Raw genomic sequence first — 72,089 nt, 5'->3', positions numbered from 1 at the left:
TCTTTCCTGTGGATTTCTGAACATAACGCACCAAACAAACGGAGGTATTTTGGATATAAAAATAATCTTTATGGAACAAAAGGAACATTTATTGTGTAACTGAGAGTCTCGTGAGTGAAAACATCCAAAGATCAAAGGTAAACGATTCATTTGATTGCTTTTCTGATTTTTGTGACCAAGCTACTTGATGCTAAGTGTACATAATGTTTTGCCAAGCGATCAATAAACTTACACAAACGCTTGGATTGCTTTCGCTGTAAAGCATATTTTCAAAAACTGACACGACAGGTGGATTAACAAAAGGCTAAGCTGTGTTTTCCTATATTACACTTGTGATTGCATAAATATAAATATTTTTAGTAATATTGTTTCAATGTGGCGCTATGCAATTCAGCGGTTGTTGATGACAATTATCCCGTTAACGGGATTGCAGCCATAACAAGTTTTAAGTGTTCGTCGTTTTAATAAAAGAAGAATGTGGGGCCTCCCGGGTGGCGCAGTGGTTAAGGGCGCTGTACTGCAGCGCCAGCTGTGCCATCAGAGTCCTGGGTTCGCGCCCAGGCTCTGTTGTAACCGGCCGCGACCGGGAGGTCCGTGGGGCGACGCACAAGTGGCCTAGCGTCGCCCGGGTTAGGGAGGGCTTGGTCGGTAGGGGTGTCCTTGTCTCATCGCGCACCAGCGACTCCTGTGGCGGGCTGGGCGCAGTGTACGCTAGCCAAGGTGGCCAGGTGCACGGTGTTTCCTCCGGCGCATTGGTGCAGCTGGCTTCCTGGTTGGATGTGCGCTGTGTTAAAGAAGCAGCGGCTTGGTTGGTTGTGTATCGGAGGACGCATGACTTTCAACCTTCGTCTCTCCCGAGCCTGTACGGGAGTTGTAGCGATGAGACAAGATAGTAGCTACTACAACAATTGGATACTATGAAAAAAATTGGGGAGAAAAAGGGGTAAAATTCAAAAAAAATTAAATAAAAAAATAAAAATCTCACGCTGCGCCTTGGTCTCCTCGTTATGACGAACGTGACAATGTCACATGAAATGTAATATGTTCCAGAAGGCATTTCTGCCTAAAAATGCATTTTGATTAAAAAAAGTGAATGTTCAAATCGCTCTCAGTAGTGACTCACGACATATGCCTAGTTTCCTGAAATGAGTTTCATATCCTGAGGCCTCGTTTTTGTAGCTGGGGATTTTAACAAAGTACATTTGAGGAAAACGCTCCTGAAGTTACATCAAGACATTGCCTCTAGTACTCGCACATCAAAAACTCTCGACCATTGTTACTCCCCGTTCCGGGATGGCTACAGGGCCCTTCCTCGACTTCCCTTTGGCAAATCAGATCACGACTCCATCCTGCTCCATCCTTCCTACAAGCAGAAACTCAAACAGGAAGCACCCGTGCCAAGATCTATATGTCTATTCACTGCTGGTCTGACCAATCAGAATTCATGCTTCAAGATTGTTTTGATCACATGGACTGGGATATGTTCCGGGTTGCCTCAGAATAACATTGACGTTTACACTGACACGGTGACTGAGTTCATCAGGAAGTGTTTAGGGGGTGTTGTTCCCACTATGACTATTAAAACCTATCCAAACCAAAAACCGTGGATAGATGGCAGCATTTGAGCAAAACTGAACGCGCGAACCACCGCATTTAACCACAGCAAGGTGACTGGGAATATGTTAGAATACAGTGTAGTTATTCCCTCTGTAAGGCAATCAAACAGGCAAACAGTCAGTACAGAGACAAAGTTGAATCGCAGTTCAACGGCTCAGACACAAGAGGCAGTCTACAGACAATCACGGATTACAAAGGGAAAACAAGCCACGTCGCGGACAGCAACGTCTTGCTCCCAGACAAGTTAAACACCTTCACCTGCTTTGAGGATAACACAGTGCCACCAACTCGGCCTGCTCCCAAGGACTGTGGGCTTTCGTTCTCCATGGCAGAAGTGAGTAAGACATTTAACCCTCGCAAGGCTGTCAGCCCGGACGGCATCCCTAGCTGCGTCCTCAGAGCATCCACAGACCACCTGGTTGGAGTGTTTACGGACATATTCAATCTCTCCCTATCCCAGTGTGCTGTCCCCACTTGCATCAAGATGTCCACCATTGTTCCTGTACGCAAGAAAGCAAAGGTAACTGAACTAAATGACTATTGCCCTGTAGCACTCACTTCTGTCATCATGAAGTGCATTGAGAGGCTAGTTAAGGATCATATCACCTCCACCTTACCCGAAACCCTAAACCCACTTCAATTTGCATACCGCCCAATATATCTGTAGAGGATGCCATCGCACTGCACCACCCTGTGCAACTGGGTCCTGGACTTCCTGACAAGCTGCCCCCAGGTGGTGAACGTTGGAAACAAAACCTCCACTATGTTGATCCTCAACAAAGTGGCCCCACAAGGGTGCATGCTCAGCCTCCTCCTGTACTCCCTGTTCACCCATGACTGCATGGCCACTCACGCCTCCAACTCAATCATGAAATTTGCAGACGACAACGGTAGTAGGCCTGATTACCAACAATGACGGGCCTACAGGAAGGATGTGGGGGCCCTGGCAGAGTGGTGCCAGGAAAATAGACTCTCCCTCAACGTCAACAAAACCAAGGAGCTAATCATGGACTTCAGGAGACAGCAGAGGGAGTAAGTCCCTATCCACATCGATGGGACCACAGTGTAAAAGGTGAAAAGTTCCTCAAAGTACGCATCAATGACAATCTGAAATTGGCAACCCACACAGACAGTGTGGTGAAGAAGGCCTCATGTTTCGGCTTGTCACCTAAGACCCTCACCAACTTTTACAGTTGCACAATTGAAAGCATCCTGTTGGGCTGTGTCACTGCCTGGTACAGCAACTGCACTGCCCACAACCGCAGGGCTCTTCAGAGGGTGGTGTGTTCTGCCCAACGCATCACTGGGGGCACATTGCCTGCCCACCATGACACCTACATCACCCAATGTCACAAAAAGGCCAAAAAGATCCTCAGGACATCCTTGACACGGCCTGTTCACCCCGTTATCATCCAGAAGGTGAGGTCAGTACAGGTGCATCAAAGCTGGGAGCGGGAAACTGAAAAACCGCTTCTATCTCAAGGCCATCAGACTGTTAAACTTCCATCACCAGCCATCTACCACCCAGTTACTCAACTCTACACCTTAGAGGTTGCTTCCCTATGTACATAGACATGGAATTACTGGTCACTTTAATAAGCATTCTGATTTATTAATTTCATATGTATATACTGTATTCTATTGTATTTTCACTCCGACATTGCTCATCCATATATTTATATATTTCTTAATTGCATTTTTTTACTTTTACATTTGTGTGTATTGTTGTGAATTGGTAGTTACTACTGCACTGTTGGAGCTAGGAACACAAGCATGTTTCTACACCTGAAATAACATCCGCTAAATATGTGTATGTGACCAATTAACATTTTCTGATTTCTAAGCTTGAGCAAATACAATTCACACCAAGGGGCTTGGTTGACAAGATTCATACAAAGTGGCAACATTTTGTTTCTCGGGAGGGTCTAAATACATTGCAGAAGCAATTTGTTCTGGTTCCAGAGAAGGTCCATTTGTCATAAGCAAATAAATGTTCCTTTTTCCACTGAATCAGAAAGGTGTGTCAATGAACACTTTACATTGTCCATACGAGATAACAAACTATATAAAAGAGCCATGACGTCTGAGGTGCTGAGTACAGAGGAACGATTTCTCATTGCTGAATTACTGCATCTTATCGGGGTAAGAAAGCTCATATTCATAACGTTCTGTATTATTTGGCATGCAATAGATGGATTCCATGGCCTTTTCTCATTTGACTTTGCTGTTGAATATAATGTTTCACATTGTCAAACGGAACCTGCAAGTAAGCATGTCGTTGGACGTGTATACCATGCGTATCCCGTACATACGACTTTTAAACTTTAAACTTTATGTTGCAATAAGTGTTGACTCTAATTTCAAACATGTACCTAATATTTGTGGATCTTTGTATAAAGTATACTGTACTGATTGTCATCCATATGGCTTTAGAAAACCAAAAATACTAAGATTATTATTTTGGATAATTGTGTGGCCTTATTCTGACACAATAGCTAAACAAAATGATTGGTCATCAGTCTCTAAATTGAATATACGATTTATTTTATACAACGTGTGAGTTTAATCCTGGATGCTCATTTGTTAAAACTGCGTTCCAGCTGGTGTCTATTCCACAAGTCACCGGCTAAATCTGATGTTGAAATTTACTCTGGTCCATCTGACTGCGCAATCCACTGTCTCATCAGCTCAGCCAGGCAATGTATATACTAGATCTACACTGTAAAAAGCATCTAGACATTGTCCTATTTCTTTTAGACTAACATTTTGGTTTTCAACAGTGGAGATTTGTAGTAACCTTGCTGTCTGTCTCTCTGAATTTCACTGTTGCAAATATCGATCTCCAGCTGTCCTATGGTAATGAATGTCGGGACAAGACAGACAGGCGGGCAGCTTTTCTCAGCCAGTCAAAATCCTGAATCCGCATGATTTTTATGCATATATACAAAGAAATCAATAGAAAAACACAAAATGCAGCTAGTCTGCTGTCCTTCCAGCTTCAGTTTGAAGTGATTGTGTTAGCTGTGTAGTTAGCAACCTCTTAAGAACAGTGGCCAGGCGAAAGAGCAAATGTTCTATGCCATGCGAAATGGCACATCATTAGCTGATCGTTATGGATGTATAACAAATAAATCACTAGAAAACAGCTTGAACAAATGCATATGAAGCTACTTTGTTGTTATTCTGGCTGCACTGTTTGATGTGACTGTGTTAGCCAAAGTTGGCTAGCTAGCAAGCATTTAAGTTGGCTAGCTAGCAATTTACCTGTCTAACATCAGCGCTCAGATGGGAGGGGTGGAAATATTTGATGTGTGTCCTTAAATATGATTCAGTGCTAATTTCAGGCAGAGATTTATGTCTAGTTTTTAAATCATCTTTTGGTGTAGAACCACATGAATATGTCTTTTGAAGCATAAGGAATTCTTACATCAGCCATAGGTGCCATGCTTGATATGAGTCTTCTGCCCAGCTGTCCTCCTCCTCCTTTGGAACGACCTCAGCAGGTCATCAGACTGTATATCACGTTGAGAAAGACATGTGGACTGGAGTGGGGTTGTGGTGATTCTCTTAAACTCAGCATTGACCTGAAAATGGTAGTTTAACAAATTCGATTTTCTTTTAAAAGCAGAAAGGAAAATAGACTGGAGATGATCACACATGCAGCAAACGAGGTTTCTCTATAGGGAGAGAAATAACTAGGCAGTCGGCACAAATGGTGATAACTCTGATTAATGCTCTCTTATGTGGCACGCTGAAGGAAAATAATATTCTACCTTCACCAACAAATCCCAGATAACATAGCCATGCTTGTCTTACTGTTGGCTAACTTACCACAATGACTTTGAAGAGCACAGGCCATCTTGCCATGAAGTCCTCTGCCATGGGTGCATCACAGACAACTTCATGTCTCCGGTATGCAAATGTCTTCTCCATTTTTGAACTTCACTGTCTCTCTGTTTTTCCTTTTCTTCACATGGGACAGCAGAGCTTTCCACATGTCCTCGAGGCTCTCTTCTGTTTCTCTTGAGGGATATGTGGGGTTAAAGTTCACTTCTGCTCTCTTTGGCTTTTTAACAACATAGGCTGCACTTGACTTCCCTGCAGGTTTGTGCTTCAAGGAGTTTATCGTCACCCCTGGACATCCCAGTCTTCTCAGGCGAGCGCGGTAGTTTGCCAGTTTGTATTTCAAACTGGTTTTCCATCCTCCACATACAGTGAAGGAACACTTCTCAGTCAGATTTGTAGTAACCTCTGTTGAGTGGACATGACTTTGGTGCACAATTAAGGCATTCCAGGTCTTAAATGGACTGTCAATGTATGTACATAGGTAACGGACAGTACGGCCGTAATGTGGGTGCTTTAACTTGTAATGATGCAAAAGTTGGAACCTACTTGACACCAATTCTGAACACCCCTTACATTTCCACATTCACACAACAGTGGGAAAAAAAAAGAGAGCAGAAAAATCACAAGACCTAAAGACTGAAATTGGGAGCAACCGAACAAACAACCTGTAAGAGTACTCACAAACACTGTATAGCTTTTGAATGGGTAGACAAAGCAGCACAAATGTGGTTGGCAAACATCATGGACCTATAAATACACATTTTGTTCATGAAATGATATATGTTTTTTCATTATGAAATGTTTTATCTATTGATTTATGCATGCATCCACTCATATGCACATACGTTTAATGTATTGATAAATGGACACCCATAATATAAAGTAACACTGTTCAAGTGCTAAAAAGAACTCTACATCCATTTCAATAAGTATGTATGTCACCGGGAGGCAGTCATGGGAAAACTGTTAAACTGCATGAAAGCACCAATCTTCGTGTTGCGTTGATTGCAAGCAATGAAGTCACATTGAGAGGAGAAACAAAACATGTTTGAGTAAATCGCACGTTTTCATAAATCTGACAGCCCACCTTGTCCTGGTTTTTTTCAGTGTGGTGACTGGGTGTATTGACACAGTGTAATTAATAACATCACCATGCTCAAAGGGATATTCAATGTCAACTTTTTTTTACCCATCTACCAATAGGTGCACCTCTTTGCGAGGCATTGAAAACCTCCCTGGTCTTTGTGGTTATTCTGGGTTTGAAATTCACTGCTTGACTGAGTGACCTTAAAATGATCTGTATGTGTGGGGTACATAGATGAGGTCGTCACTCAAAAATCATGTTAAATACTATTATTACACACCCACAGTGAGTCCATGTCACTTATAATGTGACTTGTTAAGCACATGTGTACTCTTGAACTTGTTTAGGCTTGCCCTAAAAAAGGTGTTGAATATAAATTTGAGTCAAGACATTTCAGATTTTACATTTGAATTCATTTGTAATAATTTCTAAAACATAATGCCACTTTGACATTATGGGCCAGTGACACAATCGCAATTTAATCCCTTTTAAATTCAGGCTGTAACACAACAAAATGTGGAAAAAGTTGTATGGTACATCTTCATCTTGAGAAAGACTACGAATATTTACTGTGGCAAACATTTGGTTGCACTTGATCGTCTTATGTGGTTCCATTGAGGTGGTTCTAGTTAAGTTGTAATGCTGTATGTCTAATGCGTTGTCTCGCTGTATGTGTACGATTATTTGTCTTGTAGAATCATCATGGTGAAGTACACAGTGAAAGTGTTTACTGGAGAAATGCTGCTTGCCGGCACACTGAACAGTGTTTACGTCAAACTGGTCGGCACAAAGGGAGAAAGTGAACGCGTGTACATCCCTAACACCGCCAGCCAAGGATCGGTAAGTTCACAAAAAAGTTGTATTATACCACAATCCATCTGGGTGTTGCGAATGCCAAATACAATCTCCATTCTGGGATTCGAAAAATATCAAAACCAGCAGTCTCAACTTAGTCGACGTTTAGAGAACGTTGTTTGTTTGCTGGGATCATTTTAACACGTCATCTATCTCTCTGTAGATGATTGAGCACAATGTGTCCTGTCCCTCCTCCCTGGGCCCTCTGGAGTTTGTAGTGCTGGACACAGAGCCGTATGCCCTGCTCGCCTACATCAACGATGACTGGTTCTGCTCTAAAGTAGTGGTGACCACACCAGAGGGCAACACGGCCAGCTTCCCCTGTTACCGCTGGATCTCAGGCTATGAGCGTCTGGTGTTCAGAGAGGCCACTGGTCAGTATGTTGGTATACAGTATACATCATTGTGTAGGTTTAGTTTTGGATATAACTGCTGTGCCCAAGACACATAGCTACAGGTCAGCTAGCTGAATGTCATTTGTAGTTTAAATCTAATTTTATTTGTCACGTGCCGATTACAACAGGTTTAGACCTTACCGTGAAATGCTTACTTACAAGCCCTTAACCAACAAAGCAGAGTTTTAGAAAAAAGTTAATATTTGCTAAATAAACTATAACACAATATAATAACAAGGCTATATACAGTGCCTTGCAAAACTATTCATCCCCCTTGGCGTTTTTCCTATATTGTTGCATTACAACCTGTAATTTAAATAGATTTTTATTCGGATTTCATATAATGGACATACATAAATTAAATGAAAAAAATAACATGTTTCAAAGATTAAAAAAAAAAAAAAAATGGAAAAGTGGTGCGTGCATACATATTCACCCCCTTTGTGATGAAGCTCCTAAATAAGATCTGGTGCAACCAATTACCTTCAGAAGTCACATAATTAGTTAGATTGCACACAGGTGGACTTTATTTAAGTGTCACATGATCTGTCACATGATCTCAGTATATATACACCTGTTCTGAAAGGCCCCAGAGTCTGCAACACCACTAAGCAAGGGGCACCACCAAGCAAGCGGCACCATGAAGACCAAGGAGCTCTCCAAACAACAGGTCAGGGACAAAGTTGTGGAGAAGTATAAAAAAATATCAGAAACGTTGAACATCCCACGGGGCACCATTTAAATCCATTATTAAAAAATGGAAGGAATATGGCAAAACAACAAACCTGCCAAGAGAGGGCCGCCCACCAAAACTCACAGACCAAGCAAGGAGGGCATTAATCAAAGAGACCAAAGATAACCCTGAAGGAGCTGCAAAGCTCCACAGCAGAGATTGCAATATCTCTCCTGAGGACCACTTTAAGCCATACACTCCAAGGAGCTGGGCTTTACGGAAGAGTGGCCAGAAAAAAAGCCATTGCTTAAAGAAAAAAATAAGCAAACACGTTTGGTGTTCGCCAAAAGGCATGTGGGAGACTCTCCAAACATATGGAAAAATGTAATATGGTCAGATTAACCTCTCTGGGATATGTGGGACACTAGCGTCCCACCTGGCCAAAAGCCACAGAAAATGCAGAGCTCCAAATTCAAATAAATTACTATAAAAGTCTAACTTTCATGAAATCACACATGTAAGATACCAAATTAAAGCTACACTTGTTGTGAATCCAGCCAACATGTCAGATTTCAAAAAGGCTTTTCTGCGAAAGCAAACAATGCTATTATCTGAGGATAGCAAAGTGGAGCGCCTCTAACAAAGCGTACACTAGACTCGAGCCTCGTTCTGAACAGTGTTACTTCTTCATTTCTCAAAGGAAAAACCTCAACCAATTTCTAAAGACTGTTGATATCCAGTGGAAGCAATATGAACTGCAGGAAAGTCGATTAGAAATCTGGATTCCCAATGAAAACCCATTGAAAAGAGATTGACCTCAACAAAAAAAATATGAACCCTTTGTCCTCTGGGTTTTGCCTGCCAAATAAGTTCTGTTATACTTACAGACATGGTTCAAACAGTTTTAGAAACTTTAGAGTGTTTTCTATCCAAATCTACTAATGATATGCATATCTTAGCTTCTGGGTCTGAGTAGCAGGCCGTTTACTTTGGACACGCTTTTCATCCGGATGTGAAAATATTGCCCCCTATTCCAAAGAAGTTATTAAAATTGAGCTTTTTGGCCATCAAGGAAAACGCTATGTCTGGCGCAAACCCAACACCTCTCATCACACTGAGAACACCATCCTGAGAACACAGTGAAGCATGGTGGGGGCAGCATTATGCTGTGGGGATGTTTTTCATCGCCAGGGACTGGGAAACTGGTCAGAATTGAAGGAATGATGGATGGCACTAAATACAGGGAAATTCTTGAGGGAAACCGGTTTCAGTCTTCCAGAGATTTGAGACTGGGACGGGGTTTCACCTTCCAACAGGACAATGACTCTAAGCATACTGCTAAAGCAACACCCGAGTGGTATAAGAGGAAACATGTAAATGTCTTGGAATGGCCTAGTCAAATCCCAGATCTCAATCTAATTGAGAATCTGTGGTATGACTTAAAGATTGCTGTACACCAGCGGAACCCATCCAACTTGAAGGCACTGGAGCAGTTTTGCCTTGAAGAATGGGCAACAATCCCAGTGGCTAGATGTACCAAGCTTATGGAGACATACCCCAGGAGACTTGCAGCTGTAATTGCTGCAACATTTTGCATCTTCAAAGTGGTATGTATGTTGTGTAAATCGAATGATACAAACCCCCCAAAAATCTATTTAAATTCCAGGTTGTAAGGCAACAAAATAGGAAAAATGCCAAGGGGGTGAATACTTTCGCAAACCACTGAACAAGGGGTACCGGTAACCGAGTCAATGTGCAGGGGTACAGGTTGTCAAGGTCATTTAAGTACTATGTCCATGAAGGTTAGGTGTAAAGTGCATAGATAATGACCAGAGAATAGCAGCAGCGTATGTGAATGTATTAATAAGAATAAAGAGGGGTTCATTGCAAATAGTCTGGGTAGTCATAGTTAGTTATACATAGTTTATTTTGAAATGTGTGTGAAAGGGGCTATATTTATGGAATAATGGTTGATATACACTACCGTTCAAACGCTTGGGGTCACTTAGAAATATCCTTGTTTTTGAAAGAAAAGAAAAACAATTGTCCATTAAAATAATATCAAATTGATCAGAAATACAGTGTAGACATTGTTAATGTTGTAAATGACTATTGTAGCTGGAAATTGATGATTTTTAAGGGAATATCTAAAACTTTGAAAGCAAAGTTTGAAGGACAATTATTATTTCAATAAAAAAATCATTATTTATAGTCTTGTCAATGTCTTGACTATATTTCCTATTCATTTTGCAACTAATTTCATGTATATTTTCATGGAAAACAAGGACATTTCTAAGTGACCCCAAACTTTTGAACAGTAGTGTATATAGTGGATTTCTTAAGATGTTGACCAATCCATAAAAACATGAAAATGATCAACATTTCTGGTCTTTTGTACGTAAGGTAAGCTGATATTCAATGAGACCTGCCCAGAGGCCATAGAGGAGAGAAAGAAGGAGCTGCAGAGTCGCTGTGAGGTGTACCGGTGAGATTTGTGGAAACATTACTAATTTGTAAAGATACAATAACAACTTTAAACAAATCCAAATAAAAACAGAACTCTTACACACAGATAAATTGGTGTGCGATTGTAATATAAGCAGCCGGTGGCCAACATGTTAAGAGCGCTAAGCCAGTAACCAAAAGGTTGCTGGTTTGGATCCCTGAGCTGACTAGTTGAACAATCTGTTGATATGCCCTTGAGAAAGGCACTTAACCCTAATTGCTCTGGATAAGCGTGTCATTTTTATTTAAGCCCTCTCCTTTTTGCATGGTTTAGGCCTGGGTTCAAATACAATTGTAAATCTTTGAAATACTTTGAGCATTTAGTTTAGCCTGCCTGGAGTAGCAGGTGGGTGGGGTTTGCACTTAAAAAATAATCAACCCAGGTCTGGTATGATAGTGTGTTGTGTAATAGTGAATGACAGGCTGTGTATCCCGTCTTGATTTACCATGTCTGTTCCCTTCAGCTGGAGTATATATGCAGAGGGTCTACCCGAAATAATGAAAGTTGACAGGGCTTCTGATCTCCCTGCTGAGGTCCGCTTCTCTTTCACCAAGGACTTGGAGTTCAAGTTCACATTAGCCGAAGCGTAAGTTATATCACTGGTTCTCAACCTTCTTTTGCTTACTGTACTCCAATCACATATAGCTCTTTGTGGAGTACACCTGAAGTACCCCTTTTGTGTGAATTTCAGCTTTAGGCTGATTTTCTTATGAATCTTCCCAAGTACAGGCCAAGAACCCCCAGGGTTACATGGAACCTAGGTTGAGAACCATGAGGCAACACCAGGAAATGTATTCGATCTGTCAATATCTATGTTGGCATGTCCCCAACATACCTGTGAAAACATTTCCTTTTAAATGACATATGATTCTCCTAGACCTGTTTAGGTAATTGCAAGATCCTGAGAAGAGGGGAATTTGGCAGCCAGGAGTGTGAAGCATGGAATATGGCAACGATGCCAAGAATGACACCTCAGGCTAGGGTTGCCTAAATTATTTATATTTTTAGCTATGCAAATCAGATCTAAAATGGTATATCTAACAAGCCATTAAGACATTTAGCAGAAATGTTATATAGGTTATACACACTGAACAGAAATATAAACAACATGTAAAGTGTTGGTCCCATGTTTCATGAGCTGAAATAAAAGATTCCAGAAATGTTCCATATTCTCAAAAAAGCTTATTTCTCTCAGATTTTGTGGAGAAATTTCTTTACATCCTTGTTAGTGAGTATTTCTCTTTTGCCAAGATAATCCATCCACCTGATAGTTGTGGCATATCAAGTAGCTGATTAAACAGCATGATCATTACACAGGTGCACCTTGTGCTGAGGACAATAAAAGGCCACTCTAAAATGTGCAGTTTGTCACAAAACACAATGCCACAGATGACTGAAGTTTTGAGGAAGCATGCAATTGGCATGCTGGCTGCAAGAATGTCCACCAGAGCTGTTGCCAGAGAATTTAATGTTAATTTCTCTACCATAAACCGCCTCCAAAGTTGTTTTAGAGAATATGTCAGTATGTCCAACTGGCTTCACAACCACAGACCACGTGTAACCACACCAGCTGGGGAACTCCACATCCGGCTTCTTCACCTGCGGTATCATCAGAGAACAGCCACACGGACAAATTATGAAACTATGGGTTTGCACAACCGAAGAATTTCTGCACAAACTGTCAGAAACCATCTCAGGAAAGCTCATCTGTGTGCTCTACATCCTCACCAGGGTCTCAACCTGACAGCAGTTTGACGTCATAACCGTCTTCAGTGGGCAAATGCTCACCTTCGATGGCCTCTGGCACGCTTGAGAAGTGTGCTCTTTGCTTTGCAAATTAATCCCGGTTTCAACTGTACCGTGCAGATGGCAGACTGTGTGTATGGCATTGTGTGGGCGAGTGGTTGGCTGATGTCAGCGTTGTAAACAGTGTGCCCCATGGTGGCGGTGGGGTTATGGTATGAGCAGGCATAAGCTACGAACAACGAACACAATTGCATTTTATCGATGCCAATTTGAATGCAGTGACGAGAGCCTGAGGCCCATTGTCGTGCCATTTATCCACCACCATCACCTAACTTTTCAGCATGATAATGAATAGCCCCATTTCGCTAGGATTTGTACACAATTCCAGGAAGCTGAAAATGTCCCAGTTCTTCCATGGCCTGCATACTCACCAGACATGTCACATTGAACATATTTTGGATGCTTTGGATCGACATGTACGACAACGTGTTCCAGTTCCCATCAAATATCCAATAACTTTGCACAACCATTGAAGAGGAGTGGGACAACATTCCACAGGCAATGATCAATAGTGTGATCAACGATGGAGATGTGTCGTACTGCCTGAGGCAAATGGTGGTCACACCCGACACTGACTGGTTTTCTGATACATGCCCTTAACTTTTTTGTAAGGTATCTGTGACCACAGATGCATATCTGTATTCCCAGTCATGTAAAATCCATTTATTAGGGCCTAATTTATGCATTTCAATTGACTGATTTCCGTATGTGAACTGTAACTCAGTAAAATCTTTGAAATTGTTACATATTGCGTTTATATTTTTGTTCAGTATATGTTATTACAGATGCCCTGACCGAGTCTGTAATACCTACATGTTTCATGCAGACCACCATAGTCCCTGTGAGCAAGGAAGCAAAGGTAACCTGCCTAAATGATTACCGCCTCGTAGCACTCATGTCGGTAGCCATAAAGTGCTTTGAATGGCTGGTCATAGCTCACATCAACAGCATTCTCCCGGATACCCTAGACCCACTCCAATTCGCATACCGCCCCAACAGATCCACAGATGACGCAATCTCAATCCACACTGCCCTTTCCCACCTGGACAAAAGGAACACCTACGTGAGAATGCTGTTCATTGACTACAGCTCAGCGTTCAACACCATAGTGCCTACGAAGCTCATCACTAAGCTAAGGACTCTGGGACTAAACACCTCCCTCTGCAAAGGGATCCTGGACTTCCTGACGGGCCGCCCCCAGGTGGTAAGAGTAGGTAACAACACGTCTGCCACGCTGAAACTTGACACTAGGGCCTCTCAGGGGTGTGTACTTAGTCCCCTCCTGTACACCCTGTTCACCCACGACTGCGTGGCCAAACACGACTCCAACACCATCATTAAGATTGCAGACGACACAACAGCTGTAGTCCTGATCACCGACAATGATGAGACAGCCTATAGGGTGGAGGTCAGAGAACTGGCAGTGTGGTGCTAGGAGAACAACCTCTCCCTCAATGTGAGCAAGACAAAGGAGCTGATCGTGGACAACAGTAAAAGGCGAGCTGAACAGGCCCCCATTAACATCGACTGGGCTGTAGTGGGGGAGCGGGTCGAGTTTCAAGTTCCTTGGTGTCCACATCCCCAACAAACTATCATGGTCCAAACACACCAAGACAGTTGTGAAGATATCACGACAAAACCTTTTTCCCCTCAGGAGACTGTAAAGGTTTGGCATGGGTCCCCAGATCCTCAAAAGGTTCTACAGCTGCACAATCGAGAGCATCCTGACCATTTGAATCACCGCCTGGTATGTTAACTGTTCGGCATCTTGACCGTAAGGCGTACCAGAGGGTAGTGCGTACGGCCCAGTACATCACTGCGGCCAAGCTTCCTGTCATCCAGGACCTATATAATAGGCGATGTCAGAGGAAAGCCCATAAAGTTGGCAGAGACTCCAGTCACCCAAGTCATAGACTGCTTTCTCTGCTAACACACGGCAAGCGGTATCGGAGCGCCAAGTCTAGGACCAAAAGGCTCAATAATAGCTTCTACCCCTAACCCATAAGACTGCTGAACAATTAATCAAATGGCCACCGGACTATTTACATTGACCCCCCTCCACCAATTTGTTTTGTACACTGCTGCTACTCACTGTTTATTATCTATGCATAGTCACTTCACCCCTACCTACATGTACAAATTGCCTTAACTAACCTGTACCCCCGCACATTGACTCAGTACCGGTAACCCCTGTATATAGCCTCGTTATTGTGTTACTTATTTTTTACTTTAGTTTATTTAGTAAATATTTACTTAACTCTTCTTGAACTGACTTGTTGGTTAAGGGCTTGTAAGAATATCACAGTACGGTCTACACTTGTTGTATTCGGCGCATGTGACAAATCAAATTTTATTTGATATTTATGGTATGTTTATTTCTTATATAAATATAATACATTAATATATGCCATATAGCAGACACTTTTAGCCAAAGCAACTTAAAGTGGGTGCATATATTTTTCATATTGGTGGCCCCAGCAGGAATCAAACCCATTATCATTGTAGCCATAGTCTACCAACTGGCCACACAGGACTATAGGAACACATTTAACCCAAAGAGCAGACATTTATCAAATCGCGATCGACACATATTCAATATATGTGGCCTGTGCATGAATCAACCACCCAAGGGGGAGAATGAAGAGTAAGGGACCCAACACAGACACCTGGGGGACACTGGTAGTGTTAAAACCAATCTCTAACCAACTGCACCATCCAACTAAATCTTTTGCATGTTGAAGTTAATTTCCTTCTCTGTCCCGGCAGATTGGTGGAGTTGAATCTAGCAGGACTGTCCACCAACAAGGAACAATGGAAGAGCCTAGATGAACTCAGTCGTGTCTTCAATTGCCACAAGACTGATGTTTATGGTAAGGTCTGGTCAGTAGTGTCTGTCTTGAATAAGTCATGGATTCAAATGGTTTACTGGAACCATTAGCATCTCATTATTTGATACTTTTGTTATCTATTAGACTATGTCGAAAAGAACTGGAAGGAGGATGAGTTTTTCGGGTACCAGCTTCTGAACGGCCTCAACCCCATGATGATCCATCGCTGCTCCAAGCTTCCAAAGAACTTCCCCGTCACAGAAGACATGGTGAAGGCTTCCCTTTTTGGAAAAAGCCTTGCAGCGGAAATTCAGGTCTGTCAAAATAGTCTGTCTGTTGTCACTCATCGTTCTGTTATAGCTCTATTGGTTTCCTCCTGAGTAAGTTGCATGTATTCTTTGGTATGGTGTTGACGTCTTCCTTACTCATTAATGTCCTAACCTAAACAGAAAGGCAACATCTTTCTGGTTGACTACAAGCGCCTCCATGGAGTGACTGCAAACGTGATCAACGGGAAACAGCACTTCTTGGCTGCTCCTCTCTGCTTGCTCTACATGACAGACAATAAGCTCATGCCCATCGCAATCCAGGTACATCTCACATGAAGCAAAATGTAGAGTTCCGAACTATACATTGAAGAAGCTTAACAGAACATTTGCCACTGGGGATGCTCTTGAACCAAAAGGGATCCCCTAAATGGAGAGAAATATTGCCCAGAAATTACGTAACAGCATATACTGTTAGCCTAAAACTAAAGAGTTAAGAATTTGATTCATGTTATACAGACAACACTCAAAACAAAGTTTTCTTTAAACAATTAAACTTATGTCCAGTACCTGTCAAAAGTTTGGACACCTACTCATTCAAGGGTATTTTCTATATTTGTACTATTTTCTACATTGTAGAATGATAGAGAAGACATCAAAACTATGAAATTACACATATGGAATCATGTAGTAACCAAAAAGTGTTCAACAAATCAAAATTCTATATATTTTAGATTCTTCAAAGTAGTCACCCTTTGCCTTGATGACAGCTTTGCACACTCTTGGCATCCTCTCAACCAGCTTCATGAGGAATGCTTTTCCAACCGTCTTGAAGGAGTTCCCACATATGCTGAGCACTTGTTTGCTGCTTTTCCTTCACTCTGAGGTCCAACTCATCCCAAACCATCTCAATTGGTTGAGGTCGGGTGATTGTGGAGGCCAGATCATCTGATGCAGCACTTCATCACTCGCCGTCTTGGTCATATAGCCCTTACACAGCCTGGAGGTGTGTTTTGGGCCATGTTTTGGGTCATAGTCCCAATAAGAGCAAACCAGATGGGATGGCGTATCACTGCAGAATGTTGTGGCAGCCATGCTGGTTAAGTGTGCCTTGAATTCTAAATAAATTACTGACAGTGTCACCAGCAAAGCACCCCCACACAATTACACCTCCTCCATGCTTCACGGTGGGAACCACACATGCACAGAACATTCGTTCACCTACTCTGCGTCTCACAAAGACACGGAGGTTGGAAACAAAAATCTAATATTTACTCTTCAGACAAAGGACAGATTTCTTTTGTCTGAAGAGACAATGGCTACTTTGAAGAATCTGAAATATATTTTGATTTGTTTAACACTTTTTTGGTTACTACATTGTTGTGGAAATTCTTTCACAGGGACACTCGAAATTAATATTAAATAAATCATTGTTTGTCAGCGCGCTAGAGAGGTTCGACCCCATCTCAATGCACCGTTGTACACATGTCAATCAGGAGCTCTGCCTGTGCTGACCCAGCAGTTGTCTTACGTATATACAGCAATACACAGACAAGTTATATTTGCATGATTTAGCATAATTAATTCATCATTACCATTTAGTTTAATTCATGTGACAGACCAATACTGGTTCATAACATGTGACAGACCAATACTGGTTCATAACATGTGACCTCACGAGGCTTCATTCTCTCTAAGCTGAGACCTTGAAACAGATATATTTTGTTTGTTCTCAAAACACTGTCTGGACAAATTGCAGCTGCTGAGAGTGAGGATTTGTACAGTCAGCCATTGCATGAACACAGAAATTGGTTTATAGAATAGCACATGAATAGAACAAAGAAATTAGTTATACGAAAAGCACAAACATTTAAATTCCCTTTATAACATAATTCCATGTGTTATTTTATAGTTTCGATGTCTTCACTACTATTTTACAATGTAGAAAATAGTAAAATAAAGAAAAAGCCTTGAATGAATAGGTGTGTCCAAACTTTTGACTGGTACTCTGTCTTTAAATTAATTATAGTAATAATATACACATACTCAATTAATGAAACAAGCTATGATTGTGTTTTGCATTTCCTTTCACAGCTGAAGCAGGATCCTGGAGAAGACAACCCCATCTTCCTTCCTACTGACTCTGAGTATGACTGGCTCCTGGCCAAGATCTTTGTGAGGAGCGCTGACTTCGCGGAACACGAGCTGAACTTTCACCTGCTGAGGACTCACCTGCTGGCTGAGGTGTTTGCCATGTCGACACTGCGTAACCTACCAATGGTGCATCCCATCTACAAGGTAGATGCTGTGCATGTTTTCAACTGTTATTAAACAATATCTGTTGTAAGTTATTTTCCAATCAACTGAATATGTTTAACATGATAATTCAAGAGAAACTTAAAGAATGTATTTTTTTTTAATTGAAAATTGCAGTAGGTTGTAGGATACTACAATACATAGCATTTTTTAGGTGTGAATTTCATGTACGATTGTTCCATCTTTCTCCATAGCTCCTGATCTCTCACTCCCGCTACACTCTGCAAATCAACACTCTAGCTAGACAGGCCCTCATATCAGAGAATGGGGTGATCACAGAGGTACTGCCTATTCCATTCTTATTGTGTTATGATCTATAATGCGCTAATACTTATGGAATGTCACAATGCTAGCGGAAACTGATTGTATCAGTTAGCACAGGGGTCTCCTACAGGTCGATCGCGAGATACCAATAGCTCGCAGACCACATGAGTAGCTCGCCAAACAATTAATTAACAAATCTCACAAGTATTAGACACCATCTAGTCAATGCAACATTATCTCACCCCTGGTTCGCCACTATTGGCTTAAAAAGCGAAACCTAAAACAAGATCGGCCTTCTGAAGACTATACGATTATACAATCTTAACATTGGGGTACCTCTCACATTTGACGAATCAGTCAAGCCAAATCGCAATGAGCTGGTTATCTTTATGAGATGTACACCTAGCAACACATACCTCAGTAGAGTGATTCTATCATCGGGCTGAACTCTGTCAGGTTTGCATTGTTGGGACACATTTATGTGAACCTCTCAGCCATAAACATGTAATTAATAGCCTGTCATTTTTTGGCTTCAACCACGGAGAAGCCCTGGAATCAGTCATTAACATGTTCTGTAATCGATAACCCTGTTTGATGTTTACAACACTGATCACTGTTAGAAAACACTGAATTAGATGACGCATATAAAAACTCCTGACAGGCCTAAAGGAAATAGCACATTTTTCAGGAAAGCATCCTAGTATTGACAAAACAAAATACGCTAGACAAGGGTGGATCATTTTGTCAGTGAAATAGATTATGCCACAATTGCTGTGGAAAGGCTTTTATGCTCAAATATTGATATAAATGACTATCATGTTGATGTAAACATGCAATGATATGTTGTGTTCCCACCACAGCGTGGAAAAGCATGAAGAGTTTATTAGACTACAGATTAAATCAATTATGATGAATTAGGCATTTTGGTTAAGTGCACGGTGATGAGTTTGATGCGAATCTTCAATAAATATCGAGGGTATTATTTGTAGGCTGATGACATGATGATCGGTGCACGGCTGCCAATACTTATTTTCAAGTAAAAATGATCTTGCTCTTATCCATATCTCATCATGTATCCTACCCTCCCCACTTTATCAGCAAACTGTTATCTAGACTAGAGAGCATGCGCCAAGACGAGGTTTGCTATTTATCTCAACAGTTTTTGTGACAAAACCATAGAGTTGAAAATGTGATGGAAACACATTGAACTTCTGTTTTTTTTACTCAGTACATGAACACATGTACTGTTTTATGTGTACTAGGTCATCAAGCCCAGCTTTGATGGAAACCAAGCCAGTTTGACAGAAACACTCCTAGTAGTTAAAATGCACATATTTTTTAGGTGAATATTTGAACATTCGCTTGAAAATCTTTCGACAAGTGGATGGAAAACTAGCTATAGACAGAGTTGCGTTTTGGCTTGGAAGGAATCAATCATTCAGCATGAGATAAAGATGCTGTTAGATTCCACCAGACCAGACTGGCAAAATATGTCATGCAAAGCCCAATTACACTTGTGTGTTATTTGTTAAAATATGAAATGATGCCCGGCCGTTTATAAGAGATTGGTGTTAATGAATAACAAAAATGTGTGAGAAAGGACCAGACTTTAACACTTAACTAGCTGCCTTGAACGCAGCTCCCTGCCAATTCAACAAGCACCAGCAGCTAACCATTGCCAATCAGCCTCAACTACTGTTGGCAACACTAGCTGCCTTGAACATAACTCCTCAAACAAGCTCCATCTGCTACTAACTGCTATTCAACCTCAACACCTGTTATCACTCTCCTTAATCACCACTACCACCTTACTTAAATCTGACCTAACAGTCATTCATCCTCTCTAATTTGCGTCGCATGCAAGACACTGAACGTGATAAGCCTCGTTTTATCGTAGTTCTAATTAATTAAGTTAGCGTCCTTATTTCGTTTACCATGGAGTTTGAGCTCACTGCCTCGGATTCCGATGTGTTTTCAGACCAATTTCTAGAGGACACACCATCTTTAACCAGATGGCTGCCGTCCATTGTTTCAGTGCCCTATCACTGTTTCAGGCCTTAAAATAACTGCAATGCCATGTCTGGCCTCTAGGTCTTTCTCCCCACCGCCCTGCACGCCGGAGTTCAACATCCCCCGTGCCTTTCATCTCTCTCTGTGTGTTCTCTGGCCCACCAGTTTCTCTCTATGGCCACCCCGGCTCATTCTCCACCCAACGCTTTGATCTTCAATCAACCTGCAGTCTCTTCCCCTCTCTGCCAGAAGATACTACAAGGTGTAGGTGTTAATCGTGCCTCTCTCCTCACTTCCTCTCCCGCATAGGCCTTACCCCACATTATCAACCGCGACCTCTTCCAGGTGCCCCTGAGCTCCACTGACCCTCACCACTCCAGGTTCTCTGTCCCAGAGTTTTGCTTGGCTTTCTCCCATTACAGAGACGCCATCTGCTCAGCCCATCCTTCTCAAGAGTTGGATGACTACCAATCACCACCGTAAAAAGTCGTAAAAGGTGGTGCAACCTTTTACGACTTCCATTGCCGGTTCTCGGAAGCCTTTGCTTCCAGGCTCCTTCAGTGTAACATCATGACATACTAGGGCGCCCTCGACGTGGCGCTCTACTGTTGCATATTTGCTGGCAAAGTATCCTTCGCCTGCCACCTCTGTGGTTGCCCATCCCACCCTGCCACCATGCTCTCTTTCTGCTCAGTCGCCCCTGAAGTGTCATTTGCCCTGCCTCTGCTCGCTGTTCCGCCCTACCTTCTTCCTCCTGCTAGACGATATTATGCGTTTGCCGTGTCTTGTGGGAGGAAGGACCAATGTGGTCATCCTGTGCTCTTCTCCGGTCGCATAATCTGCAACAATTTCAATAACTACGGCTGCAGCACTTCGTCATGCAAGCTCGTACACATTCTGTAGTGGGACTCTAAAATCCTGCCCTCAATCCCACTCCTCTACTGATAAATGACTGTTAGCCAACCTCACCAGCCCATCAACTTCACCGCCATGGCTGCGGCCTTGGACTTTCCCCCTGACCCATCCTTTGTCCAATATTTATTTTCTTGATGGCCTGAAATATTTTTATGGTCCCCTCACTTCTGCTCCAACCTCTGTTCTGCGCTTGACAAGCCAGTTTTCTCCCTCTTGGTCAAGGAGGTGAAGCAGGGGTTTATGATTGGCCCCTTTTCTTCCCCGCTATTCTCCACCTACCGCATCAGTCCCCTCGGAATTGCCACCCTTCATCGATCGTTTGATGATTGCTTTCTTTCCTGCAGCCCCCTCTGCCCCTCTTGAGTTGTACCTAATTGTCATAGCTGCTTCTCTATGGAGGAACGAATGGTCGAAGGGCCATACTCATCCATTCTGACAACCTTCGGTATGGCCCTTCGACCATTCGTTCCTCCAGAGAGAAGTACATCTCATTAACAAGGGCCGTTCTGACTACCTCCCTCTCATGAGTTTCTTAAGACATCTAACCTGGCCATCCGTCACCCATTAGTTCCTTCTCAGAGCTGCACATATACCCGGTCAATGTAACTCCTTTGCTGATTCTCTGTCCCGCCTCCAATTTCAGAGATGCAGGTGCTTTTCCTCGTATTGAGAAGCCATACCAACCCTAATCCCTCCTTAAGCCATGATGACTTTCCCGTGAACCTTCTCCTAATCTCCCAGCCACTCCATCCTATCTGCCATTGCACCAAGGACACTGTCCTCTTACTGGACAGCATGGAGATGTTTCCATACCATCTATTACCTGCCATTGTCACACCTCTCCATGCAGACATCCTCCATCTGGACATACCTGGTCGGGATCCGGCCACTTTCTCAAGTTGCTTACTGGGTCTTCGTGTTCCTGTCACCCGCAAGTCTACCTTCTCAAGGGCCTCAACGCACAAGTCCACCAGCCCATCACCTTAGACATCCTTTCTGCCTGCATCCAAACACTGTGGTCTGGTTACATCTACATCAGTTTCTTCCACACTAGAATCAAGGTTTCTTTTGGGATTCCTGCAATGTTCAGAGTTTACATCATCTGTTATCTACAACCCTTGTCAGATGTAACCATCCTCAACAAAGACTTCACCATCAAACTCATCAAAAACAGCAAAACCAATCAGTTTGGAACCTGTTCTGGCTGCCGTCTACCATCGAACCGCCCTTCTGCTTCCTGCAGCTCAATCTCAAAATGCCTCTCCATCCGATACACTATTCATCACAGATTCTGGTTCCATTCCCATCTGAGACTGATACTATCCCTGTCCGACTATCCTGCTGACCCATTCTCCGGACAATCCTTCTGCATTGGAGCCTTTTCCATGGCATCTAAGACAACACCGTACAACTCCTTGGTTCTCTCAAGCCTATCATTACTACATCTCTTCTGACATCAACAACAGGACAGCCCACAACTTTCTCATCTCTCAGAACCTGCATTAAATCTGGCACAGTCCTCCAGTCTATGCCTCATTTCATGGACACCATCTACCTCACGCATCATATCGTACCCGCCTGGTATATCGCCTGGTTCCTCCATATTTCCTTCCTTGAAGGGAATTACCACCGTTGCTCATTGGGTCTGTTGGCTCACTCATGGGCATCTTGTACTACCTCAGCTATATCGTCAACCATTCAGCACCTGCAGTCCAGAACAGCTCACTTCTCCTCCAGGGTCCGACTCACTTGGAGTTCTCTTATTAGGCTTCTGTGGGGAAGGCAATTCCTATCCCCAATGGCCTGACTGATGTCTACCTGAGACTCCAAGCCAAACCTATGGTCAATCTCTCCAGATACTTCATCTGCAGCCTTTAGCTTCCTCTGGTCCATTCTCATTTCCCTCCTTAATCCTCAATAATTTCCTCAAATATTCTAAACCCATTTTCATGTCTGGGCCTTAAACTTGTGAAATGAAAGTTTTACGGTAGTTATTAGTATCTTAATGTCTGACACTAGATTAGTACTTTTTCGAACATATCAAAAAATTATCAGGATGCTGTAGAGTGCCCGGGAGCCCGTAAAAATCTAAATTCCAGGAAAGTGGGCCGTGATGTAATGTTTACCTCTGAGTTTACTTTATCTGCGATTTTATAAATGCTCATCGCGAGTCCCCAGACACACTACAGTTTTTGCTCTGTCTGCCCTAAACTAATCCCTTTAACCCATCTTGAAGAATGCCAGTATAGGAGGTACAGGGATGATGGAGTTCCTGAAGAATGCGATGGCCTCATTGACCTACAGCTCCCTCTGTATGCCCGAGGACATCACAGAACGTGGTCTGGAGTCAATCCCCAACTTCTTCTACAGGGAAGATGGACTCAGGCTGTGGGACATCGTCCACAGGTAATGTTTGTACAGGCCTATAGATTTTCATGGTGCAAAAAAAGCCCAGATCTGCATAAAGAAATTCTGTAAACCTCCATAAGCAGAATTATTTGATTTGTGCATTATAAACTCATGCAACTGCATTTTCCAACTCTATTCTACTAAACTCTACTGCCCCCCCCCCCCCCCCCCCCCCCCCCGTTTTATTCTCTATTTCTTCGAGGTCACAATAGTTACATAGTGTTTCCTCTTCTATTTCACCACAATACCAACTTGTTTAAATACGCAGAGTCAATATCCCTGATCTTACCAGTACACATAGTGATCTCTTGCTTTTAGGTAGGTCATACATAATATCACTCACACACAAATTCACCTTTAATCAAACAAGGTTCTCAATTTGGGTTTATAATTAATCTTCTCCACCCATTTTTTCCATATTGCATCAGCAGTTGTTTTTTAATCATCTGTCTCACTTAATTTGGTTTTCGTACAGATGTTCAGTCAGACTGTTGAAAAAGGTTGTCCATTTCGGTTGCCCAGGCTCCCCTATGGATAGATTCCACTGAAAAACGTTACTAGCTATTCTGGCGGTTGGCATATCCAACAGTCTATTCCAAAGTCTCACCATTCACGCCTTCCATCTCACCTCACAGGGTTTCCAGCCCATGTCCCCAGTTATTGTCATACACGCCTTCCATCTCACCTCACAGGGTTTCCAGCCCATGTCCCCAGTTATTGTCATACACGCCTTCCATCTCACCTCACAGGGTTTCCAGCCCATGTCCCCAGTTATTGCAAGTATGGGTGCAAACTTGTGGACACCTAAAAAGTGACGTTCTGCTCTGTTATGGACATGTTTGTTTTTAAAATACCTCTTAGCACCTCACACTCCTGCTGAATAGTCCAGAACAGGACACATGCATATCTGATACAGTTTGGAATACGTAACATAACCAACATCTATGAGTTTTTGTTGTTCCTATAACTCCAAGAGCTCTACTTGCTGAGTCGGCCAGGGCTGATGTTCCGTATAGAAAGGTCATATGTTCATCAATAAAAAAAGACCCAAATATTTATATTTGCTAGTAAGCTCAACAATGTCTTCACCAAAACAAAACTGAAAAACACTTCTCTTAGTACCTGGTTTTCTAAAATGCATCATTGCTCTTTTGCCATGTTGTCATTGTGTTTTGGCTAATGCCTGATATTTTGTATAGGTTTGTTCAGAAAATGATTGGTCACTACTACACCTGTGACTCAGACGTCCAGAAGGACTCTGAACTGCAGAACTGGATCAAGGATATCTTCTTCCATGGGTTCCTGGCAGAAACCAGCACAGGTTACACTTTTCTCATTTAAAGACACACTCTGCATCACAAATGGCAACAGCTCTCTGGTCAAAACTAGTGCACTATACAGGGAATAGGGTGCCATAGGGCTCTGGTCAAAACTAGTGCACTATACAGGGAAAAGGGTGCAATAGGGCTCTGGTCAAAAGTAGTGCACTATACAGGGAAAAGGGTGCAATAGGGCTCTGGTCAAAAGTAGTGCACTATACAGGGAAAAGGGTGCAATTTGATAGACTACATTTAAATGATTTCTGATAGTAAACGTGTCCATTCCCTTATGCTTCTCATTCCCAAACTATATTCTGGATCATTTGTTCATTCGGTGTCTGATCATAGTGGCATACTGTCTCCTCTGTGCAGGAATCCCTCAGTCTTTCAGTTTGATGACAGAGCTGATCAAGTTTCTCACCATGGTGATCTTCACAGTGACTGTCCAACATGCTGCACTCAACAATGGCCAGGTAATGAACTTTGAAACGTCAACCTGTGTGCTGTATCCTCCGCTGTTCTTCAAAATGTGATTTTAGTTTGTTTCTGTTGAATTATATTGGAAAAGCTGTGGTTTGATCTGTTTCGCCATTGTCATTCCAGTTTGATTTTGGCGGTTGGATGCCCAACTTCCCCATCGCTCTGCAACAACCACCTCCCACCACTAAGGGGCAGTGTACTGAGAGCACCATGCTGAAGACCTTCCCTGACATCAATACCACTGTCCATGGCATGGCAGCGGTCTACCTTCTGAGCTCACAGTCCACTGACTTTGTGAGTATACGAGAAACTGTTTTTAAAAATGTATATATGACGTTAAAGCATTTCATGACACTCTCAAATAATTTCCTCAGTAGTCAGTGGTTAATTAATATCAGTGGTTCATGAATTTAAAATTTCATCAACTCTTGCCTCCTTAGGTCGCGCTTGCAAATGGCTATCAGGATCACTTCAGTGAGAAGACCCCTCTGGAACTGATTCACGAAACTCAAAATGTGCTGAAGAAATACAATTTTGAAATCCAAGGCAGGAATGTCTCTTTGCCCTTGCCATACACCTACTTGAATCCCAACAATGTGGAGAACAGTGTGGCCCTGTAAAATGAGTCGGTCATATTTATTATGCCCCAAATGGAAAAAATGCACAGATACATGGAGAGACTACCTTGTTTTCTGTTGAAACCTGTTTTAAAACATGTATCTTATGGTGTGCCCTAATCAATATGACCCACTTTACTCTATTGCGGTTCAGTCCACTTTTTATTTTTAATAGCCACATGCAGCCAAGATGAGAAGTTAAATGTTTCTACTTCTGTGTTGTCGTGAATGCCACTAGCTGATTCCTGTCTATCTAAGTATTTAGTTGGGTTCTTCACCCTTGTATAACTGAATGTTTGTACCTCAGGTCCCTTCCTGTTATTGGCAAAAACCTAACCTTGCATGCAAAACAGGAAGCTACTGTATTTGCTTCACCTGGACTCAGTATGTGGCCTTCCATTTTCCAGCTAACCAGCATTAGGTGTGGTGTATGGTTCCCATAGAGACAGGTGACCTTAAGGAGAACTTATTTCAGATACCTGCCTCCCTTTAAAAAGGGAGTGTTGAGAATAAACTACCAAATGGACAACACCTACAGACCTCACTTCCCATAGTGCCTTGCTGCTGAGAGAGAACTGCATGTGACGTTCCTGATTTATTAGCAGTGTAGCTTGAACCCACTCAATTGTGTGAGAGCCAAAAGGAAACTCCTGTCCATACAGCCAAGATACAATTATAATCTCTAACTCTGCTTTGTAACTCTTTGCTGGCTGATCAACAGCTTTTTGATTTCATGCAATAAAGTCTGAGTTAATTTTCATCCTTGTCTCTTTCAGTGTTCATTGTCCATGTTGCCCAAGCCGTTTTGTTAAACTGGTTAACCTTTACACACCGGTGCCTTATACTGCGTAGCACACAAGGATATAAAAGGTGAAGATGGTGAAACGTGTACATCTCCACCAGACTTTCAGTAGTCAGTCATTATTCTTCATGTTACACTATGATTCAGCTATTGAAATAACTTGTAATGCGATTGATTATCCTCCCATGAACATGGATATTGAACATGGATATTAAATAGGGGACCATTTTTCAACAAACATTTACTAGGCGATACCTAATTCTCAACTTGGAAGGCACTAGTGTCTTCTACACTTCCATGGTCAAGACAGATGGGTGTCCACCCCACAGACGGTCCACCCTAAAGTGCTGCATGTCATGAGCCTGACTCAGAAATCAAGAGTCGCTTTGAATGACACCCACCTGTCTCGATCAATGACAGGAGATCAGACCTCGAAAAGATGGCGGCAAATACACTGAACAAAAATGTTAATGCAACATGTAAAGTGATGATCCTATGTTTCATAAGATTAAATAAAAGATCCCAGAAATGTTCCATTTGAACCAAAAGCTTTCTCTCAAATTTCATGCACAAATGAGTTTTTATCCCTCTTAGTGATCATTTCTTCTTTACCAAGATAATCAATCCACCTGACAGGTTTGGTATATTAAGAAGCCTATTACTCCATGATTATTACACAGGTGCACCTTGTGCTGGGGACAATAAATGACCACTCTAAAATGTGCAGTTTTGTCACACAACACAATGCCACAGATGTCTCAAGTTTTGAGGTAGCGTGCAAACTGACTGCAGGAATGACCACCAGAGCTGTTGCCAGAGAATTTAATGTTATTCTTTTGTACCATAAGCTGCCTCCAATGTTGTTTTAGAGAATTTGGCAGTACGTCCATCTGGCCTCACAACCGCAGACCATGTATAACCCCACCAGCCAAGGACCTCCACATCTTGCTTCTTCACATGCGGGATTGTCTGAGACCAGACACCTGAACAGCTGATGAAACTGAGGAGTATTTCTGTCTGTAATGAAGCCCTACACCTATTTGAACTCTGAGAATGTAGAGAACAGTGTAGCAATCTAAAACGACTTGGGAGATAAATATATTCAGTTTGATCTATTTTGATGCATTTTCTGGGTAACGCAAAGCCTTACATTGAAAGCAATTTATAAAGGCATACACTATTAAACATGCCACACCTTCAACCTAGACAATGTTTTACAGCTTCGCTAAACTGTCTCAGTTCTATCAGATAAATGGAAATCTCACTATGGGTTCAGTCAGAATGTTATTGCTGTATCATGAGTGTTAACTGTGTTAAACCAACACACACCGCCACATGGTGTCCCTCACAGGCAAAGAACTTGTTGATGTTATTATTACATACATGTAACAGTCAGTATCTGGTGTGGCCACCAGCTGCATTAAGTACTGCAGTGCATCTCCTTCTGGCAAATCTGGACTGCACCAAATTTGCCAGTTCTTGCTGTGAGATGTTTCCCCACTCTTCCACCAAGGCACCTGCAAATTCCCGGACATTTCTGGGGGGAATGGCCCTAGCCCTCACCCTCCGATCCAAGAGGTTCCAGACGTGCTCAATGGGATTGAGATCCGGGCTCTTCGCTGGCCATGGCAGAACACAAACATTGCTGTCTTGCAGTTAATTACGCACAGAACGAGCAGTATGGCTGGTGGCATTGTCATGCTAGAGGGTCATGTCAGGATGAGCCTGCAGGAAAGGTACCACATGAGGGAGGAGGATGTCTTCCCTGTAATGCACAGCGTTGAGATTGCCTGCAATGACAACAAGCTCAGTTCGATGATGCTGTGTCACACCGCCCCAGACCATGACGGACCCTCCACCTCCAAATTGATCCCGCTCCAAAGTACAAGCCTCGGTGTAACGCTCATTCCTTTGACGAATAACGCGAATCCCACCATCACCCCTGGTGAGACAAAACCGTGACTCGTCAGTGAAGAGCACTTTTTGCCAATCCTGTCTGGTCCAGCGACGGGGGCTTTGTGCCCGTAGGCAATGTTGATGCTGGTGATGTCTGGTGAGGACCTGCCTTACAACAGGCCTACAAGCCCTCAGTCCAGCCTCTCTCAGCCTACTGCGCACAGTCTGAGCACTGATGGAGGGATTGTGTGTTCCTGATGTAACTCGGGCAGTTGTTGTTGCCATCCTGTACCTGAACCGCAGGTGTGATGTTTGGATGTATCGATCCTGTGCAGGTGTTGTTACGTGGTCTGCCACTGCGAGGACGATCAGCTGTCCGTCCTTTCTCCCTGTAGACTGTCTTAGGCGTCTCACAGTACGGACATTGCAAGTTATTGCCTTGGCCACATCTGCAGTCCTCATGCCTCCTTGCAGCATGCCTAAGGCACGTTCACGCAGATGAGCAGGGAACCAGGGCATCTTTCTTTTGGTGTTTTTCAGAGTCGGTAGAAAGGCCTCTTTAGTGTCCTACGTTTTCCTAACTGTGACCTGAATTGCCTATGTGCCTCTGTAAGCTGTTAGTGTCTTAATGAACATGCACCTGTGGAACGATTGTTAATTGTTTATAGTTCATTGAACATGCACCTGTGGAACGATCGTTAATTGTTTATGGTTCATTGAACAAGTATGGGAAACAGTGTTTAAACCTTTACAATGAAGATCTGTTATTTTGATTTTTACAAATTATCTTTGGAAGACAGGGTGCTGAAATAGGGACGTTTCTTTTTTTGAATCCAGCATTGTTTTACGAGTCAATTCAAAGACCATGTGCCATGGAATTGGTACATCAAAAATCTCTTAAACTATTTTGCAATTTATATGGTACAGCTGTCAATTTGTTGGTCCTTAAATGAAACTGGTATATATTTATCACAATTTTCTTTAACCAATTGTAGTCTTTAATGCAGGGCCAACAGACAAGTTCCTAACTTTTTCCCACTTCAACTTGCCTCATCCATTTTTGTGGAAATGATGCAATTAGTTGGTTGTAATTTTGGGTAGAGCAAACATTTCCACATGTCTGTGTTAGCTGCATGTGTAACATAAGTCTTATTTGTAATATAATTTACAATTATTTCTTTTTTAAATGTCATCGAAAAAGTTTTTTTTATCAATTAGTATCTTTGAGTTTAACCACAATATTTGTTGTATTATTTGTTCTGTCTTTTCAGGTGGATTAAACTGAAATTGCAGTCAACGTTCTATCAAGGCACAAGGCGAGACCCAAATGCAGACACAGGAGGCAGATGGTTGGAGTCTTAATGTTTATTAATCCAAAGGCGTAGGCAAGAGAATGGTCGTGGACAAGCAAAAATGTCAAAACCAGATCAGAGTCCAGGAGGTACAGAGTGGCAGACAGCCTTGTGGTCAAGGCAGGCAGAATGGTCAGGCAGGCGGGTACAAAGTCCAGAAACAGGCAAGGGTCAAAACCCGGAGGACTAGAAAAAGGAGAATAGCAAAAAGCAGGAGAACGGGAAAACCGCTGGTTGACTTGGAAACATACAAGACGAACTGGCACAGAGAGACAGGAAACACAGGGATAAATACACTGGGGAAAATAAGCAACACCTGGAGGGGTGGAGACAATCACAAGGACAGGAGAAACAGATGAAGGTGTGACAGTACCACATAGCATTGTACCAGATCTTCAGTTTTTTGACAATTTATCGCTTAGAATAGCCTTCATTTTTCAAAACAAGAATAGACTGACAAGCTTCAGACGAAAGTTGTTTGTTCCTGGCCATTTGGAGCCTGTAATCGAACCCACAAATGCTTATGCTCCAGATACTCAACTGGTCCAAAGAAGGCCAGTTTTATTGCTTCTTTAATCAGAACAACAGTTTTCAGCTGTGCTAACATATTTGCAAAAGGGTTTTCTAATGATCAATTAGCCTTTTATAGTGATAAACTTGGATTAGCTAACACAACGTGCCATTGGAACACAGGAGTGAGGGATGCTGATAATGGGCCTCTGTATGCCTATATACTGTAGATATTCCATTACAAATCAGTAGTTTCCAGCTACTATAGTCATTTACAACATTAACAATGTCTACACTGTATTTCTGTTTAATTTGATGTTATTTTATTGGACAAATGTGCTTTTCTTTCCAAAACAAGGACATTTCTAAGTGACCCAAAACTTTTGAATGGTAGTGTATATCACTCTAACATGAACTAAACTCTTGTTTTATTATGGGGAAACTGTTCCTTTAATATATATATATATATTTACACTACCGGTCAAAAGTCTTAGAACACCTACTTAAGGGGTTTTCTTTATTTTTACTATATTCTACATTGTAGAATAATAGTGACATCAAAACTATGAAATAACAAATAGCCACCCTTTGCCTTGATGACAGCTTTGCACACTCTTGGCAGTCTCTCAACCAGCTTCATGAGGTAGTCACCTGGAATGCATTTCAATTAACAGGTGTGCCTTGTTTAAAGTTAATTTGTGGAATTCCATTCCTTCTTAATGAGTTTGAGCCAATCGGTTGTGTTGTGACAAGGCAGGGAGGTAATACAGAAGATAGCCCTATTTGGTAAAAGACCAAGTCCATATTATTACAAGAACAGCTCAAATAAGCAAAGAGAAATGACAGTCCATTACTTTAAGACATAAAAGTAAATCAATCCGGAATATTTCAAGAACTTGTAAAGTTTCTTCAAGTGCAGTCGCAAAAGCTATCAAGCCCTGTGATGAACCTGGCTCTCGTTTAAAACTGCCACAGGACAGGAAGACCCAGAGTTACCTCTGCTGCAGAGGATAAGTTCATTAGAGTTAACTGCACCTCAGATTGCAGCCCAAATAAATGCTTCAGAGTTCAAGTAACAGACACATCTCAACATCAACTTTTCAGAGGAGACTGCGTGAATCAGGCCTTCATGGTCAAATTGCTGCAAATAAACCCCTACTAAAGGACACCAATAAGAAGAAGAGACTTGATTGGGTCAAGAAAAACAAGCAATGGACATTTGACCGGTGGAAATCTGTTCTTTGTCTGATGAATTCAAATTTGAGATTTTTGGTTCCAACCTCTGTGTCTTTGTGAGAGGCAGAATAGGTAAAGGTTAATGATGGTAAATGATTTCTGCATGTGTGGGACCCACCGGTGCTTTTCTGGTGACACTGTCAGTGATTTATTTAGAATTCAATGAACACTTAACCAGCATGGCTACCACAGCATTCTGCAGTGATACGCCATCCAGTGTGGTTTGCCCTTAGTGGGAATATCATTTGGTTTTGAACAATACAATCACACAACACACCTCCAAGATGTGCAAGGGCTATTTTACCAAGAAGGAGAGTGATGGAGTGCTGCATCAGATGACCTGGCCTCCACAATCCCCCGACCTTAACCAAATTGAGATGGTTTGGGTTGAGTTGGGCCGCAGAGTGAAGGAAAAGCAGCCAACGAGGTCTCAGCATATGTGGGAACTCCTTCAAGACTGTTGGAAAAGCATTCCAGGTGAAGCTGGTTGAGATAATTCCAAGAGTGTGCAAAGCTGTCATCAAGGCAAAGGGTGGCTGTTTGAAGAATCTCAAATATAAAATAACACGTTTTTGGTTACTACATGATTCCATGCGTGTTATTGGTTACTGGGTGCAGAAAGAAATACTCCATTTCTAAAAAAAATTAAAAAAAACAGCTCCAATTTACAGTTACTACTGGTCAGTGGCACTTATCAGTGTCATCAGTATCCTATATGCAATCTCCTACTTTTTTGTTTTCTACATGATTCCATGTGTGTTTTTTCATAGTTTTGATGTATTTTACAATGTCGAAAATAGTAAAAATTAAGAAAACTGCAATGAGTGTGGGCACACACAAATCGGAGCTGTTTTTTTTAAGAAGTAGAGTATTTCTTTCTGCAACTTGATGATGATGATAATACACATTTGAACAAGAACTTGAAACGTATAAGATGCAATGAACATGATGAATATGATGGCCACTCATTACAAATATACTGCTATGACTACCTGCTTTCCAGCAGTGCTGGGGAAGCTACTCTGAAATATAGTTAAACAAGCTACCGATTACTTGACACTTGAATAAATCCTATGACAGTGCCACGTTGAAAGTCTCTGAGCTCTTCAGTAAGGTCATTCTACTGCCAATGTTTGTCTATGGAGATTGCATGGCTGTTTGCTCGATTTGATACACCTGTCAGCAAAGGGTGTGACTGATATAGCCGAATCCACTAATTTGAAGTGGTTTAACTTGTAGTGAACTACATTTTCAGAGTAACATCAAAACTACCTGGTGATTAATAAGAGACCCTGTTATTTTTGAACATTCAAAAGAGACGCAGAACTTGAGTCTTTGAGTCTTTAGAGCGAAACATTTTATCTACCAGGCCAGGTGTAATCAACTCTTTTTATTCAACTCTTTTCTGTTCTTCGTGATAATTAATAGCACCCACCTTGTGTCCCAGGTCTAAACCAGTAACCAATTTTAAAGGGGAACAATTAAAACATGCAGTGGAAGTATGTATAACTGGCTTCGAGGTCCAGAATGGAGTTTGAGTGTACTAGGCCAATAACTCCATGCTCTCATTTTCAAAGTGGTCCTGTCAACTTTGTTGTCGGAACAGAATATTTCATTCACATGACACATGAATTCCCATTAATTTTCTTTGTTGAGAAAAATGTATTGAGTCATTCCAGTAGTTGGCTACACATCTACATTCCAAAAAACACTCCAAAACACTCCAAACACTACAAAGATTTGAATTTAGTTAAACTAGGTATGTATGATGTAAACATACCTGTGTTCAGGGTTGGGTAGTAACAGATGACATGATGACAGGGATTATATAATTAGTTACTTAATTTATGTAAATCAATCTGCCCGGATTATTTAAAAAATGTAACCCGGGATTAGTTACAAAACAGCTGATTACTTGATCTAATAGGAACATTTGATAACACTTTCGCACACCCTTAAGACTTCTCACATGCTCTCAACTCGGCAAGATTCTATTGTCCTGTTGATCGCTCATCAAGGGCGGATTGCTTCTTTACTATTCCAATTGATTGAATGAATAGATAAGGCTGCCAAACCATTTACACCTACAGTGCACTTTCACCCTCTCTGACAAGCAGGATAGAGCATGCTTAGTGATTGTTGAACATTTTAAACTGTGAATGCATGCAAAACACTGTTTTGAACACTGTTAACGTTGACAAAAAATAGGGTCCCAAGCTTTCTGTATTATCTTATATGATATTAGTGCCCAAAACAACGCGTACAAATGAATTACTATATTGAACAATTCTGAAACCCTATTTTGAATTGTAGTCCTATTGTCATGCATTTTGGGTTTGACAATCACTGGCTAAGGTTGCACATCGAAGTAACTTGCATCATGCATTCCTGAAAGGACATCCGATTTAGTTTATACAACTCATCTTTTCAATCATACCATTTTAGTAGTCAAGCAGCCTACACTTAGAATGGAGCACGTTGACTAGTTTAGATAGGATCATTAGATTACACATTTTTTCTGTTGCCTGACCCTGCAACAATATTGCCTTGACCAAATCATAGGCTTGTGCCACCAACTGAAAACGTTACAATGGAGCCCTGTGTGTGCTGTCACAAAGAGTATAAACACACGTGAATTGTAGGATCTATATGTTTTCACACAAGTCCCCAAATTGGAAATAATCATGTTACTAAATTAAATAATTAGTCTTCCTTATTCCACTGAACCAGAGAGGTATGTCAAGGAAGTTGTTCACTTTTCATAGTAAGGGGAAACCTCTGAACTATCCAGACAAGACGTTAAACCATATGAGTCATAAAGGAAATAAGAGGTATGTCAAGGAAGCTGTTCACTTTCCATGGTAAGGGGAAACCCCTGAACTATCCAGACAATAGTCATAAAGGAACTAAGACATTTCCTTAATCCCTAAACCCTGAGCTATCCCAACAAAGTACATTTCACACGGAGTTTACAAAACATTAAGGACACCAGCTCGCTCCATGACAGACTGACCAGGTGAAAGCTGTGCACAGACCTTTGATGGGGCAGGTGCTCCAAATGAAGAAACACCAACAAAAACGTAATTCCATTCATATTGTTCTACTGCAGCCCCCCAATTTCAAAAATAATACAAATGTTTCTGCAAAAACTCACACCATCACACATTGTAGGTTAAGCAAGCTTGAACCAGACACACACCATGAGGGGTTGAAAGCCAGGGTCAGCTATGGCACAGCGCAGGGCTTTGCTAAACGGCACAATAGCAGGAGATTGTATCCCAGTTTTAGGAAACCTGAATAAGATGCCTGGATACTGACAGGATGCAGTAGCATGTAAACATCTTATCCCGCTTACTGTGGTTTTTCGTGGTCTGCGCAGGCTGTTTCACATAGTATCACATTTGATGTTCAGATGGGAACAGTAAAAAAGTTGTAACTGAGGTCTGACAGTAGCCTATTAGAATATTAACTCCTGCAGAATGAACTGTTTCTCGCAGCAAAATTATAGACCAAATGTTACATTTTGTCTCAGGAACAGGAGCGGAGAAATTATTATTTGATTAATATCGCTAGCTGCAACATAATAACATTTTACCTACCATTTTTATGTTTCTGCATCCAGTATGAAGGACGTTAGAGGTAGTTTCACGAGTTAATGCTAACTAGCATTAGTGCAATGACTGGAAGTCTACAGAAACAGTTAGCATGCTAGCTGTTCCTGTTCATCCAACTCTGAGAAAGTAGATAAATGTTTTCTTTAATTAATATAAGGGAAATTGCTGATTTTGTTTCTGTATATAAGATTGTTTTGCGGGCCGTCTATGTGGTCATGTATGGGATCGAAAAACGGCTTCAGTGTCAACTTAAACAACCAAAACCAGACAGAAAGCATGCAAAAGATATTGAATTGTATACAGTGCATTCGGATAGTATTCAGAACCCTTGACTTTTTCCACATTTTGTAACGTTAAAGCCGTATTCTAAAATGGATTTTTTAAAATTCTCCCCCTCATCAACCTGTACACAATACCCGTAATGACAAAGCAAAAACTGTTTATTTGTACTTTTTTGCAAATTTACTAAAAACAAAAATCATTACATTTACACAAGTATTCAGACCCTTTACTCAGTACTTTATTGAAGCACCTTTGGCAGTGATTACAGCCTCGCGTCTTCTTGGGTTTGACGCTAAAAGCTTGGCACACCTGTATTTTGGGAGTTTCTCCCATTCTTCTCTGCAGATCCTCTCAAGCTCTGTCATGTTGAATGGGGAGCGTTGCTGCACAGCTATTTTCAGGTCACTCCAGAGATGTTAGATCGGGTTCAAGTCCGGGCTCTGGCTGGGCCACTCAAGGACATTCAGAAACTTGTCCCGAAGCCACTCCTGTGTTGTCCTGTTGGAAGGTGAACCTTCGCCCCAGTCTGAGGTCCTGAGCACTCTGGAGCAGGTTTTCATCAAGGATCTCTCTGTACTTTGCTCCGTTAATCTTTCCCTCGATCCTGACTAGTCTCCTTGTCCCTGCCACTGAAAAATATCCCCACAGCATGATGCTGCCACCACCATGCTTCACCGTATGGATGGTGCTAGGTTACCTCCAGAGGTGACGTTTGGCATTCAGGCCAAAGAGTTCAATCTTGGTTTCATCCAAATCTATTCATTTAAAACGATTGATTACTTCTACTTGCCATTATCATTCACCTGATAAGACAAGATGCTACTTTTTTTGTTAACATAGGATGGGGGTCCCTGGGTTTCCGGTTTGCCTAGGTGGGCTCCATGGGCAAATTTGTTTTGAACCACTGAACTAGATTGTTGATGATGCAATGATAATTCTATTGATTTATGACATTCTGGTGAGCAAGGCTTTATTTAGTGTTCTAGATGAGCATCAGGTAATGACAGAAGAGAAGACGAGTGTATCTAATCATAGACACGTTTACTAACAGCCTACCTAATGTCAGAAATTATAAGCAGAAAAAAATATTTCTGCAGTCTCTGGGCAATTTAGGAAAATTCTGTTTATTCAGGGAAACTCGTGAGTATCCCGGACCTCTATACCAGGTGGTGTCAGAGGAAGGCCCAAACGATTATCAAAGACCCCAACCACCAAAGTCATAGTGTGCTCTCTGTAACTGTACGGCAAGTGGTACCGATGCAACAAGTCTGGAACCTACAGGACCCTGAACATCTTCTACCCCTTAAGCCATAAGACTGCAAAATAGTTCATCCAGATAGTTACATAGTTAACCAAATAGCTTTCTGCATTGGCCCTTTCTGCACTAACTCTTGACTCATCACATACGCTGCTGCTACCGTTTATTATCTATTCTTATTTATCCCCAGGTATATGTACTGTACATATCTACCTCGATTACCTTGTACCCCTGCACAGTGAGTCGGTACTGGGACCCCGTGTATATAGCCAAGTTATCATTACTCATTGTGTATTTATTCCTCATGTTGTTATTTTTCTCTCTGTATTGTTGGGAAGGGCTGTAAGTAAGAATTTCACTGTTTGTTTACACCTGTTGTTTACAAAGCATGTGACAAATACATTTAGATTTGATTTTAAAGGCCTTAAACGTCTTATAAGACCTTAACCAGGATATGAGCTAACTTTGAATGTGTGTAAGCTGTAACGAACACAATGTCTGCTAAAAGACTAAACTATGACGAATCATGAGTAAATGATATTTGTTTCCTCATTTCTTCTCTGTTAATGAATGATTGAACAAACAAGACATATGTAAACCATATAAAAGAGCCGTGATGTCTGAGGAGCTGAGTACAGTGGAACTCTGATTTCTCACTGCTAATTCACTGCATCATATCGGGGTAAGAAAGCTGAAATCTTATATGAGCTAGATATATTTATAAAGTTCTTTATTTGTCACGTACTAGATTGATCCCATGTTCCTTTTTCATTTGACTTTGCTGTTGAATGTTGAATATAGCATGCAATAAGTGTTGACTCATTTTCATACTTGTAGTTACTATTTGTGGCTCTGAGTGTCGTTTCAGAATTATTATTTTTCTACTCTATATTTTTATCACTAAATGGTCTTTTGACTAATCAGATCAGCTTTTTTTTGCTAATAATTGGTTGAACGACAAGAATTTGGCTGCCTGTGTAAATGCAGCCAATGGCCCTTAAATTCAAATCTGAACCTCGATGCCAGTTCCACTGCTTTTTATTTTTCATTCTTCCCCTCTAATCAGGAAGTGATTTAGAACTGTGACACCAGGTGGATGCAATCCATCATCAGATATAACAGAAAACCAGTAGCAGTCTGGTCCTTGTAGTGTAAGATTTGAATAACCCTGCTGTAATTGTCTCCCTAGGCAGACGGGTTGTCTTCCACATTAACAATGTTTCCGTGCTGTTGTTGTAGGTAAGGTAACGATCCCTTTGGATCATCCTGTGGCCTCATTCTGACACAATAGCTAAACAAAAGGGATTGGTCATCAGTATAAATGAAATATTGAATGTATCATATATTTATCGTATTTCTGTCTTCTGAACTTGCTTTGTAGTAGAGACAACAGTGTTATTTACAAAGCAGAGGTGTTCACTGGAGAAATGCTGTACGCCGGCACAACGAACAGTATCTATATACATCTCCGTGGCACAATGGATTCAAGCCATCGCATCTGCCTCCCCAAAAGTAGATTCATTGGGGGCCACCGCCGAGGGGCTGTGAGTAACCCATTGCCACAACTTTCCTTCCTTTGACCATCTGTCCATTTGGGTGACAAAATCTAAATCCATTCACATCATTTTCATTCTTATGACTAGCATATACTAAGCTAACATGTGGAATTGTTTAAGATGATCATACCCAGGATAATTTAGCTATTAGAATTGTAGGACCCCTTTTATACACCCAAAAATATTTGATGAAACATTGAGTTTGGCCTTACTGCTCTTAGCCCATAGAAAACTTCATATATAGATGAACAGATTATCTAAAGGAAGTTTGCTCTGAAGTATCTGTCCTATATCTGAGAGATATAAGAAATATCAGGAAACTATTTATATATATGATTTTTACATGTATTTAACCCCTTATTTTAGGCACTAAACTATCTTCATATATACTTCCATTCATTTTTTGTAACTGGTTCCCCGCTACCTTTAATCTAGTCTTGTGAAGCTTGCAGGCTTCCTAGAGCAAAACACATGCTTGTGATAGTCTCATCTTTCCATAGAGGGTTCATCATAGTTTGTAGGCCAAACTGTTCGGAAGCTACAGACGTTTTTGTGAGAAGACAGATTTTGGGGTCTCGTGGTCTGACAAACACAGCTCTAGCTCTGCCATCTTTCACCCTAGATGCTGAACATCGGTGGATGCGATGGATTGAGACGCAGCCCATGCAAAATATGATCTCTATCTTAAACTGATGGATTTTGATGGGGATTTTTGTTTATGCTAATTCGATATCTGCAGGGGCACAGACATAGACACTAGGGCAGTTTAAACTGGTTGGAACAAGGGGAGAGAGTACATCCCAAAAACTGTCAGCCAAGTTCTCCAAAAAGTTGTATTATACCCAGTTGAGAATCAACATTCAGGGCATGTTTTGAGCCCCCTGGGCATGTTTTGAGCCCCAATTAAATAAATTCTAGCTTTATTTCAAGGGAGGGGGGGTGGGTTCCTGTTTTGTATGTTATTTTGGCATTAGTACGTGTCACATCATACACTGCTCAAAAAAATAAAGGGAACACTAAAATAACACATCCTAGATCTGAATGAATGAAGTATTCTATTAAATACTTTTTCTTTACATAGTTGAATGTGCTGACAACAAAATCACACAAAAATGATCAATGGAAATCAAATTTATCAACCCATGGAGGTCTGGATTTGGGGTCACACTCAAAATTAAAGTGGAAAACCACACTACAGGCTGATCCAACTTTGATGTAATTTCCTTAAAACAAGTCAAAGTGAGGCTCAGTAGGGTGTGTGGCCTCCACGTGCCTGTATGACCTCCCTACAACGCCTGGGCATGCTCCTGATGAGGTGGCGGATGGTCTCCTGAGGGATCTCCTCCCAGACCTGGACTAAAGCATCCGCCAACTCCTGGACAGTCTGTGGTGCAACGTGGCGTTAGTGGATGGAGCGAGACATGATGTCCCAGATGTGCTCAATTGGATTCAGGTCTGGGGAACGGGCGGGCCAGTCCATAGCATCAATGCCTTCCTCTTGCAGGAACTGCTGACACACTCCAGCCACATGAGGTCTAGCATTGTCTTGCATTAGGAGGAACCCAGGGCCAACCGCACCAGCATATGGTCTCACAAGATGTCTGAGGATTTCATCTCGGTACCTAATGGCAGTCAGGCTACCTCTGGCGAGCACATGGAGGGCTGTGCGGCCCCCCAAAGAAATGCCACCCCACACCATGACTGACCCACCGCCAAACCGGTCATGCTGGAGGATGTTGCAGGCAGCAGAACGTTCTCCACTGCGTCTCCAGACTCTGTCACGTATGTCACATGTGCTCAGTGTGAACCTGCTTTCATCTGTGAAGAGCACAGGGCGCCAGTGGCGAATTTGCCAATCTTGGTGTTCTCTGGCAAATGCCAAACGTCCTGCACGGTGTTGGGCTGTAAGCCCAACTTCCACCTGTGGATGTCGGGCCCTCATACCACCCTCATGGAGTCTGTTTCTGACCGTTTGAGCAGACACATGCACATTTTTGGCCTGCTGGAGGGCAGGGCTCTGGCAGTGCTCCTCCTGCTCCTCCTTGCACAAAGGCGGAGGTAGCGGTCCTGCTGCTGGGTTGTTGCCCTCATACGGCCTCCTCCACGTCTCCTGATGTACTGGCCTGTACTAGCGCCTCCATGCTATGTTTGCTGACAGACACAGCAAACCTTCTTGCCACAGCTCGCATTGATGTGCCATCCTGGATGAGCTGCACTACCTGAGCCACTTGTGTGGGTTGTAGACTCCGTCTCATGCTACCACTAGAGTGAAAGCACCGCCAGCATTCAAAAGTGACTAAAACATCAGCCAGGAAGCATAGGAGCTGAGAAGTGGTCTGTGGTCACCACCTGCAGAACCACTCCTTTATTGGGGGTGTCTTGCTAATTGCCTATAATTTCCACCTGTTGTCTATTCCATTTGCACAATTTGTCAATCAGTGTTGCTTCCTAAGTGGACAGTTTGATTTCACAGAAGTGTGATTGACTTGGAGTTACATTGTGTTGTTTAAGTGTTCCCTTTATTTTTTGAGCAGTGTAGTTAACAAAAATAATGCAAAATAAAATAAAAAATTATTGAGGTAATAAAGCCTCCATACTTAAATGTCCTATTTTTTGCTTTCTTGACTAAGGCAGCTCCAAAATGCAGGTGTTTCAGCCAAGCTCAGTGCTTTCTGTGGTGGTGGGGCAGCCAGCGGAAAATACAGAGCATAGGGGTTGGTTATGTTCTTTAGTTGCGCTGTGAGTGGCTAGTGGTAGTGGTAGAACTCGAAAATTCAAGCCTATTGAGCGCTGCCATAGAGTTACATTAGAAGTGCCAATCCAAGAAGGCTCAAAGTCTTTGGCCACAGATAAAATTACATGAAATCACATTATCTACAGTAGCTGATCATGTCACAATCATACTTTCAACATCTTAGCTAGCAGTCATGAATCAAGTCGACAATCTACTGCCAAATCCTTTTTAATCCTTGTCATTTGAAGAGAAATAATGAAGAGAAATTATCGACAAAACGCATCGGTGCTCATCGGCCATAAACATTACACATCAAGTTGGAAATCGCAAATTCAACAATGTGTGGTTTGGAAGGAATCAGTGGCTAACTGCAAGCATTACAAAGCAGTCGCTAGCCTGCTATTCGGTGGAGTTGGTGTGTGGTCCCAATTCTCGGTTTATGGTTTTCTTTTCCAAGCTTAAAATTATAAACATTCAACATTGGCAATACTGTCAATCCAGCATGATTTCTGTCGTGCTCAAAACAACTTTCAACTCAGAACTGGGAAATCTGACTTCATTGAGTTCAAGACAACTGGGAACTCAGGAAAAAACTAGATCCGACTGGAAAAATCCAAGTCGGGAGCTCGGGCCTCTTTCTAGAGGTACGACCTGAAGATCACTAAGGTCATCATGATTCAACCTTGTTTTTTTCCCCAAGTTCCCAGTTGTCTTGAAAGCACAGTAAATCCAGAGAATGCCAGACTTTGACAACGTTTGATGACAAAATTTGCCCACGAAGGACCGCCGCGCAACCTTCCTATTCAAATGAGCACAGCACAACAAGAGTCCCAAAAAATTATTGTATGCTGCTCCATACATGATGTAATATGCCAGAGAGAGATATATACTGTAGCTAAGAAAGTAATACTAAGTGTATGTTGTGTAGTAAGCTGTTAGAAGCCCATGTGCCTCACCTTAATTATTTGGTCTCTTTTGCCCTCTTAATTTCACCTACTGTTCTGACTTGGTGGTGCACATTAGCTGCTAATCTGTTTCAGAGAAATGTATTCATCAAATATTGTAAAAGCTTTCATTGTATGCTTATGTGCACCCTTTATTTATCATACTGTTCTGACTTGGTGTACAGGGAGAACACTGTAAGAACGGTCCATGTTCTGAATTCTGCCGCTGTACATTTCAAAAGTGCTGAACAAAAAGTTATTGACTAGATCCATCCTAGCTCACTCATTGTCTTAATCGAAATGATCTGATTGCCTCTTATTTGCTTGTAGTCCCCTTATGCCATAGTTTGCACACCTCAATTGTCAGTAGGAACCACATTAATTTAAGCAAGTCAGCCATATAAGCTATGTTTTTTTAAAGGCAGCAAATGATGCTGAATGAACTGATTCACTGCCATACAAGGCTCCATTGATAGCCAGGTGTAGCAGTGGCAAGGTGTGGGGACTCTGCTCCTGGGACAGCTTTATGTAGGCCCTAAAGGTTTGTGGGCACTGTTCATCACCGTTATAGTGCAATGAATGTATTGTTTAGTGTTGTTTTGTGTAGTGGCTTTGCTGGCACGCATCCCCCAAATTTCCTTTGGGTTTGCCCCACCGATTACCACAATCCATCTGTGTGTAGAAGTATATGTGGAGTAGGACTGTCCCCCAAAACTGTTGATAGACCGAGAGTCGTCTGTTCCAATCAATTGTTTGGAATTTTAAAACGTGCTTTTCCATATACAGTGCCATCGGAAAGTATTCAGACCAGTTAGATTTTTCCACATTTTGTCAGATTACAGCCTTATTCTAAAATGGATTAAATTTCAAAAAATTCACAGCAATCTACACACAATACCCCATAATGTCAAAGTGAAAACAGGTTTGGACATTTTTACAAAAAAACACATTCCTTAATTACATAACTATTCAGACCCTTTTCTATGATACTCGAAATTGAGCTCAGGTGCATCCTGTTTCCATTGATCATCCTTGAGATTTCTACAACTTGAATGGAGTCCACCTTTTTGTAAATTCAATTGATTGGACATGATTTGGAAAGGCACACACCTGTCTATGTAGGGTCCCACAGTTGACTGTGCATGTCAGTGCAAAAACCAAGCCATGAGGTCGAAGGAATTGTCCGTAGAGCTCCGAGGCAGGAATGTATTGAGGCGCAGATCTGGGAAGGGTACCAAAACATTTCTGCAGCATTGGAGGTCCCCAGGAACACAGTGGCCTCCATCATTCATAAATCAAATCACATACATTTTTTGTTGTCACATGCGAATACATTTGTATTCATGTTAGCTGATAAAATTGCTGTACAATATGATATTGTTGATATCTGATGCACATTCAAATGTCATAAAAATCAACACTGCACAGCTCTCCCTGTCCTCTGCCATGCCCTGATTTTATTACTGTGGATGATATCTGGAAATGTGCATTACTGAGACATGTTTAAGAAAGACTGTTCTGAACACTGATAACCTTTCTGGATATAACCTTTTTCTGCAAGACAGATCTTCCAGTGGTGGTGGAGTGGCAATCTTTACCAAAGAACACCTTCAGTGCTCAGTTGTCTTACAATTGGTTTTGCTGGTTTTCAGCATTAAGCTTTCAAATAGCTCTTTGTTGATTGTTGCTGGTTGTTATTGTCCACCATCAGCACTGGCCTGTAACCTACTTGCCCTAAGCTCTCTCCTGGGCCCTTACAGTAAGTATGAATTTGTCCTGATAGGTGACCTAAACGGGGACATGATTAAACCACCGGCCCAAGTCTTAAAACAATGGGACTCCTTAAATCTCTCTCAGATCATTACTAACACAAAACACCCAGAAAAGGCTCCTCTCCTTGATGTTATCCTCACAAATAATCCAGATAGGTATTGTAGTGGAAATTCTACTCAGGGACACTCGAAGTCAATATTAAATGAATAATCCTTCATTACCAGCGCACTGGAGATGTTCCAACCAACTCAATGCACCAAGTACAATGGTCGATTAGGAGCTCTCTCTTCTGGGCAGTCCCATTATCCCTTATTGGTTACAGACATGTTACATAGTTGATAGAGTTGGTTCTGGCATGTGTCTGGCACAGTCTCCTATCTTAACTGAAAGAACATATTCTGGGTGTTCTGCCAGATGGGGAACCAATGATTATTTATGACACTAAGACAAGATGAAAATTTTCAAGGCTGTCTCTTTACATTATAAAAATGTCCATCACAGTATCATACTGGTGTTTTCTGTAATAACCTTAGTGATCACTGTTTCACGGCTGCTCAGTTAAATGAGTTGTCCGGACTTGTCATCGACGCTTGGAAGGCAGCCACAGTGCTTCCTTTATTTAAAGTGGGAGCTCATGCTGATCCTAACTGTTATTAAAAGTGTTGGAAACACTTGTAGTATTCTCTCTGGTATGGAATCTGGTTTCCGCTCAGGTTATGGATGTGTCATTGATTACCAACTCTGAGGGTTTAGAGCTTGAGGTAGTCACCTCATACAAGTACTTGGGTGTATGGTTAGACAGTACGCTGTCCTTCTCTCAGCACATATCCAAGCTGCAGGCTAAGGTTAAATCTAGACTCGGTTTCCTCTATCGTAATCTCTTCTTTCACCCCAGCTGCCAAACTAACCCTGATTCCGATGACCATCCTACCCATGCTAGATTACGGAGACATAATTTATAGATTGTTAGGTAAGGGTGTTCTCAAGCCGCTAGATATTCTTTACCATTCGGCCATCAGATTTCCACCAATGCTCCTTATAGGACAAGTCACTGCACTCTAAACTCCTCTGTAAACTGGAAATCTCTGTATACCCGGCGCAAGGCCCACTGGTTGATGGTTATTTATAAAAGCCTCTTAGACCTCACTCCCTCTGAGATACCTACTGCAACCCTCATCCTCCACATACTACCCATTCCCTTACAATAAAATCTTTAAAACTATGTTGAAGGTGTGGTCTGTACCTAGTGAACAAAGTATTAAACCCCCTGTACTCTTCCAAATGCCGAATTAAAGCTACATTCTGGAATTTAACAAACCTCCAGACGAGCTTCAATGCCATACAGCACCCCTTCTGTGGCCTCCAACTGCTCTTAAATGCTAGTAAAACTAAATGCATGCTCTTCAACCGATTGCTAACCGCCTTCCCGACTAGCATCACTACTCTGGACGGTTCTGACTTAGAATATGTGGACTACTATAAATACTTAGGTGTCTGGCTAGACTGTAAACTCTCCTTCCAGACTCATACTAAGCATCTCCAATCCAAAATGAAATCTAGAACCGGCTTCCTATTTCGCAACAAAGCCTCCTTCACTCATGCTGCCAAACATACCCTTATAAAACTGACTATCCTACCGATCCTTGACTTCAGCGACATCATTTACAAAATAGCCTCCAACACTCTACTCAGCAAACTGGATGCAGTCTATCACAGTGCCATCCGTTTTTGTCACCAAAGCCCCATATACTACCCACCACTGCAACCTGTACACTCTCGTTGGCTGGTCCTCGGTACATATTCGTTGCCAAACCCATTGGCTCCAGGTTATCTATAAGTCTTTGCTAGGTAAAGCTCCCCCTTATCTCAGCTCACTGGTCACCATAGCAACACCCACCTGTAGCACGCGCTCCAGCAGGAATATTTCACTGGTCCTCCCCAAAGCCAACACCTCTTTTGGCCTCCTTTCCTTCCAGTTCTCTGCTGGAACAAATTGCAAAAAGCACTGAAGTTGGAGTCTTATATCTCCCTCACTAACTTTAAGCATCAGCTGTCAGAGCAGCTTACCGATCGCTGCAGCTGTACACAGCCCATCGGTAAATTGCCCATCCAACCAACTACCTACCTCATCCCCATATTTGTTTTTGTTTTTCTGCTATTTTGCACACCAGTATTTCTACTTGCACATCCTCATTTGCACATCTATCACTCCAGTGTTAACTGCTAAATTCTAATTACTTTGCCACTATGGCGTATTTATTGCCTTACCTCCTTACTTCATTTGCACACACTGTATACAGATTTTTCTATTGTGTTATTGACTGTACGTTTGTTTATCCCATGTATAACTCTGTGTTCGTTTTGTCGCACTGCTTTGCTTTATCTTGGCCAGGTCGCAGGTGTAAATGAGAAATTGTTCTCAACTAACCTACCTGGTTAAATAAATGTGAAATAAAAAATAAATAAATTGAAAAACAACAAAACAAACAGGCTCAACTTAGTCAACATTGTTAGAAAGTTGTTTGTTTGCTGGGATCAGTCTAACATGTCATCTATCTCTCTGTAGGTGATTGAGCTTGATGTGTTCTGTCCTTCCTCCCTGGGCCATCTGGAGTTTGTGGTGCTGGAATCAGAGCCGTACCTCCCATTCTGCTTCCTCAACAATGACTGGTTCTGCTCTAAAGTAGTGGTGACCACACCAGAGGGAGACACAGTCAACTTCCCCTGTTACCACTGGATCTCAGGCAATGAGCGGCTGATGTTCAGGGAGGCCACTGGTCAGTATGTTGGTATATAGATCATTGTCTAGGTTAAGTTCTGAGTAGACCTGCTGTGCCTACTATACATCAGCTCACTGAATGTCATTTGTAGTTTATTATGAAATGTGTCAAACGGGCCATTTTTATGGAATAATGGTGGATATACTTTAAATGGTTTAAGATGTTGATCAATAACCCTAAAACATGAAAATAATCACACTTTATGGCATTTTGTTGATAAGGTAAACTGATATTCAATGAGACCTGGCCAGAGGCCATAGAAGAGAGAAAGAAGGAGCTGCAGAGTCGGCAAAAGGTGTACCGGTGAGAGGCTGGTTCTGAGATCTTGAAACTCAACTCAACAATTCAAAACAACATCCAAATGCTTTTGAATCAGCACTTTTAGAGAGCAATGAACTAAAGTGGTACAAACACGAAAGTAACTAAATGTGCCCCTACTGTCTTTTTAAACACACTGTTGGGACCAAAGTTATTACAGTAAACTAAAACTGAAACAAAAATGAATCATGAAAAAACTATTTCCTAAACTGAAGTAAAATGATTAAGAAATCAGTTTGCAAAACTATACTGAAACTATTATCTTTGCCTCTAAAACAAACTAAAACAAAAAACATCAAATTATGTTCAGTTGTAGTTTGTTTTTCTACTAAACTTTGGGCTAAAATGGAAATGGCTTTTAAAAGTTCTGAATCGGATGGGTCAATTCTGCCAGGAAAATGGCAACGTTTCAAATAGGCAGCTAGTGCACCACTTTTACTAGCTATTAGTAGCTAACACATGTGCAATGACTTCATTTGATGTTTTTTCCCCCCTCTTTCTGTCAGGTAAAGGTACTTTATTCTTCTTACGGTAGTCAGTTTAATAATGTTGACATACTGCTTTACTCATCTCATGTATATACTGCATTCTCTTCTACTGTATTTTAGTCAATGCAACTCCGACATTGCTCGTCCTAATATTTATATATTTCTTAATTCCATTCTTTTACTTTTAGATGTGTGTATTGTTGTGAATTGTTAGATACTACTCTACTGTTGGAACTAGGAACACAAGCATTTCGCTACACCCGCGATAACATCTGCTAAATATGTGTATGTGTCCAATAAAATGTGGTTTTGACTACTAAAGTTAAATAAAATCAATGGATTGCTGTTGACATGGGCAAGTCACATTGAGATTGACTTCATAATTTAAATATAACCGAGACTATGACCTGACCCATCACCTTATTTAAAACTGCCCCCCAGTGGCAAGAAGTGAAATCCCCCAAAAACACTCAAACTATAGTCCAACAACACATAAATGTCTTCTAGCCTCCCACGCCTAGGCTACTTTCTGTCCCTTACACAAAAACTCAAACCAAAATAATATAAAAATGAAATAGAAATGTTTTTAATCGAAGGAAAACAGAATCTAAACTAGAAAATCAAGTCTGAAAATGAATTGAAACTAAACAGGTTATTATTATTTCTTTGTTTAAATATAAAAAATTAAAAACAAAGAACTATAATAGCCTTGTTTGGGACTGAGCCCTATGTACGTACAGTTGTATCCCAGCAATTTCGAAGCTCTCTTGCACATGTTTTATGTGGAGTGACCCCTCTCACTGTTGAGACTGGTCGATACACAAACACTCCCTCAAACATCTATGTACTTGTTTTGTTTTTACAATGGTTCCATTGAAACAGATGCTCATGTCTTGCTTCACTGTGGGTTACACAACAACATTCGAGAGGATGTGTTTCCTCAGCTGTCCAGTCAAAAATATTATTTTAACAGTCTAGATGAAAATAATAAATTACGACATCTTCAAGCAATTATGTAAATGTGACTTATCCTCCAATGGAGACTTCTTTATGAGTGCCTAATTGTCCATTTATGTACAGATTTCTGTTTATGCGTACAGAGGTAATGTATTATAGATCACACCTCTACTGTACCATGTTTGACTATGATTGTTTTTAGTGTCTCAACTCAATTTGAGTGGTCCACAATGTATAAAAAAAAACGCTAGTGTATAGTTGTAGCATTTGTGGAATGACACATCATTTTTTCTAAACTATAAACTCTAAACTCCAAAGAAACAAATAACTCTTAAACACAGATACATTCATGTGAAGTCACCTAAGCTACCATTTTGTATGTAATGGTGAACGACAGGCTGTGTATCCCGTCTTGATTTATCGTGTCTATTCCCTTCAGTTGGAGTATATATGCCGAGGGTCTACCCGAAATAATGAAAGTTGACAGCGCTTCTGATCTCCCTGCTGAGGTCCGCTTCTCTTTCACCAAGGACTTGGAGTTCAAGTTCACAGCAGTTGAAGCGTAAGTTGGAGCACTGGTTTTCAAAATGGTTTTGCTTACTGTAAAACAGTCACATTTTGCTCTTCCCAGAGTACCCCTGAAGTATACACCCTCGTGTGCATTTTACCTGTAGGCCTATGCTCTTGTGAGTCTTCGCAAGTACCACCTGAGTATAGGCCAAGTATCCCCAGGGGAACATGGAAACCAGGTTGAGAACCATAAGAGGCAGCACCAGGAAATGAATTTGATATTTATTCATCTCTATTGGCATATCCCCAACACACCTTTAAAAATACTTCCTTTACAGTGAGATGAGATGTGATTGTCCTACACCAGTTCAGGTAATTGTGATATTATGAGATGTTGGGAATGTGGCCATCAGGTTTGTGGTGGAACGTGGATTATAGGAATGATGCCAGTAATAACACCCTCAGGCAAGGTTTTCCTAAATGAATTTGCTTTTAGCCACTCAAATCATGCCTGAAATCGTATCAAATAACAAGCCCATTAACCATTTAGCAGACATTATAACCAAATAGCTGAACTTTTCACCAAATCAAATGCAGATTGACACATAATATTAAGAATATGTGGCCTGTGAATGAGTCGATCACCCTAGGGGGAGGATGTTGAAGAGTAGTGGACCTAGCACAGAGCCCTGGGGGACATCCTGGCATTGTTAGCACCATTCTCTAATCAACTGCACCATCTTTCTCATGTTGAAGTCAAGTTCCTCCTCTATCCTGGCAGATTGTTGTCACTCAAACTAGAAACTCATTCCACCAACAAGAAACAATGGAAGAGCCTAGATGAACTCAGTCACGTTTTCAATGGACACAAGACTGACGTCTATGGTAAGTTGGTCTCAGTCTTTAAAAAAGGCAGCATTCAAATAGCTCACTGGTATCATTAGCATCTCATTATTATTTTGCACAAAGTTTCATTTTACACGTGATCATTTTGTTTTTTTTCTAGAATATGTTGAAAAGAACTGGAAGGAGGATGAGTTTTTTGGGTACCAGCTTCTGAACGGCCTCAACCCCATGATGATCCATCGCTGCTCCAAGCTTCCAGAGAACTTCCCCGTCACAGAAGACATGGTGAAGGCTTCCCTTTTCGGGAAAAACCTTGAAGCAGAAATTCAGGTTTGTAAAAATGGAGTAATGGTTTCTTTCTCAGGAAATTGTGTGTAGTATAGTACAATATGTTGTACATTGTGTCAGTACACTTCCTTTGGCATGGTGGTTTTGTTGGCAACATCTGCCTCCATAACTCATTAATGTCCTAACCTAAACAGAAAGGCAACATCTTCCTGGTTGACTACAAGCGTCTACATGGAGTGACAGCAAACGTGATCCACGGGAAACAGCACTTCTTGGCTGCTCCTCTCTGCTTGCTCTATGTGACCCCAGAAGATAAGCTCATTCCCATCGCAATCCAGGTACATCTCACATAAGAATGAGATCTTTACTTCCTGTAACGACGTTCGTCTGTAGAAGGAGAAGCGGACCAAAAAGCAGCGTGGTGGTTACTCATGTTTCTTTAATGGAAAATGAACGATACATGAAATAACTTAAATCTACAAAAACAACAAACGGAACGTGAAAAACCTATACAGCCTATCCTGTGACAACAAACACAGGGACAGGAACAATCACCCACAAACACACAGTGAAACCCAGGCTACCTAAGTATGATTCTCAATCAGAGACAACCAATGACACCTGCCTCTGATTGAGAACCATACTAGGCCGAAACATAGAAAAGCCCCAAAACATAGAAAAACAAACATAGACTGCCCACCCAACTCACGCCCTGACCATACTAAATAAATACAAAACAACGGAAATCAAGGTCAGAACGTGACACTTCCGAAACCCAAACTAAATCATCTTAACAGAATGTTTGCCACTGGGAGTTCTCTTGAACCAAAAGGAGTCCCATAAATGGACATAAATATTGCCCAGAAATGAACTAATAAACTAACCAGAAAGCAAAAAGCATGAGCAAAAGCATATACTGTTAGCCTAAAACTAAGGATTTGGGGGTTTCATGATTGATGTTATATCCTATGTCTGCATGAACCATACAGGCAACACTCATTTTAAGAAAACAACTATTAAAACTTCCGTATGTCTTTAAATTGTAACAATATACACATTCTCAATTAATGAAGCAAGCCATGATTGTTCTGCTTCCTTTCACAGCTGAAGCAGGAGCCTGGAGAAGACAACCCCATCTTCCTCCCTACTGACTCAGAGTATGACTGGCTCCTGGCCAAGATCTTTGTGCGGAACGCTGACTTCGCGGAACACGAGCTGAACTTTCACTTGCTGAGGACTCACCTGCTGGCTGAGGTGTTTGCCGTGTCGACACTGCGTAACCTACCAATGGTGCATCCCATCTACAAGGTACATACCTACTGCTGTGCACGCAGACACTGAGTATGTTTTCAACTGTTATAACACTACAGTTGTGTGAGTTTTCATTTTCCGATTAACTCAATACTTTTAACATGATTAAGAGAACCTGAAGTATTTGGAAATAAATGTATTCATTGTATGTATTTTTTGTAATTGAAAGAAGCAGCAGGTTGTTTGTAGTACAGTACAATACATAGCAATTTTAGGTGTGAATTTCATGTATGATTGTTCCATCTTTCTCCATAGCTCCTGATCTCTCACTTCCGCTACACTCTGCAGATCAACACTCTAGCTAGACAGGCCCTCATATCAGAGAATGGCCTGTTCACAGAGGTACTGCCTATTCCATTCTTATTGTGTTCTATAATACGTTAATACACGTGGAATGTCACAATGCTAGTGGAAACTGATTCAAAAGCATAAGAGAGCTCTGTGTTCAAAAATAAGCACCCTGCTTTCTGCATGCTTATAAATGCACCGCTGATACAATCCATTTCCACTAGCATTGTTACATTCTCCAAAAATGATTATTCTGGACGTTCCAAAATTAACAGCTAACTTATTTAAAAACTGTTCGGATTAAACAACGTGAAGTACATCTAAAATAAGGCCTTCTAAACACTATACGATTATACAATCGTAACTTTTGTTACGTTCCCCAGCAAAAATGTCACTCAAACAGAAGGGGGAACTAACAGAGTCACTGAGCAACGACCAAAACAAAACAGGTGGGGTTTTAGGAGGGCTTCTGAAAGACACTCATGGGGGTGTCCACTGAAAGTTGACTAGCAACAACAACTGGAACCTAAAAGACACCCACCATGAGCTCCGACAAAATTTGCCCAAGAAGAGGCAAACAAAAGAAAAACCCACATCAAACTTACAGACAAGAAGCAAACCAAAAAGGTGGAGAAAAACTAAAATCAGACAAAGGAATGTTTTTCTAGAACTCATATAGGGAGCACCACACCTAAAGGTGTTGACCCTCCACATATCTCAAGACATCTGGAGCACTGGGCCGACCATTCTTAAATAGCACCTGCGCCAGCACCGTGAAACACCTTCCCACTAACAAGATGGCAACCAGCACAGGTGTAACACATACTCTACATGCTGACGCCCTACATGCTAACGAGCTATACTGTATGTGCCTTAAGTCCTACCTCAAAACATAAATGGGAAATTCAAAGCCTGTAACACATTTGACACTGAGCTGGTTATCGTTTTGAGATGTACACCTAGCGACACATACCGCGGTAGCGTAAATTGATCATCAGGCTGAACTGTCAGGCGTTGCCTAGCGACACATACCGCGGTAGAGTAAATTGATCATCAGGCTGAACTGTCAGGCGTTGCCTAGCGACACATACCGCGGTAGAGTAAATTGATCATCAGGCTGAACTGTCAGGCGTTGCCTAGCGACACAAACCGCGGTAGAGTAAATTGATCATCAGGCTGAAGTGTCAGGCGTTGTTGTGATACATCTCTGTGAACCTCTCAGCCCTAAACGGGAGGGTTGTTTAGCAACAAAACCGATGCATGCGCAGTTTGAGGGCAAAACAACTGTCAATGCCAAAGGATTATTGGCAACTTTAACTCTATTTTGTCTCCAAATGTTTATTGAAAACATAAATACAATAAGCACTTGTCTCTCAAATATATCGTTACAGTTGTTGGCTAGATAGAGAATTGTATCCATATTAGCATAGCCATATTAGCATAGATGTGATGAGTTAAAACACCTAAAAACAAGACATGGTATCAAGGACAAAATGCAACTAGCTGAAACAAGCCACCTGCGATTCCCCACATGGTAGCTTCTTGTCATTGTTGCTAGCTATCTGACCGTTCAGACTCATAACACACAGTCATCTGCCCCATCTATGCGTGTGCATCATTTTTGTGATATCAGGCAACCTGTCTTTGTCGCTTAAACCACAGAGCTGCCCTGGCGTCTGTCATTAACGAGTTCTGTCATTGATAACCCTGTTTGATATTTAAAACACTGATCGCCATTAGAACCCAACTGCATGTCCAATTATATGACACAAGGAGAGAAGTGAAAGGTTTTTCTCACTGGTTACATAAACCATGTTTCCATCCAACCATCATGAGGCTGAATTACCCAACAGGCTTGATGGAAACAGCACATTTTTGCAATGTAAGAAAAAAACCTGTATAAATAAATAAATAAATAAACTTTAGACAAGGGTGGATATTTTGCTCTGTGAAATAGATTATGTCATGATTAAAAAAAGGTGAACTATCCCTTTAACCCATCTTGAAGAATGCCAGTGTCGGAGGTCCAGGGATGATGGAGTTCCTGAAGAAAGCTGTGGCCTCATTGACCTACAGCTCCCTCTGTATGCCGGAGGACATCACAGCACGTGGTCTGGAGTCAATCCCCAACTTCCTCTACAGGGATGATGGACTCAGGTTGTGGGACATCGTTCACAGGTAGTTTGTGTACAGGTCTCTTGAGTTTTGTGGTGAAAAAAAATCCAAGATCTGTCAATTTGGCTGCACAATTAGATTTGTGCATTATAAGGAGGCTTGTTCATGCAGCTACATTTTTGCTCAGTTTACTAAACTGTAGTCTACTCGTTCCTCCAAAGTAAATCATGCTGCCAGATTATAATGAGGCTTACGGTCTTTTTTGCAAAGATTTGTGCTCTTTTGCACTATGACAATGTAGCCCATAATATCGGTGCTGGGTCATTCCATTAAATGAGTGTCTTTGGTGTACCTTTGATATTTTTTAAGCCTGTTATATTAAAGCTATATTAAATAGACCTCATGGAAAATTCAATAAAACTAATTATATTAATAAAGTGTTGTTAACGTGAAAAAATTCTGCATTTTAACATGTCTCTCTGTGCATCCTCTGTGACTTCTAGGAAGATTTTAACCCACTTAGCCTCCACATTTCTACAACTTTTCACCATTTTAAAGCTTTAGTTATTTTGTTGCTTTGATAAAGTAATTTCTGAAGATTATTATATATTTCACATGATTAGTGATTAATTAAGTTTAAAAAGCTGTACCTAATTTTAAGACCAATCCTGTTAAGTGAACTGAACTCTTTTTAAAATGGTGAACCAATTTTTTGTTAACTATTTTTTTCGTAAAGGAACATTGGACATCTAGTCAAATCATAACAATTTGACTAGATGTCAAAAGCATAACACTTCAACCCAATTACCCATAGACAGACAGGCTGCAAATGTTTTCACAATTATTATTATTTTTAAATGAAGCTGAACATTCCTGGGTCGCACGTCTTTTCAGTTCGCTGCAGCTAGCGACTGCAACAAGCTGCAACAAACACTCAAACAGGACAGTTATATCTCCATCTCATCATACAAAGTCTCAATCATGGACACTTACTGACAGTTGTGACTGCTTTGCATGATGTATTGTTGTCTCTACCATCTTGCCCTTTGTGCTGTCATCTGTGCCTAGTTAATATATATTAAACATGTAATTGCCCCTCCCTGTTGCATAGAACAAGCTTCCATTCCCTGTCACCATGAGATTTATGATTCTTTTATGATTTTTTTATTTAACCTCTGATATATTTTTTTAATTAAGTCTAACATGTGCACTTTATAACAATGTTAAAATAAAAATCACCAAGTTACCCTACTCATAAGGCACCTAACTGGTAGAACAGTCCTGTGTTTTGTCATGGTGTTTTGCTAATACCTGATATTGTCCTGTGGTTTTGTATAGGTTTGTTCACAATGTGATTGGTCACTACTACACCTGTGACTCAGACGTCCAGAAGGACTCTGAACTGAAGAACTGGATCGAGGAGATCTTCTTCCATGGGTTCCTGGCAGAAACCAGCACAGGTTACACTTTTCTCATTTAAAAGACACACTAGCTCTTTCTCAACTCTTAATCACAAGACTACATCAGTGCAATACAAATGTACAGATCTGATTTGTTGATGAATGTTTCTGATAATACGTAATATTCAGAAAATTCCAAGTGATTCCATACAGTATCTACTGTAGGTTTGAAACCAATTGGCATCAGATTTTCATGTGAATATTCTAAAATCTTTTTTCTAATCTTCCCACCAGTGGTGTTTCCACCAAAGGGACTTGTATCCGCAATACAAATCAGTGCATGATGACAAAATGTACTTTTTCACAAACATTTTGTTTTTAAATCTCAAGTTCAATGTGTTTCCATCACATTTTTAACTCTATCGATAGTTTTGTCACAAACTGTTGCGTTAAATAGCAAATGTGCCTACTCTGGTCTTGGCACGTGTGCTCTAGCAAACAGCTGGCAGATACAGTAAGGATGGGGGTAGTCTACATTATGAGATTATTATGGATTTTTATCTGTCAAACGGTAGTCAAGCATCTATCATCATGTCACCAGAATAAACCCCTCGATATTTCTTGGAAAGTAGCATCAAGCTCATCACCGTGCACTTTCACCACCCTGGGAAGTTCATCATAATTGATTTAATCTGTAGCATGTTGCTGAAATGTGTATGATAAAAATGAGTGGCGGTGTCAGTTCCTGGAAGCATAACCACGGAAAGCGAGGCCAGGCCCGTTGCAGCTCTATAAACTTCCCACAATAACCAAGTGGTAGTGGACCACACACCATATCATTGTGTGACTCCAAGTTTTCTTGGATATGATGGTTATTATATGAATATTTGCACAAAAGATATTTCCACTGCCATTTTTTTGCATAATTAATTTGACCGACACACAAATATCCCACAATGTCGATTGTAATTGTACCGAAACGTCCTGTTTCCATCACAGCTGTTTTTTTATACCGTGTGACTTACATAAAAGCTGTGGATGGAAACATAGTTACACAAACTAATGGGATTTGATGGTTCTTTCAATGGTGGATGGATGACTCTCTTTGTGGATACAAACTGGATGGAGACTGATTATCCTTTGGTTTTTTAAATCGTTAACTGAACACTGTTACAAGCATTCATGAACTGCCATTCTTCCTGTTCTCTTCCAACAATTAACCAAATCTGACCAATCAGAATAGCGCAAAGTAGTTGCAAGGTAGATAATCAATTACCATTCCAATTCACCACACTGTAGGACTAACAACAGTGGCTTAGAAAATAACTATCATACAATAATCTTACATTTCTTCCCCCCGCCCCCTAGAGAAACATCCCCGTTTCTACATTCGATAAGAAAAAAAGAATACTGCTGGAGGTCCATAGATCTATAGACTTCTCACTTCAGTACATAGACTCCCCTGTCACTTAAGAGACTAACTCAGCGGCAACCTGGGTGCTCAGACAAACTTTGCTCCAGTACCGCTGGTTGAGGTGTAGACATCTGGTTTCCTGAGGGGTCAGGTGGGTCAATGTCTAATGGGCTGGGCAAGAGGGGTCCTAATAAGGGGCCTGGTGAGGCACAGGGAGATCCAGGGACGTCTCAGGTAAGTAGTGTTCCCATGTCTCACAGGGCCTTGAGGATCTGAAGGGTAAGGCACCTGACAAGACTGTCAGGGTCAGAGGTCGAGGAGGTGCAGGAAAGTGTTCCACAGGCCCATTCGTTCCAGGTCGGGGTACAGGTGAGGTGTACGGTCTTAAACAATTTTAGTGGATCACTTGGGTCTTGTTAGATTGGTACAGCAGGTACCTGACCCTGTAGATTACACCAGGGTCTTGTTCTATAGATCCAAGGCACTCATCAAAGGGACCTTTGCAGTGATGTGAAAGCTTCTGACGTGCTATTGCAGGGTCTTTAAGCCATACAAGGTCTCCTGGGTTGTAGAGAATGTGCATGACATTCGTCGTAGTTGCGTTTTTGTTGAAAGTGAGCATGTTCTCTGTTCTGTATGGGAGATCCAAAGGGCAGACTGGAACATGTCGGTGAGTTGAGCTGTATAATCTGCTGGCAATCCCGGTGTAGAGATGGACCGCTGCAGTCCAGAGGGGAACAGTAGCTTGGCTGACATCTCCGCTTCTCAACCATGTTTCAGACAGAAGAGGCAGAAATCCGTTGTAGAGGGAGTGCTGGTGTTGTAGGCCAGGGCAAGTTGGTTGAGGCACATGTCACCAGGCTGTTGGGGCAGTGTCTTGGTTGGGAGATCGATGAGTGTCCGATTTTAAATTGTTCCACCATCCCATCACATTGTGGATGATAGGAGCTGGATCTGGTCTTCTTAACTCCCAGCAACTGGCAAAGGACTCAGACGATGTCTGCCTCAAACTGATGTTCTTTGTCAGTGTTCAAGGTCTCTGGTATGTCATGTTCGCTGACAAAGTTCTTGAAGAGACAGTGCTGGTCTTTCATGGCACAGAGGTTGACGTACTTTGAAAATTAATTCTGCACCACAAGCACATAAAGTGCCTTCAGAAAGTATTCATACCCCTTTGCTTATTCCACTTTTTGTTGTGCTACAGCCTGAAATCAAAATGAATGAAATATTATTATTTTCTCACCCATCTAAACACAATACCCCATGATGACAATGTGAAAATGTTTTCAATTTTTTTGTGCAAATTTATTTAAAATGAAATATCTACTTTACATACATATTCATACCCCTGAGTCAATACATGTTAGAATAACCTTTGGCAACAATTACAGATGTGAGTCTTTCTGGGTAAGTCTGTAAGGGCTTTGCACACCTGGATTGTACAATATCTGCCCATTATTATTTTCCAAATTCTTCAAGCTCGTCAGGCGGCAGGTAGCCTAGTGGTTAGAGCGTTGGTCCAGTAACTGAAAGGTTGCCAGATCAAATCTCTGAGCTGACAAGGTAAGATCTGTTGTTCTGCCCCTCAGTAAGACAGTTAACCCACTGTTCCTAGGCTGTCATTGTAAATAATAATGTGTTCTTAACTGACTTGCCTAGTTAAATAAAAAAATTATTGATCATTGCTAGACAATCATTTTCAGGTCTTGCCATAACAAATTAAAACACTCGGCCACTTAGGAACATTCACAGTCTTCTTTGTAAGCAACTTCAGTGTAGATTTGGCCTTGTGTTTTAGGTTATTGTCCTGCTGAAAGGTAAATTAATCTCCCAGTGTCTGGCAGAAAGCAGACTGAACCAGGTTTTCTTCTAGGATTTTGCATGTGCTTATCTCCATTCTGTAAAAACTCCCCCTTCCTTAACAATTACAAGCATACCCATATCATGATGTAGCCACCACTATGCTTGAAAATATGAAGAGTGGTACTCAGTTTGTGTTGTATTGGATTTGCCCCAAACATAACACTTTGTATTCAGGACAGTATGGCTTTAGTGCCTTATTGCAAGCAGGTCTTATTTTTATTCTGTAAAAGCTTCTTGTACATGGTTAGCAAAAACAACACCTTTCCTCTTTTTGGGCAAGCACAGCACTCACCGCAGAGCAAGATGTGTCTGTGTAAAGGTAGAACGGCTGCGTGAAGTCTGGGAAGACAACTATGGGAGGCTCTGACAAGGAGTGTTTCAGGTAGGAGAATGCGTCTTGGCATGCTTAAGTCCACTAGAATGGAACATTATTTTCAGTCAGCATATTTAGCAGTACAGCATGGTGTGCAAAGCTCTTGATAAACTATATGGTAATATCCACAGAGTCCCAGGAAGGCTCTCACTTCTGTGGATGTGTGAGTAGGCCAGTCCTTCACATTTTGCACATTACTTGGTTCTGGCTGAATTCCATCTTTGGACGTGATGTGCTCTAGGAATAGTACCTAGTCTTGGGTGAGACGACACTTGGCAGGGTTCAGCTTCAGGCCGCTGGCTTGGAATCGGGAGAGGATTTCTTTCAGGTGCTGCAGGTGTTTCCCTCGAAGGAACGGATGTAGATGAGGACATCATCCAAGTAGAAGTTTTTCATCGGAGGCCCCACAGTACATACTTCATTACTCTCTTGAATGTCACTGGAGCATTGGTCAGCTCACCTCATTGGCATACAGCTCACATCCTCTTGTGAATGCTGTCTTTTCTCGATCCTTCTGCTCCACGTGCCAGTACCCATGCTGAAGATCCACTGTTGAGAACCAGTCAGAGCCAGACAGCCCATCCAAGGCATCGTTGACTCGCTGCAGTGGATTAGAATCTTTTGATGGTCTCAATATTTAGCTTTCTGTAATCCAAACAGAAACGCCAGGATCTGTCCTTGTTGGGGTCAGAACTACTGGTGCAGCCTAAAGAATGTAGCTTCCTCCGATTACAACTGTCTTCAAGAGTTTGTCAACTTGGTTCTGTATTTCCTGCCTTTGGTCTGTTGTCACACGGTAGGCACAATGTTTGACAGGCATGGCATTGCCAGTGCGGACACAATGTTTTATTAGGCCTGTTTGACCTTGGCCTTCTGAACTCTTGCAGAAGACGTCTGTGTACTTCTTGAGAAGCGATTTCAGTGACTCATCTTGAGCGGACGACAAGTTAGTCTCAATCAATCAAATGTATTTATAAAGCCATTTTGACATCAGCACATCACTATACAGAAACGCAGCCTAAAATCCCAAACAGCAAGCAATGCAGATGTAGAGGCATGGTGGCTAGGAAAAATTCCCTAGAAATGCAGTGACCTAGGGAAAAAAACAAGAGAGGAACCCGGTTCTGAGGGGTGGCCAGTCCTCTTCTGGCTGTGCTGGGTGATTATAAGAGTGCATGGCCATTTAAGGCCAGATTGTTCTTCAAGATGTTCAAAGATGACCGGCAGGGTCAAATAATAATCACAGTGATTGTAGAGGGTGCAACCGCTCAATACCTCAGGAGTAAATATAAGTTGGTTTTTCATAGCCGAGCATTCAGAGGTCAAGACAGCAGGTGAGGAAGGAGAGAGAGAGAGAGAGTGAGAACAGTTTTCAACAAGCAATTGAGTTGCGAGACTCTGCTGTAGAGCTCATCACTCCCCCTAACTGGGAGGGTGCCAGAGACAATTACTCGATGCTGACACATCTTTCTAGAGAATTTACACGCTGAAGCTATGTTGCGCTTGGTGACCTCTGATTGTTTCATCCTAACATCGTTGGTACCAATGTGGATAACAATATCCCCATACTCTCTATGCTCACCAGTTTTAGACTTAGCCAGCACCCTCTTTCAGTTAGCCTTTACATCTGTCGCCCTGCTCCCTGGTAAACAGTGTATGATCGCTGGATGATGATTTTTAAGTCTAATATTGCGGGTAATGGCATCGCAAATGACTAGGGTTTTCAATTTGTCAGAGCCTAACAATTGCATCTGAAGCTGGGCTTGCAACACGGCTATCCTCACCATAAGGCGATAGATCTCCTGTATATTATGAGTACAGCGACTGCAGTTAGATGTTACTACTTAGCTTTTTCGGCTGGTGGAGGTCCTGTAGAACCATGTCCAGATAAAGCATCCAGGGTGAAAAAGTTGAATGAAAAAAATAAGACGTTGTTAAATGTGTTAAATGCAGATTTGGATTAAACTGTTATTAAAGTAAAACTGAAAAGTTTGGCAGGGAGCCAAGTAGCAACAAACAGCACAGCAGCATGGAGAGAAGTCATCTATCTTCATAGAGGATGCAGCAACATCCAGGGAAGGTGATGTGGTACAGCATGTCTTCCACAACTGATATCCAGTAGGGCATGTTGCTGTTGCAGGAAACCAAGCCTAGTATCACTGAATGGTGGGCCCCTCTGACAACTTGAAACTCATGCTTGAGATGTTCTTTCCCTAGGGGAAATGTATACTGACAAAGTCCAGGGAATGTCCAAACATTGTTGAAACATTGTCCATTGACAGAGCGAGCAAATGCAAAGGATGTCTTCATGGGGCGCTTTTTCAGAGCTGGATGTGAAGTTCTGAAATCCTCACTGATGATGGAAATGGTCGATCCTGTGTCAAGAAGAGCAGACACTTCAATTCCCTCGAAGATGGCAAGTATGTTAGCTGAAACACCCTCTGTGGAAGACATCTTGTCACTTTCGTTTTTGAATCGTGGGGTGTCAACAGGGAGCTCTGGTGCACTGGCTGAAGTTAGCTCCTTAACAAACATCTAGTGATCGTTTCCCTGCTGTGTGGAACCAGACACGTTAGACTGCCTAATGTCTGTCAGGGGACTGGAAGTGTACACTGTGCCTGTAATGAGGGCTCACATATCCCTCTATCCTTGGAGGTGGACTCGGGCTGTTGTGTCATCTGTCCCTTGCATTAGACTGGTGCCTGAAGTCTGGGTAGTGAACTCTTGGTGGGTAGTCTAGAGAGTAGTAGTGACAGCTTCCACCATCAGAGCTCCAATCATGTTGGCCTTGGCAGTACTCTGGAGAGGCAATAAATTACAGACGGTGACACTCTGGGCCACGGCATTCAGGTGAGTAGTAGGTTCATGATGGATGTTGAGTTTGATGGTCTGGTGAGAAGCCGAGTGCTCTTCTGGCAGCATCATTGGATGGGGTGGAGGTCCTGTCGGCCCAGAAGCCAAAACACTGTGTGAGGTTCTGGTTTTCCACCTGTAGCTGGTGTACTTCACTCTTCAGGCTATTCACAGTGAGAGTCAGCATGAAGGAGCTTCTCATCTGTGTCATTAGAACGAAACATAGCAACCTAGTCTGGGGTCTGTGCCACTGGCGGGTATGCAGCATGTAGTTGGAGAGCTGCACAAGTTCTTTCAAAGAAACTTGCGACGAGCTGGGCATCACCGATGTCCTCCGCTCCATGAATCTTCGCCTGCAAGGCTGGGTCCAATCCGGCCGCAGTGGTGAAACTTCACCCCTTCCTGTGCCTTGTGGTCATGGTCTGGGAAGGCCTCCAGAACCAACGAGTGATGTCAGCAATGTACACATCCAAGCTCTCATCAGGCTTCCTAGGGCAAGCATTCACATGTGTCTGAAAGAGAGTGCTTGGGGCCAAGGGCTTCCTTGAGTTTGGTCTTGACAACAGAGTAGGTCTTCTGAACCATTAGCGAAAGGCTGTCCCAGTATAGGAGTGCTGAATCAGCTAGGTGCGTGGGAAATACTGAGGCTATTACAGGTCCAACTCCATATCTGGCAGATTGTACATTGCCTGCACAGCCACTTCAAAGCGACAAGACCAGCAAGCAAACAACCCAAGTGCCATCTCCCTGAAAAGCAGGTGGTAGTTAGATCTTTTTTGTAGCCCCCCATGAGTGATGGGGGCTACAAAGTCAATAGCATTGTCCAAAGGTCCATCTTGATTAACATTGTCTAATGGTCCAGCTAGTTTAGCATTAGCTAGAGGTTCAGGGCTACTGTTATTCAGAGATTCTGCTTCAGACACGTTCCAAGAAAGTAGCAAAACGTTGGCAAATAAGCTTAAACATTTTTGAAAAGGTGACAAAAACTGCAGTAATCCTCTAAATCTCTCAGAAAAAGATAGTAGCTAGCTCTTACCAGCTGTCCAGATGAGTCCTTCATCCTTGTGCTAGCTGGTGAAAGTATCTACAATGTCCATGGAAAAATACTTTTGTCCACAATTCATAGATTTCTGATTGACTCATTCACTGACAATGAAGCAAAGCGAGCAGTGTACAATGATACATAATGTATCGTGTGACTAGTTTTTGCAGCTGTCTGCGTTCGGCACTACGGGGAGAGTGAGGGAGAGGGAGAGAGGGCAAACTCCACCAAATTATTTTCAATGTATGGAATCACTTGGAAATTTCTGGATTTTAGGTCAACTTCCCTTTCATGGTTACCATTCCAAAACTATATCCCGGGTAATTAGAAAAATGTCAATACAGTGTCTGAATGAAGTGGTTTACTGTACCTTCTCCATGCAGGAATCCCTCAGTCTTTCAGTTCAGTGACAGAGTTGGTCAAGTTTATCACCATGGTGATCTTCACAGTGTCTGTCCAACATGCTGCAGTCAACAATGGACAGGTGATGAAACCAATTGTATCATTTTAGTTTGCCATGTTTCTGATGTATTATATTGGAAAAGCAAAGTAGTTTGATCTATTTCACCATTGTCATTCCAGTTTGATTTTGGGGGTTGGATGCCCAACTTCCCCAACGCTCTGCAACAACCACCTCCCACCACTAAGGGGCAGTGTACTGAGAGCACCATGCTGAAGACCTTCCCTGACATCAATACCACCGTTAATGGCATGGCAGCGGTGTACCTTCTGAGCAGGCAGTCCACTGACTATGTGAGTATATGAGAGAAGCTGTATTAAAGTATATTCTATGACTTTAAAACATTTCATGACAATCCCAATCGAATCGTTTCCTTAGTAGTCATAATTAAAATATACTCAGTGGTTCATGAAACAACAGTTTTCATGTTATTTAAAATTGCCTCCTTAGGTCGCTCTTGGAAATGGCTATCAGGATCACTTCAGTGAGAAGACCCCTCTGGAACTGATTCACGAAACTCAAAATGTGCTGAAGAAATACAACTTTGAAATCCAAGGCAGGAATGTCTCTTTGCCCCTGTCATACACCTACCTGAATCCCAACAATGTGGAGAACAGTGTGGCCCTGTAAAATGAGTCGGTCGTATTTATTAGGCCCCAAATGGAAGAAATGCACAGACACAGAGAGAGACAACCTGGACTTGTCCAATAAGAACCACTTGTTTTCATTTTCCATTGAAGCATGTTTTACAGCCTTTTTCTACGGTGTGCCCTAATAAATGCAACCTAGGTAATTGACTTTGGTTCAATTGTTAGATACATGTTGCACTTGAACTGACACAAAAATATTATAAATAACATTTGACTTAACCCTTCTATTATGTTAGAAAAGGCTATACACGTTTGATGTTCTGATCCAATTTGGAAATGACATTAAGTACAGTTTCCCTTATCAAAATGTGGCTGCGAATGGGACTTTTCCCAGACATTTTCTTCTAAAAACAATGTAGCTGTCCTTCCCTTCACATTTCTCACTGTCAATCAAGAATGATAATTCTTCAGGTTTTACCGGTGAAACATCCATGCAGTATCTGCATACCAACCATTTCATCTCAATCAGTTTGATCTTCTTGAGTTATACAGGGTTTCAAACTATCCTACAGTGTTGTATTGAATGATGTACATTGTGTGAATTGTGGAGCAGATACTGTTAACAAGTTTGCCTAGTGGACCTATTAAGTTTTGGCCACATGAGAGAAAAATGCAAAAATTTGTCTTACAGTAATGCAATACTATGCTATTATAGTCGGTTCATTATGTGATCTTGCAGACATTGATTCAGCTTTGATCCATCTTTATTAAACAGCACCATTCGCCAGAGTAGCCTGTTCTCTAAGAGCAGAGCAAGGACTGTAGTAAAGTAGAGAATAAACACATGCACAGAATGTGATGAGCAGAAGCTTCAGGATCTTTAGTCCGGAGAATAAAAGTTCAGGGAAAAGTCAGATTGTCAGCAACTCTGTTTTATTTAACCTGTACTCCACTTCAAATAAACGTTGCTCTGTGCAGGAAGCAGCTTGTTTCTAGGACACACCGTTCAAGAGTTATAAAGGTCAAAGTGCGGGTCAAATTTACCCAGAGCATTGTAGATGTCTCGTTTTTTGTTGTTGTACTGGGCTGTATTTTTACAAGTTCATTACCCCTACCTAGACAAGTAGATGAAGGGTCAAAGGGCAACAAATATTTTTGATGATTTCAATCAAAATATTCCGGTCAACTTAAGTTTAAACTTATGTTTTTTGGGTAGCCTAGTGGTTAGACCATTGGGCCAGTAACCGAAAGGTTGCTGGATCGAATCCCCAAGCTGACAAGGTAAACATCTGTCGTTCTGCCCCTGAACACTGTCATTGTAAATAAGAATTTCTTCTTAATGGACTTACCTAGTTAAATAAAGATTTAAAATAACTTCTGACTTCTGTATCATCATCATATACTTTGGTCTAGTGTGGCACAATCAGTAGAGTGAACCTTAAAATAGCCATCAACTCCAATCCCCTAGGGTCATGGCTATCCAATTAGGATCAGAGACGGAAGTGGGAGCGAGAGACACCACTCGCTGTTTTTTTCTGGATCAATGAAAGTCAATGAACTAAGTAGACCAGACTCAGCTGTTATTGCATTGGTGTCCAAGTTAAGTAGACCTGAACTGACAAAAATAAATAAAGGAAACAGCCTAAGTGAACTGTCTTCATTTACAGTGCATTCGAAAGGTATTTTGTTACGTTACAGCCTTATTCTTAAATGATGTAATAATTTTTTCCCTCATTAATCTACATACCCCATAATGACAAAGTAAAAACTTTTGCAAATGTATAAAAAAAACACAACTGAAATATCATATTTACATAAGTATTCAGACCCTTTACTCTGTACTTTGTTGAAGCACTTTTGGCAGCGATTACAGCATTGAGTCATCTAAGGTATGATGCTACAAGCTTGGCACACCTGTACTTGGGGAGTTTCTCCCATTCTTCTCTGCAGATCCTTTCAAGCTCTCTCAGGTTGGATGGGGAGCGTCATTGCACGGCTATTTTGTCTTGGCTGTGTGCTTAGGGTCGTTGTCCTGTTGGAAGGTTAACCTTCGCCCCAGTCTGATGTCCTGAGCGCTCTGAAGCAGGTTTTCATCAAGGATCTCTCTCTTTACTTTGGTCCATTCATCTTTCCCTCGATCCTGACAAGTCTCCAAATCCTTGCCGCTGAATAACTTCCCCACAGCATGATGCTGCCACCACCATGCTTCTCCATGCAACAAGCTGATTTGTTGAGTGCTGCAGAGATGGTTGTCCTTCTGGAAGGTCCTCCCATCTCCACAGAGGAACTCTGGAGCTCTGTCAGAGTGACCATCGGGTTCTTGGTCACCTCCCTGACCAAGGCCCTTCTCCCCCGATTGCTCAGTTTGGCCAGGTGGCCAGCTCTAGGAAGAATCTTGGTGGTTCCAAACTTCTTCCATTTAAGAAATATGGAGGCTACTGTGTTCTTGGGAACCTTCATTGCTGTGGAATTTTTTTGCTACCCTTCCCCAGATCTGTGCCTCAACACAATATTGTCTCAGAGTGCTACGGACAATTCCTTTGACCTCATGGCTTGGTTTTTGCTCTGACATGCACTGTCAACTGTGGGACCTTATATAGACAGGTGTGTGCCTTTCCAAATCACGTCCAATCAATTTAATTTACCACAGGTGGATTTCAATCATGTTGTAGAAACATTTCAAGGATGATCAATAGAAACAGGATACACCTGAGCTAAATGTAAAGTCTCAAAGCATGTTGTCTGGTATTTCTGTTATTTAAAAAAAACACATTTGCTAAACTTTCTAAAAACCTCTTTTCACTTTGTCATTATGGGTATTGTGTGTAGATGGATGAAAGAAAAAAAGATTTACTCAATTTTAGAGTAAAGCTATAATGTAACGAAATGTCGAAAAGTCAATGGGTTTGAATACTTTCCGAATGCACTCTATCCACCATCTTTGTTAGGATTTAGGAAGTCTCGATACAGGTGTCTGAGAGGCACATTACCAGAGCTGGCCAAGATTAAGAAGTAATTTTCTTTTGCAACGCTCTGTATTTTCTGCTGGCAAGCCCCACCACCACAGAAAGTGATGAGCTAGGCTGAAACACCTGCATTTTGGAGCTGCCTTACTCAAGAAAGCAAAAAGGAGACCATGTTTGTATGCGGCTTTATTAACTCAATTGTTATTATTTTTACATTGTTTGCAAACTGATAATATCACGTATTAATACCAAAATAACAAGCAAAACAGGCAAGCCCCCCCCCCCCCAAAAAAAAGTATATATATGTATTTATTTTTACCTAATAGTGTGGAGCTCAAAACAGGTGGGGCTCTGAGTCATTTCATATTGTTGATGTCTTAACTATTATTCTACAATGTAGAAAATAGTAAAAATAAGGAAAACCCTTGGAATGAGTAGGTGTACCCTGGAATGAGTAGGTGTACCCTGGAATGAGTAGGTGTACCCTGGAATGAGTAGGTGTACCCTGGAATGAGTAGGTGTACCCTGGAATGAGTAGGTGTACCCTGGAATGAGTAGGTGTACCCTGGAATGAGTAGGTGTACCCTGGAATGAGTAGGTGTACCCTGAAATGAGTAGGTGTACCCTGGAATGAGTAGGTATAACCTGGAATGAGTAGGTGTACCCTGGAATGAGTAGGTGTACCCTGGAATGAGTAGGTGTACCCTGGAATGAGTAGGTGTACCCTGGAATGAGTAGGTGCACCCTGGAATGAGTAGGTGTGTACAAACGTTTGACTGGTACTGTATATACAGTATTATATACACACTGAGAATACCAAATATTAGGAACACCTTGCTAACATTGAGTTGCGCCCGCTTTTGCCCTCAGAACAGCCTCAATTCGTCAGGGAAGGGACTCTACAAGGTGTCGAAAGCATTCCACAGGGATGCTGGCCCATGCTGACTTCAATGATTTCCAGAGTTGCTTCACGTTGGCTGGATGTCCTTTGGGTGGTGGACCATTCTTGATACACACGGGAAACGATTGAGTGTGAAAAACCAAGCAGATTTGCAGTTCTTGACACAAACCACTGCGCCTGGCACCTACTACCATACCCCATTCAAAGGCACTTAAATGCTTTGTCTTTCCCATGTGATGGAACATTTTATGTTGGTGCTTTTCTATTTCTACATTTCTGTGTTCTATGTTTGTGCTTTTCTAATAACCGTTTTCTGTGTTCATGCAAGTGACTAATTGAACGAATCCTCACTATTAGTAACTTCAATTTGGGAGTACTCCCAGACTCTTGTTTTGAGAATGAAAGATCTCTCAGTTTCAAGGTCTCTGCTTAGAGAGAAGAAGCCTCGTGAGGTATTGGTCTGTCACATGCATGACCCAGTATTGGTCGGTCACATGAGTGAACCAAACGTTAATGATGAACGAATAAGCTAAATCATGCACATATAACTTGTCTGTATATAAGAGATCTAACGGGACTGCCTCGGTAGAGCTCCTGATCGACAAAATGATGACAAAAGGTTTTCTTACTAATTATTTGCCTTCTTTTGAATGTCATTGTATTTCCAAGCAACTGTAATGGACTTTGGATGAAATCTTCATCAGGGCTCATTGACGATGCATTGAGTAGAATGCTCAGTCGGGCATCAACCCAAAATGAGCGTTCAAAACAATATTGTGACAAACATGCAACCCATGAATAGACCTCTATATATGAGTGACTGTGTCCAACACACCACCACTTATGTTGGGAACCTACTGACCCCCCCAAAAAAAATTGTTCTCAATTACATGTATTGCTAAAATAATGGTTGATGGAAATACAGGCAGGCACCACATTATTACAGGACAAAACAGCTCAATCAAGCATGATGGTATTGTAAGTATAAAAGTAAAGCTTCATTTTATGTAATTAAAAAAGCTTGAAAAGGTAGTGGAACGGTATTAGTGTGGTGTGTGAAGAATCCAATACTTGAACTTGTGTGCGGTACAAATTACATTATTGTGGGCACACCTCCTCAAATAGTATTAATTAGGCTGTTTGAGAAGGTTTGAATCCTAAGCAACCTGCATACACATTGTTTGAAGTACAATAGACCAACATAGCACAGGAGGCTACTGAGGGGAAGACAGCTCATAATAACAGCTGGAACAGAGCGAATGGAATGGCATCAAACACATGGAAACCACGTGTTTAATGTATTTGATACCAGTCCACTAATTCTGCTCCAGCCATTACCACAACCCTGTCCTCCCCAATTAAGGTGCCACCAACCTCCTTTGCAACATAGCTACTGTAGTAGGTCAAAGCTATGTGTCGGGAAAACCTTAGTGGAACATGGGTGGGTGGAGTGGTCATTGTGGTGCTCATGTGAATGTTTGGCTTCAGACAAATGCCTACTTCTCACTTAAAGCATTGTTTTTTTTGTTTTAGATTTGATGTAAAAGTGTGTCACACAGAAAAGACAAAGACAACATGACAATGACACGCTTAGTCAAACATGTATCAGTCAATGTCCTTTTATTTACATCATTGGCTGAGTATATTATGAGAATTTGGTGAACGGATCCATGCATATAGTACAGTTTGAATTTCCAACAGATCAGAACCTTCATTATGGCAGATGGCACAATAATGCAACTGTGTACTGCGAAACGTTAAGAAACTACTGAGGAAGCGATCTAGTAATTCAACATAAAGCATGAACAGATGTGATCATTTATGTACTGTAAACAGCCTTGTATTCCCACAAGGTTCAAATGTTTATCCATATATTGATCTTGAATTATAGAAACAAACAAAAACCATACATTTTTCAACTCCAATTAATACATAAGTCTGAATTTACATAAACGTATAAACCACACAGCTTAATATGAGCATGAAAGTGTTCTAGAATATGTACACACGACTACATTTACAATAATACACTGGGTGAGAGCCAGAAATCGTTGATACTGTCATCGCCAGTACAACCAGCTTGCACTTAATAGAACAAAGCACATAGAGAGAAATCACGGTCAATCTTAAAATTCAGAATTCAGATAATAATGGCTTATCATGTGAACTTGCATACGGTTGTAGCAATAGTAACATACGAGTGCCTCAGCGCTAAGTTTACAGAACTTGATTTGTCTAAATAAACGGAGCAGGGTTTGAATTTTTCATTCTCCCCATTATCATTACAGGTTGGTGTCTTCTCTTGTTGTCCCTGGGTCCTGCTCATTAGGGCACAGAACAGGAAATGTTTTCAAATGCTCTGCAACGGAAAATGTAAATAATTGTTTCTTATTGGACAAGCCCTCGTAGTCCCTCCCTGTTTCAGTCAGTTTTTCCCTGTTTGGTACCTAATGAACACGACGCAGGTTAAAACAGTTATACAATCTAAATGATGGATAGCAAACAATCAGATATGGCTTCAGACTAAAATATGAAAGCAAGATGATGAAACATCGATGGAGGCCTTTGGGAAGTGTGATTGGCTGGGTGGCAGTGCTCACAAGGACGTTTCCAGGGTTACCAGGGGCAAGCACAGGTCAATAGTGAGGAACCGGGTGATGGAGAGTTGGAGAGAGTGGGTAGGGGTGGTGGGGGATCACATGGTGGACCCTCTTTCTCCCCTGTGGTTTGGGGTAGTCTTCTTATTGGTGGAAGGGTTTGGTGCAGTCTAGTTATTGGTGGACAGGTTTGTTGCAGTCCTCTTGTTGGTGGACAGGTTTGGTGCGGTCTTCTTATTGGTTGACAGGCAGAGAGAAATGCCCCTTCTTCCCAGAGGTGCTCTTGGACCCTCTATGGGGGTCCAATCAGAGTCTGCTCCTCCCTGGGCTCTATCTTCTCTCCACTTCTCTCTTTCTCTCTCCATATCTGTCTCTCTCTGCTGTGTGTATTAATGTCTTCTCAGATTGTGCTCCTCGGTGCAGGAACCTTTTCTCAAGGTGATGTCATCCACGGCCATCTCTCCGCTCCGGCCACGCCCGCGCTCGCCCTTCAGAATCACCTGGGAACAACAACACAGCACAATAAATAAGTTATTTCGCTTATATAGCACTTTCGATTACAAAATGTAATCTCAAAGCAAAAAAAACAAAAAAAAACAGGTACAACTAATTATCAAAATGGAATGTGAATGGTGTCTAGTCAGCTTCCGACAGAGGTAGTATGGAAAGGCAGTCTCTGGTATGACTTGAGAGGAGGGGGGCATCGATGGTTAGCCAGGGAGAAAGGCAGTCTCTGGTATGACTTGAGAGGAGGGGGGCATCGATGGTTAGCCAGGGAGAAAGGCAGTCTCTGGTATGACTTGAGAGGAGGGGGGCATCGATGGTTAGCCAGGGAGAAATGCAGTCTCTGGTATGACTTGAGAGGAGGGGGGCATCGATGGTTAGCCAGGGAGAAAGGCAGTCTCTGGTATGACTTGAGAGGAGGGGGGCATTAATGGTTAGCCAGGGAGAAAGGCAGTCTCTGGTATGACTTGAGAGGAGGGGGGGCATCAATGGTTAGCCAGGGAGAAAGCCCTTCACCAGGAGAGAGCTCTTCACCTGGGCACTTCGCCATCTCCGACAATCATAGAACCTCCATAGCGTAGTAGTTGAACATCAATTGAGGACAACCATGATTCAAACACACACACCAATAACCAATGTATCAGTCGTTGTTAAAGGTCAGTCACAGATGGCAAAGACAAGTCAAGTGTGGTGTCAGACATACTACTGTATACTGTTTTATACTTTAGGAACAGCTGCTCTTTCTATGGCATAGACTGACCAGGTGAAAGCTATGATCTCTTATTTTTGTTACATGTTAAATCCACTTCAATCATCAGTGTAGATGAAGGGGAGGAAGGATTTTCAAGCCTTGAGACAATTGAGACATGGATTGTGTATGTGTGTCATTCAGAGGGTGAATGGGCAAGATAACAAATATTTGAGTGCCTTTGTACGGGGTATGGTACTAGGTGCCAGGTGCACCGGTTTGAGTGTGTCAAGAACTGCAATGCTGTTGGGTTTTTAAATCTCAACAGTTTCCCGTGTGTATTAAGAATGGTCCACCACCTAAAGGACATTCAG

The 72,089-nt window shown here is 41.8% G+C and overlaps 3 protein-coding genes across 11 annotated transcripts in view; 2 read left to right on the top strand and 1 right to left on the bottom strand.

The window, feature by feature from the left end:
* Positions 1 to 26,966, top strand: part of LOC118941429 (hydroperoxide isomerase ALOXE3-like) — a 27,440-nt gene extending 474 nt beyond the window's left edge. Inside the window, exons 2-15 of the mRNA XM_036954051.1 lie at positions 7,243 to 7,387; positions 7,566 to 7,776; positions 10,874 to 10,955; positions 11,440 to 11,562; positions 15,549 to 15,652; positions 15,755 to 15,924; positions 16,060 to 16,200; positions 17,971 to 18,174; positions 18,387 to 18,473; positions 23,618 to 23,787; positions 24,990 to 25,111; positions 25,482 to 25,582; positions 25,713 to 25,883; positions 26,030 to 26,966. Coding sequence (XP_036809946.1) covers positions 7,250 to 7,387; positions 7,566 to 7,776; positions 10,874 to 10,955; positions 11,440 to 11,562; positions 15,549 to 15,652; positions 15,755 to 15,924; positions 16,060 to 16,200; positions 17,971 to 18,174; positions 18,387 to 18,473; positions 23,618 to 23,787; positions 24,990 to 25,111; positions 25,482 to 25,582; positions 25,713 to 25,883; positions 26,030 to 26,209 — 2,004 coding nt within the window. The 5' untranslated portion in view covers positions 7,243 to 7,249 and the 3' untranslated portion in view covers positions 26,210 to 26,966. The remainder of the gene's footprint in view (positions 1 to 7,242; positions 7,388 to 7,565; positions 7,777 to 10,873; positions 10,956 to 11,439; positions 11,563 to 15,548; positions 15,653 to 15,754; positions 15,925 to 16,059; positions 16,201 to 17,970; positions 18,175 to 18,386; positions 18,474 to 23,617; positions 23,788 to 24,989; positions 25,112 to 25,481; positions 25,583 to 25,712; positions 25,884 to 26,029) is intronic.
* A 10,817-nt stretch (positions 26,967 to 37,783) lies between these two features.
* LOC118941428 (hydroperoxide isomerase ALOXE3-like) lies at positions 37,784 to 65,800 on the top strand. Its single transcript, XM_036954043.1, has 16 exons — positions 37,784 to 37,838; positions 38,346 to 38,395; positions 38,538 to 38,700; positions 46,730 to 46,940; positions 47,165 to 47,246; positions 49,146 to 49,268; positions 49,998 to 50,101; positions 50,223 to 50,392; positions 50,545 to 50,688; positions 51,455 to 51,658; positions 51,917 to 52,003; positions 53,958 to 54,127; positions 55,403 to 55,524; positions 63,393 to 63,493; positions 63,592 to 63,762; positions 63,920 to 65,800. The coding sequence occupies exons 2-16, from the start codon at positions 38,373 to 38,375 to the stop codon at positions 64,097 to 64,099; spliced, it is 2,055 nt and encodes a 684-aa protein (XP_036809938.1). The 5' UTR covers positions 37,784 to 37,838; positions 38,346 to 38,372; the 3' UTR covers positions 64,100 to 65,800.
* Positions 65,801 to 69,527: 3,727 nt separating this feature from the next.
* The window catches only part of npnta (nephronectin a), a 61,068-nt gene continuing 58,506 nt past the window's right edge, over positions 69,528 to 72,089 (bottom strand). For all 9 annotated transcript variants that reach the window (XM_036954035.1, XM_036954034.1, XM_036954040.1 and 6 more), the window contains one exon: positions 69,528 to 71,023. In XM_036954035.1, coding sequence (XP_036809930.1) covers positions 70,913 to 71,023 — 111 coding nt within the window. In that variant the 3' untranslated portion in view covers positions 69,528 to 70,912. The remainder of the gene's footprint in view (positions 71,024 to 72,089) is intronic.

Source organism: Oncorhynchus mykiss, chromosome 19 (genome assembly GCF_013265735.2).
Source record: "Oncorhynchus mykiss isolate Arlee chromosome 19, USDA_OmykA_1.1, whole genome shotgun sequence".
NCBI classification, from domain to species: Eukaryota; Metazoa; Chordata; class Actinopteri; order Salmoniformes; family Salmonidae; genus Oncorhynchus; species Oncorhynchus mykiss.
The sequence above is the reverse complement of the archived record's forward strand: the minus strand, read 5'-3'. Positions and strand labels throughout refer to the sequence as shown.

Excerpts from the sequence above, each read along its gene's own strand:
- LOC118941428 (XM_036954043.1), top strand. The coding sequence starts at position 38,373 with ATGTTTCCGTGCTGTTGTTGTAG. Across the intron at positions 38,396-38,537 it reads TTTCCGTGCTGTTGTTGTAG|TAGAGACAACAGTGTTATTT; the intron begins GTAAGGTAACGA and ends CTTGCTTTGTAG. Across the intron at positions 63,763-63,919 it reads GCAGGCAGTCCACTGACTAT|GTCGCTCTTGGAAATGGCTA; the intron begins GTGAGTATATGA and ends TTGCCTCCTTAG.